Source organism: Nicotiana sylvestris, chromosome 9, assembly GCF_000393655.2.
Source record: "Nicotiana sylvestris chromosome 9, ASM39365v2, whole genome shotgun sequence".
NCBI classification, from domain to species: domain Eukaryota; kingdom Viridiplantae; phylum Streptophyta; class Magnoliopsida; order Solanales; family Solanaceae; genus Nicotiana; species Nicotiana sylvestris.
This window is the reverse complement of record NC_091065.1, coordinates 18,794,370-18,866,458: the sequence shown is the minus strand read 5'-3', so window position 1 is coordinate 18,866,458 and position 72,089 is coordinate 18,794,370. Positions and strand designations below refer to the sequence as shown.

General features: G+C 37.0%; 4 protein-coding genes across 4 annotated transcripts; 3 read left to right on the top strand and 1 right to left on the bottom strand.

The window, feature by feature from the left end:
- The first annotated feature begins 35,436 nt into the window (after positions 1 to 35,436).
- LOC138877298 (uncharacterized) lies at positions 35,437 to 37,242 on the top strand. The gene has a single exon (XM_070156896.1). The coding sequence runs from the start codon at positions 35,437 to 35,439 to the stop codon at positions 37,240 to 37,242; it is 1,806 nt and encodes a 601-aa protein (XP_070012997.1).
- A 2,619-nt stretch (positions 37,243 to 39,861) lies between these two features.
- LOC104249346 (uncharacterized) lies at positions 39,862 to 42,126 on the top strand. The gene is made up of 4 exons (XM_070156538.1): positions 39,862 to 39,949; positions 40,026 to 40,304; positions 41,299 to 41,418; positions 41,489 to 42,126. Exons 1-4 carry the CDS (start codon positions 39,932 to 39,934, stop codon positions 41,966 to 41,968), a joined length of 897 nt encoding a protein of 298 aa, XP_070012639.1. The 5' UTR covers positions 39,862 to 39,931; the 3' UTR covers positions 41,969 to 42,126.
- A 4,783-nt stretch (positions 42,127 to 46,909) lies between these two features.
- On the top strand, positions 46,910 to 51,414 carry LOC104232021 (protein trichome birefringence-like 4). The gene is made up of 5 exons (XM_009785115.2): positions 46,910 to 47,769; positions 48,786 to 48,978; positions 49,609 to 49,802; positions 49,936 to 50,094; positions 50,525 to 51,414. The coding sequence occupies exons 1-5, from the start codon at positions 46,994 to 46,996 to the stop codon at positions 50,895 to 50,897; spliced, it is 1,695 nt and encodes a 564-aa protein (XP_009783417.1). The 5' UTR covers positions 46,910 to 46,993; the 3' UTR covers positions 50,898 to 51,414.
- Positions 51,415 to 60,872: 9,458 nt separating this feature from the next.
- LOC138877297 (uncharacterized) lies at positions 60,873 to 62,006 on the bottom strand. Its single transcript, XM_070156895.1, has 2 exons — positions 61,871 to 62,006; positions 60,873 to 61,396 (listed from the first exon to the last, which is right to left on the bottom strand). The coding sequence occupies exons 1-2, from the start codon at positions 62,004 to 62,006 to the stop codon at positions 60,873 to 60,875; spliced, it is 660 nt and encodes a 219-aa protein (XP_070012996.1).
- Between the last annotated feature and the right edge of the window lie 10,083 nt (positions 62,007 to 72,089).

The window sequence follows — 72,089 nt, the reverse complement described above, 5'->3', positions numbered from 1 at the left end:
TAGCACAATCCTTCAAATTCTTTTGAAATATACTCACGCCCTCTATCGGTTCTTAAGGTCTTAATCCTTTTGTCTAATTGATTCTCAACTTCATTCACATATTTCTTTAAGCATTCAAGTGCTTCATATTTATGAGAGATCAGATAGACATAACCAAAGCGTATAAAATCATCAATGAACGTAATGAAATATAAAGCATCAGACCTAGCCTTCACATTCATTGGACCACAGATATTAGAATGAATTAATTGCAATGGAAAATGAGCTCTCTTAGCCTTTCCAAATGGTTTACATGTAATCTTTTCGGCAAGACAATTTTCACAAGTTGACATTTCAATTTTAGAGAAAGGACCTAGATGTCCTTCCTTAGCCAATCTATTCATTCGATCCGACCCTATGTGACTTAATCTTGCATGCCATGTAATAACTTTAACATCATTGTTACTAGAATCACATGCCATAACACAACGGTCAACATAATAGTTATACGTAGAAGGATTACAATCTAACACAATAAAACCATTATAACGATGTCCAAAACCATAAAAACATTGTCTTGAGTAATTCTAAGACCACTGCGACTAAAGTTCAAATTGAAATCTAAATCTAGAAGAACAGACACATATTCTAAGTCTCGTTGAATCTCTAGAACATATATGACGTCATGCAATATCAAAGATTGGCCACCACGCATGTCCATTCTGCAAGTGCATATCCCTTTGATTTCAAGCTTTGCATTGTTTTCCACATATACATGCTTTGATCCAGGTGGAACTCGACGAATCTCTATAAATGCTTCTCTATCGCGGCTCACATGGTTGGTGGCCCCTAAGTCTACAATCCACACAAGATAAGATTCGGTTAGTAAAACAGTGCTAGAAACATATATAGCACTAAGAGATGCGCTTTGAAATGCTACCTTTTTCGGCTTAGTGCACTCACGAGAAAAATGCCCTGGGACTTGGCAATTATAACACTTCATCTTGCTCTTGTCTTTCTTCTTGTAGAACCATTTTCCTTTCTTGGAATTTGGCTTGTTTCTTTTCGTGGAGGGTCCTTCTTCGGTCTCCTTACCCTTTCTGTCATTTTTCCAGTTTCTCTTGCGCTTGAAGCTTAATTTCTTTGTACCACTTGATTATGCCACAAAGGCATTAGATACAGCTTTAGCATCACCAAGACGCTCGTCTTCAAGCTCCACATGACGGGCAACTTCAACAAAAGTTTTGATGCTATCATTGTGGATCAAATTAACCTTCAAATGTTCCCAATTATTGGAAAGACCGAATCACTGCCTGAACCTGCTGCTCATCAGAGAAAACATGGCCAGCGCTTTTGAGTTGAGCAATCATATTTGACATCACCCTTAGATGTTGCTTAAAATCGTGATCATGACATTTTTTGTACGTGTCAAACTTGATTGTTAGTTGTCGAAGGCGAGTCACAGTCGTACCCCCATATGTCTCTCTTAAATGTGCCCACATGACTTGAGAAGTAGGATATTGCTCACATTCATGGATGAGATCATCAACAACTGAACGTACAATAATTCCACGTGCAGTGGAATCTTTTTTTCTTCTAAACATTGTAAGTTTCCAGATCCCTCCTATGTTGGGCAATGTTACCCTCCCCTGCGTGACTCATAACATGGTTAATACTTTCAAGAGCATCTTGCTCTTTGAGTACATACCACATCTTACGACTCCAAATATCGTAGTTTTCATCATTCAGTTTGTCACCTTTGTTCAAGTCGGCAATGATACTTTTTGATGTCATGTCTGTTATTAGAGATAATTTTACAAGTTTAACTCAACAATATATACTTCAGTTAATTTATGCATGTGATTACACACTCAAGAAAATTAATTATAATATTAATTCTACATTTAGTATAGAATCGAACGGTCACTACATTTCCATTCATCATCTATATCTAAATATTTTTAATTAATATTAAAATCAGTTCTTAGTGTGTACTTTATTTCAAGTCTCAATCCATTACAAAAAGATATAATAAACAATGTATGTAATTAGTGAGACAAATAACATAATATAAATTTCATTAAGATAAAATACATAATAACAATTTACATGTTTGCTAGGACATCCATATATACCAATCGAACACTAACTCTTGCTCATATATGCTAAAAGGTGCACTAGGCCAAACATCTTGATAAATCTCAGTTAAAATTTTACTCCAAGGCACTCGAAAAGAGTCCGCTAAAATAGCTAATGCTTCCCAATCAGTAATTTGTATATAATTAGCCAATTCAACTCTTTTTATCTTAATAAGGTGTACATGTTCAAGAATGGAAACATCAGGACTCATTTTAAATTCCTTAAACTCCTTAAATTTCTTTTCTCTTCCCCTTCGTTCAGCCCTTCGATCCCTTAACTCATTTTGTCTCGCCCTTGGGACATTCCTGATGACTTCAGGCTTCGAGTCTAAATCATTACAGAAGTAAGTGTCACACCTTCTTTTTACTACACCCTCCGGAAAGAGTGTATAAGGGAGTTTTTTCCAATTTAAGTGATAATCGAAACGGGGTTATTTTATTTAAAATTCAGAGTCGCCACTTGGGATAATTTTATGGTGTCCCAAGTCACCAGTTCGAATCCCGAATTGAGGAAAAGATTGACTCTGTATTATAGTCCGCAAACACAGAAATCCGGGTAAGGAATTCTGTTAACTCAGGAGAAAGTGTTAGGCATTCCCAGGTTCCGTGGTTCTAGCACGGTCGCTCAACTGTTATAATTGGCATATTATCTGATTTTAACACATGTTTTAACCCATGGTTCAATTTTAACTTTATAAACTCTTTTATTTAATTGTTTTTTTTTTAGGAAAGATTCAACGTCATCTAAAACGCATCTTGAACCACGTCACGTAAATGCACCCGCGGTCCACGATACATTTTATCTAACGTTGTTGAGATTTGGATTTGGGTCACATAAATGTGCACCCGAATTTGGATATTATTGTATCATGACTATGCCACGGGAACCGTACCCATAGCCACGATGATTTATTATTAAACGCGCCTAAAGCAGACTAGGATGTTCATAATTATTTATTTTCTAAGTTTGAGGATTGTCGAGAAGATCGCAAGTACTGGGAATCATTTGTGGATGAAGTGTACATTAACTATTGGAATTTTTGACAAATCACCTTCATTCATAATTTTAAAACTCAATTATGTCACCTAACAAATTGACAACAAACAAATTTTTGAATAAAACTAAGACAGTAGGAGCAACCACTACCTTTCAATAAATTCATTCTTAAATACTCAATGTCCCTTAAACTCTAAGATTAATAGAAATTAAATATGCGTCTAACAATTATATCTATTTGTAACTAGGATCAAAATCAAACCAACAAAAGATTAAAGCATCATAGGGCAAATGGAAAGAAAATCTTAACACTCAAATTATTAATAAATGGCCAAAATGTTTTAAACCTGAAGCGAAACTTTACAGCAAACTTAATCAAGAAATTATACCAACTCACCAAGTCAATAACACCCAAAACAAAGAAAAAGAAAGAAACAGAAAGAAAAGGATTAGCTTTAAATCAACCAAGAGAACTAACCAATTTCCCTCGCCCACTGCCGACACACTTTGCCTTCAAATTTAATTTCTCGAACATGATTCTCACTGGGTATAATTCTTATTGTAGAATGGGCTTTCCACACAGTGAATGAAAGGAAAGTGTCTACTCAAATTTGGCTAGGCATCGATTGCACAAGCCTCTAAAGTGTCAAAAAACATTCAGCTAGACCCTGCTCTTAGCTAATGACTGAATCAAGAAGTTGAAGCGGTCAAATAAAGACAAAGATGAAGGAGGGAGCTCGGCTAAACAATTCTTTATTGATTTTCCACTTAAGAAGTCTTATAGCAAAATTGCTTACAAGAAAATGGAATCGTCTAACAACAACATTAAAAACCGACGGCCCTCGACTGGAATTTCATGACTTCAGATGACATACTAGACTTCAACTTTAGTTGGGGAGTTATACGACATTGGTAACTAAAAATTGACCCCTCTTTGTTTTTCAAATTCAGACTTCCCCCTTCCTTTTTTTAAATTATTATCCTAGGAGAGAATTCGTCAGACTAGGTTTTCTATCTTAGGAGAAAGATTCATTAGACTAAGAAATTTATCCTAGGAGAAAATTCATCAGACTAGGTCTTTTTTTTTTTGCTTTTGGTATCTTAGGAGAAAGATTCATCTGTTTAAGACGTTTATCCTCGGAGAAAATTCATCAGACTAGGTTTTCTGTCTTAGGAGAAGATTCATCACACTAAGATATTTATCCTATGAGAAAATTCATCAGACTAAGTCTTTTTTTTTGGCTTTTGGTATCTTAGGAGAAAGATTCATCCGACTAAGATTTTAATCCTAGGAGAAAATTCATCAGACTAGGTCTTCTATCTTAGGAGAAAAATTCATCAGACTAAGATTGTGATCCTAGGAGAAAATTCATCAGACTAGGTCTATTTTTGTTATCTTAGGAGAAAGATTCATCAGACTAAGATTTCTATCATAGGCGAAAGTTCATAAGACTAGGTTTTCTATCTTAGGAGAAAAATTCATCAGACTAAGATTGTGATCCTAGGAGAAAATTCATCAGACTAAGTCTATTTTTGTTATCTTAGGAGAAAGATTCATCAGACTAAGATTGTGATCCTAGGAGAAAATTCATCAGACTAGGTCTATTTTTGTTATCTTAGGAGAAAGATTCATCAGACTAAGATTTCTATCCTAGGAGAAAATTCATCAGACTAGGTTTTCTATCTTAGGAGAAAGACTCATCAGACTAAGATTTATATTGGGAGGAAAATCCGTCAGACTAGGACTTTTATCCTAGGAGGAAAAATGTAAAGATCAATGGCAAGATTTTATGCACAATAGCAAGACAAATAGAGGCAAAGATTTGAGAAACTTCCCTTTGTCGGCTTTTCTCGTTTTTTCTTTTCTTTCTCTTTTTTTTTGTTTTCTTTTTCTTCTTCTTTTTTTGTTTTTCTTTTTCTTCCTTTTTTTGAAACACTTTCTTTGCACTGCTTTGTTCCTGTTTCACACAAAGAAAAATTGGTCAGTGTTGAAAATGGTGGTCGATTTGTGGCCTTGAGTCTTGAGCAGATTGGCTTTTGCTCGATCATCTTAAGTCGGTCTCAAGAATTTGTTCTGCGCCAACTCTGACTGTTTCACACCCGGTACCATTTGTATTTCTGACTCAATCAGCATTATCCCAACTGGAGATCTTTTCTTAGATGATATTTTTTGATATCTTGAATGACTTCTTGCTTTGAGCAATTTGTCTGTCAGAGAGAATCACAAGTTATCTTGTTTGCGCCAAGCAAGCTGACAAGAGTTTTTTGGAGGAGCCTTTGTATGAATCCTCAAGGCATGTTGACATTAACAACTGAGTTTGCTGGCCAAATTTACTTTGTGCAACTGAAAAGCTGGTAACAGATTTTGAAATCTTTTCTTGCTTGTTTTGACAAGGACTGACTCAGAGTGAAAGACACAAATGATGCAAAGAAATAATATTAACAAGAAATGTCCCTGTCGGAAGGATAGAAGGAAGAGTTCTTTTTTCTTTTTTCTTTTTCAATAACTAGCCTTAATGATCAGAACATGCATTTTGGACTTAACGGCCGATCTACCAAACTAATCCAATCTTCCCTTTTACCATTTTATGATCTTTGAAGTCGGCCTTGTTTATGCCAATTCTTCGCATCAGATTCACGACTCACTTTCGACAAGTAGTGCCCGAGGGGTTTTCACCAACAAGTCTCTCTCATTTATTCATCTCTGTTTACCGTCGCCTTACAGTGCCCGTGAGGGTTTTCACTAATAAGACTCTCTCATTTTCCTTTTTCTTTCCCTCTTTTTGTGAGCAACTCGACGATGTTCTACGTCGTGTGATAACTATTGCTCATTGCATGCGTCTCTTGGCATTCTTGAAGGCATATTGAGAGGTTTTTATTTGTAAGGTTTTTGGATAGGGTTGGAAAGAAAGGTTGGCATGAAGGCTCAAAATAAAATCAAAATGAGGGGTTGTAGACTTACAACTCTTGGAATCGACTCTTTCAATGAAATGTAATCTTTGCCCCGGTTTCAGATGCTGGGGATTTTTGGAGTTTTCTATTTTTTCTATTCTTTTTCTTTTTCTTCTAAACTCTTATTTGGTTGGACCGAACCGTGAGGCTGCCTATGTATCCTTATTTTTTAAGGAATCAGGTCGAACGTAGTTCAAACATGTGTCCTAAACTATTTTTCATCTTTCTTTCTGTTTCTCTTTTTTCTTTTTTCTTTTTTTTCTCTCTTTTTTTTTTCCTTTTTTCTTTTTTTTATTTGCCCCAGCTTCTATTTTTGAGGGCATGGACCTTCGACAATTCTTTTCCTTTTTTTTCACTTGAACTTTCAAAGAGCTGCCCCAGTTTGTACTCTTGGGGCATGGACTTTTCTTTTCTTTTTCATCATTTTTTTTACTCTCGACTCTAAACTTGATTCCAAAAGGGGGTGGTCAAAGAAAATAACACAGGCTCAAAAGGGATAATAAAGGGTATAAAGTGTTTGGGTAGTAGAAAAAGGGCCTCCCAACCTCGAGAATGTCAAACATGGTATCTTTTCGCGATCACAACACTGACAAACATGTCTGTCTTCTTGGTGTGTCGTGGTCACAAGACACTTTCCATCCCTTACTTTCCTACAAACTTCAATTGACTAAACATCCTCTAGCCCGACCTCCACAATGATTTTAAGGTGAATTCTACTCGATCTCAATTCCAAAGTATCTCAACTCTTTATTCATCCTCAAAAGTATCTTTTTTTTTTTCAATTATCCGATTCCATATTAAATCAGTTTCTAAGATATGGCCAAAATTTCTGCATGTATGTCATGTCATTACAACTAGCGAGAAAAGAACTAGAAACAAAATGACACAAAAGGACAAACTGTATCTGATTGAGTAAAGGATGAAAGGATTTGGCAACAAGACAAACAACCCAAGATCCAGGTTACAACCCTAAAATAACCCGAATAATGAAAATAGCAACAGGACAAACGGACAAGACTCACACAGACAGAATGGAGGGATAGAAGGGTTTGACTCAATAAAACAAATAAAATCTAGATCACAACCCTGACATAACCCAAATAATAGAAAAAACATCAAAACAAGCTACCAAGATTCCTTCCTAGTGAAGAGGGAATGACTTTTCAATTGCTAGGCTTGACATTTGGCCACAAATTTGCTCATCAGAATTAGCAGAGCCTTCTCCAGTTTCAACATCATTAACTTCAGTTAGAAAACTCCCGAGAGGATTCTCAAACTCCATGTCACCAGGCATCATCTCCACAAAGTGTGCATCATGATGTGCAGGTAAAGGATTCTGCGTGATATTCTGGGTGTCACTGTCTTGGATCACAATCAGATTTTCCTGGATCATCCTTTCTATTTCTCTTTTCAAATCCCGACAGCTTTCAACAATATTCCCCTGGGCATTGGAATGGTATTCACACCTTTTAGAAGGGTCAAAGCTTCTCGCACGTGGGTCCACATGATTTGGAGGAATAGGTGCAATCATGTCATAATGCTTTAACTTCTCAAATAAGCTTGCATAGGACTCTCCTATTGATGTAAAATTATCTTTCAACCTTTGTTCCCTTTTATACCTCTGGCTTGGATGTGGGTTATAGGGCACCTAAAAATTCTAAGGAGGCTGTTGGAGATTTCGTGATGCTCGTGCTCGCCTTCTGGGGTATTTTGGTGGCTGGACAACATACTGAGGTATAGCGACAGAGTATTGAGGGTTCTGAGGTGGATAATACTGCTCAGGGGAGTCATGGAAAACTTGAGGAAGCTGCTCATACCTTCGAGATGTTCTCCTAGGACCTCTTCTCAACCCTGATGTCATCATGATTTCTTCAACCTTCTCATTTGTGTCGCTAAAATTATCAGATTCAACCCGGACAGCCTGAGTTGTGGCTTTAAAAATAGCTTGACTTATAATTTTTCCTGTCTTAAGACCATTCCCAACCATTTCTCCCATTTTGATTGCTTCCGAGAAGGATTTGCCAACTGCGGACATCATGTTTTGAAAATAATCTGGCTCTTGAGCGTGAAGAAAGACAGTGATTAGCTCGTGGTCCTCCATGGGTGGATAACTCTAGCTGCTTGCTGATAATAGGCTATATAATTATTATTTACACCATAATTGCCCATGCTTTGTTGTTGTTTTATAATGTAAGTTGCCAATAAAAGGCTTTAATTGATGTTATTTGGTTTCGCAGGGAATATAAGATGTGAGGAAGCAACATGAAGTATTTAGAGGCAATAACATGAAGAAAACACCCACTCAAGAAGTACCCGAACACAAAAGAGCTAAAAGAGAAGGAACGTGGAGACAAAAGGCTCAGCAGTACTCACTGCGGTTGCCACCGCGGTCCGCGCCGTGGTTTGGGTCAGTGCTTCCCACGGTCAACACTGCGGTCGATGCCGCGGCTGCGGCGAGTTGTTCACAGTCCATAAATTCAAGGGGTCAAAGTGTCAATTCGGGGGAAACTATTTGTAAAACCCTTATAAGATATAGAAACTCGCCCAAGATGGGGGAGGTTGATTTTTGGAGATTACTTTTGCAAGAAGAACAAGTGTGAGAGATCACCCAAAACATCATAGTTCTTATTCTCTTCTATTTTTCTTGTAATTGTCTATTATGAATATTTTCGTAGTTTATTCTTACGTTGTCATGAGTAGCTAAATACTTTAATCTAAGGTTTTGGTGAAACCCGTTGGGGATGACTTGGTTGTAATAGTAATATAGTTTGAATTAGTTGTTAATCTCTATTTGTTCATCTACGTTTTGATTGTGGTTAGTTGAAAGGGCCCTCAATTATCCATTCCTATTGTATCTTCTTAAGAGAGAGTGTATATTTAGGTAGTTGTTTGAACAACATCACTCCCGGAGTATAGACGAGAGTTATAACCGAGGGTTTAGTGGTTGGATTAGAGATAACGATACCTTGGGTGCAATCTAAAAGAACAGTAATGTGAATCTAGCTAGCGTAGCTTGAGAGAGTGCGTCTAGTAAATTATCATAATTGCTTGAGAGAGATTTAGGATAGCTGGAGAGTTCTTGATTGATAGAGATAACTAAGGCATCTCTATAAGAAACATACAACCAAGGAAATCACCAACGGGGGAAACCATTACCTTAGGCCTTATTCCAACTATTTACATATCAAGCATAGTTAATTTTCAGCTGTTAATTATTTTCAGTTTTTAGTTGTTAGAAATATCATCAATTGTGAATTACAAAGTTTGGGGGAAATTGATTATGTGAATTTAGTAAATCCGACAAAAGTAATTGATAGGTTAATTCTCTGTGGTTCGACTCTGGGCAGAATTACTCAGATTATATTTACTACGTCCGTATGTGTCCTTGTATAAGGCATAGTTTGGTGTTATCAAATTTTGGCGTCGTCGTCGGGGACTTAATGGTGTTATCAATTACAATTGAGAGAAGTACAAAAATTCTAAGTGTAGTCAGTTTTCTCTATACCCAATCTTTTCATTGAAATTCTAACGTTTGAGCTCTTGTGGAAAGCAGGTGTATGCCTAGAAGTTCTTCGAGGACTGGAGAACTGCTAGAAGGACTCTCAGACCCCGAGAAAATATTCAGGGCATTGAACCGGGCCAACAGAAAACTTCAGCAATCTCAACAATCACACCAACTCGAATTTGACATGGGTGACGTAGATAACGTCAATGGTAACGTCAGGAATGAGCCAACTGACTTAAATGTCAGAGGGGTGGCACCTCTTGTGCCCGAAGCTGCACTTTATGACTAGGCACAGTCCACAGCTGATAATCTGGCCACTGCCATAGCTGTGCCCGCAATTCAAGCATAGACATTCCAGATCACCAACAACATGCTGCATCTGCTGCAGAATAAGGGACTGTTCTCCAGGTCACACATTAAAGACCCGCAACAACACTTGAAATTTTTTTTGTCAATTTGTATGACCCAAAGGCAGCCAAATACGACTCCGGAAGCTATCAAGTTGTTACTGTTTCCATTCTCGGTAGCCGGGGAAGCTCAGACTTGGCTAAATTCACTCCCGATCAACTCTATTACCACCTGGGAGGAATTAGTCAAGCAGTTCCTGAACAAGTTCTATCCGCCTAACAAGACTGCAGAACAGATTGATGCCATATTGCAGTATAGGCAGCAACCCACTGAGTCCTTGCAAGAAACTTGGGAAAGATTTAAAGGGATGTTAGTGAAGTGTCCTCACCATGGCATTCCAGACCAGATGCTCGGCCAGATATTCTACATGGGTCTAGCTGACAATTTGAAAGCAAATGTGGATGCTTCAGTTAGAGGTGCATTTTTAAGTAAAACATTCAATGAGTGCAAAATCCTTCTTGATAAGATGTCACAAAATTCAGGGTGGATGACTAGAGGTACAACACTGGCACCCATAGTGCATTCAGTTCCTCTTGACCCAAATAATTCGCATGCAGAGAATATGGCCACACTCATGACCGAGATGAGCATATTGACAAAGAAGATTGATGAGATGGGTACAAAACAGGTGCACATTGTTGATACAACAAATGGGGGACTGTGTACACCTTGTATTAATCAGTCTTATGTATGTTCATGGAGCGGACAAGGTGAAAATCAAGGGGCAAGGGAAGATATGAATTATGTCAACAACTATGGGGGTCAGAGGCAAGGAGCACAGTAGTGGAGACTGCAACAAAATCAGCAGTACAGGCCTAATATGCAGCAGCCTGGGGGTATGCACCCTCAAAACCAATTGGTGCCAATACCATATCAGAAACCACAGGGCTATCCACAGCAAAATTAGCAACAATTGACATACCAACCACCCCCTCAGCAGCAAGATAACAACATGGTAGAAATCAGGGGTATGCTTCAGCAACTCATTAGGACAAATAATAAAGTGCAGGAAAAATTGGCAGTGCATGATTCAACCATAAAGAATATTGAAACGCAGCTGGGTCAGCTGTCCATGGCTTTGAACAACTGTCCTCAAGGAACTTTGCCTGCAGACACAAACATAAACCCCAAGGACCAAAACCCGAATTAGCTGATGGTAGTAAGTCTCCAGAATGGGAGAGATTTAGACAGAGAGCAGGAAATTGCACAAGCTAGCAAAGATACTACACCAGCCACTCCAGTTCAATTAAAGGTAGAGGAACCAACAGAACTTACTGAAGTGGTGGTTGAGCAGAGTCAGGAGGAAAAAGGCAAAGAAAAGATGAATGAGCAAGTTGCAGAACAGGTGGCACCTCTTGTGCCAGAAAATTCTAACAGAGAGAAGCCAGCAAGCAATGCACAAAGGGTGATACCTGCACAATTCTCTCAGAGACTGGTCAAACAAAAGAAGGCAGACCAATACAAGAAGTTCATAGAAATGCTGCATCAAATTCAGTTGAATATTCCTTTGATGGATGCCTTGAGGGAGATTCCCAGTTATGCCAAGATGATGAAAGATCTAATGTCATGGAAGTTTTATTTTCAGGATCTATCCACTGTAACTCTGACACAGAACCTCCAACGCAGTGGTGGCAACACCAATGGCTCAAAAGATGTCGGACCCAGGTAGCTTCACTATTTCATGCACAATTGGAAGTTATGCCTTTGCAAAGGCGTTGTGTGATTTGGGAGCCAGTATAAATCTGATGCCGCTGGTTGTGTACACCAAACTGGGCATTGGCAGAGCTAGGCCAATTTCGATGTTGCTACAGCTGGCTGACCGCACAGTGAAGAGGCCCACTGGTATTCTTGATGATGTGTTGGTGCAAGTGGGGAAGATCGTGTTCTCTGCAAACTTTGTTATCCTGGATTGTCAGGTGGATGAGGAGATACCCCTTATTTTAGGGAGACCATTTTTAGCCACCGGGAGAGCACTGATCGACTGTGAGACTAGGGAATTAAAAATGAGATTGAACGATGAAGAAGTTATATTCAATGTTCAGCAATCTATGAGGAGACCCAGTGAATATGCTAATTGCTCTCTAGTGGAGGTCGTGGATGTAATCCTGCAAGAAGATGATATGACCCTAACTGTAAAAGATCCATTGGAGGCATGTCTGACGAATTTAGAAGAAATGGATGGTGAAGGGTTAGCTGAATGTGTCATGGCACTGGAAGGCCGAGGATTTTGGTCAAGGGAACCTCAGTTTGAGTCCCTTGAGTTAGAAAAAAGGGCCGCTCCTCCAGCAAAGCCATCAATAGAGGAACCACCCAAGTTGGAACTGAAGCCACTCCCAGATCACCTCAGGTATGTGTTCTTAGGCCCTGATTCGACCTTGCCTGTTATTATATCATCCGGTTTGCTAGATGTGCAGGTAGAACAGCTCTTACAGGTATTGCAAGAAAACAAGACTGCCATTGGCTGGACCATGGCAGACATAAAGGGTATCAGCCCAGCCTTCTGTATGCATAAGATTCTCCTAGAGGAGAGGAATAGACCTTCCAGGGAACACCAGCGAAGGCTGAACCAAAACATGAAAGAGGTTGTAAAGAAAGAAGTGATCAAATGGTTAGATACGGGAATCATCTTCCCCATTTCTGATAGTAATTGGGTCAACCCTGTCCAATGTGTGCCGAAAAAGAGGGGAATGACTGTTGTAAAAAATGAGAACAATGAGTTGATCTCAACTCGTACAGTCACAGGGTGGCGTATCTGCATGGATTACAGGAAATTGAACACAGCCACCTAGAAGGACCATTTCCCCTTACCCTTCATTGACCAAATGTTGGGCAGGTTGGCTGCGCGATCACACTTCTGTTTCTTGGATGGATATTCAGGGTACAATCAGATATCAATAGCCCCCGAAGATAGAGAGAAAACATCCTTCACCTGTCCGTATGGCATCTTTGCCTTTCGGAGAATGCCTTTTGGGCTTTGCAATGCACCCACGACTTTTCAACGGTGCATGTTAGCCATCTTCACAGACATGGTGGAGGATATTATGGAGGTCTTTATGGATGATTTCTCCGTGGTGGGAGATTCATTCGAAGACTATCTTCACAACTTAAGGAGAGTGCTTAAAAGATGTGTGGAGACAAACTTAGTGCTAAACTGGGAGAAGTGCCATTTTATGGTACAAGAAGGTATAGTCCTGGGGCATCGAGTGTCCAGTAAAGGAATTGAGGTCGACCATGCTAAGGTTGACGTGATTGAGAAGCTACTACCGCCCATTTCAGTCAAGGCGGTGAGAAGTTTTCTTGGATACGCTGGGTTCTACAAGCGTTTCATGAAAGAATTTTCCAAAATTGCTAACCCATTATGCAAACTCCTTGAAAAGGATCAGCCCTTTTGTGTTTGCTAATGATTGCAGGTTGGCATTTGAGGAACTGAAGAAGAGGTTGATAACTGCACCCATCATTGTTGCACCCAACTAGGAGTAACCGTTTGAGCTAATGTGTGATGCCAACGACTATGCTATAGGAGCAGTCTTGGGGCAGCGAAAAGATAAGCTGATGCACCCGATTTACTACGCAAGCAGAATGCTAAGCGGTGCACAGCTCAATTACACAGTGACGGAGAAGGAGATGTTGGCAGTGGTGTTTGCTTTTGACAAGTTCCGATCATATCTGATTGGTTCCAAGGTAATTGTATATGCTGACCACGCAGCTCTCAGGTACCTAATTAAGAAAAAGGAGTCTAAGCCGTGCCTGATTCGTTGGGTACTACTGTTTCAAGAATTTTTGACCTCGAAATTCATGACCGTAAGGGCACAGAAAATCAAGTCGTTGATCATCTATCGTGACTTGAAGGCGCTGAAAAATCAGTCGAGGTCGAAGAGATCCTGGAAACCTTTCCAGACGAGCAGCTGCTCGCAGCCAGTCTTGAGGATGCGCCATGGTATGTAGATTTTGCAAACTACCTGGCATGCGGTATTGTTCCCTATGACCTTTCATCTGTCCAAAACAAAACGTTTTATCATGATTACTGCATGTATTATTGGGACGAGCCTTATTTGTTTAGAATCTATGTTGATAATATGATCCAGAGGTGTGTCCCCGAGGTAGAACAATCTTCTGTTTTGAAGGCTTGTCACGCATCAGCATATGGAGGACATTTTGGAGGAGTCAGGATAGCTGCGAAAGTGCTAGAGGCCGGGTTCTTTTGGCCAACAGTGTTTAGAGATGCACACCTATGGGTGAAAGGCTACGATGAATGTCAGCGAACTGGGAACATTTCCCGTCGCCATGAGATGCCCATGAACCCGATTCAAGAGGTAGAGGTGTTTGATGTTTGGGGGATTGACTTCACTTCGTCAGCTCATTTGGCAATAAGTACATACTTGTTGCTGTGGATTACGTGTCTAAATGGGTGGAAGCTACAACGTTGCCCACTAATGATGTAAGAGTGGTGATAGGTTTTGTGAAAAAGAACATATTCACCCGATTTGGGATACCAAGAGCGATCATTAGTGATGGAGGCACTCACTTCTGTAATAGAGCCTTTGAGAAATTGCTTGCAAAGTATGATGTACGCCACAAGGTGGCCACCCCTTACCATCCGCAAACTAGTGGGCAGGTTGAAATGTCCAACAGGGAGATAAAAAGTGTACTAACCAAGACGGTGAATGCCACACGAACTGATTGGGCAAAGAAGCTTGATGACGCACTTTGGGCCTATAGAACTGCGTTCAAAACACCAATAGGTATGTCACCATACAAGCTGGTATTTGGGAAGGCCTGTCACCTGCCTGTCGAGCTAGAACATCAAGCTTGGTGGGCACTAAAACAATTGAACATGGATCCCGAAGCAGCTGGACAAAATCGGCTGACAGAGTTGCATGAGCTGGAAGAATTTAGATATCAAGCCTTTGAAAGCATGAGGCTCTACAAGAAAAGAATAAAGAAGATGCATGACAAGCACATTGTAGACAGAAATTTCAAACCCGGTGACAAGGTATTATTGTATAATTCAAGGTTGAGATTGTTTCCGGGTAAGTTAAAGTCTCGATGGTCAGGGCCATTTAGAGTGGTGCAAATGTTTGCAAGTGGAGCTGTTGAGATCGAGTCAGAAGATGGGACAAACAAGTTCTCAGTAAATAGGCAAAGGTTGAAACATTACCTTGGAATAGCTGAAGAAAAAAGGGATACAGTAGTGATCAATTTGAAAGAACCCCAGTACGCGAATGAGGAGTGATGGCTCAACTACTTGCGTCGTACCGCGATGTTAAATTAGGCGCTGCGTGGGAGGCAACCCACGAATGTGTTGTAAGTGTAGTATGTAACTTCGTGTTTAAAAAAAAAATTGCCAGCCGCGACCGCGACCAGGACCGCGGGAGACACTACCTGGTGACGTAAAGTCACCGCGACCGCAGCGCAGACCGCGGAAATCACTGAAGCATTGCAAATCCTTCGCGACCGCCGGAGATTCTGTCCCAAACTGCAGCGCGCACCGCGGTCAGGTACCAAGCGGTAATTGTTTTTAATAATTTTTTTTCTCATTTTCTTCAAAAAAAAATTTCTTCTTCTCTTCAAATTAAAAATAAAACACAACCCCCTTCCCCTAAATCAAACGTAACTCCCCCCCTAAAGTCCCCAAATCCCTCCCTTTCTCTCTCTAAACCCTAACCCTCCCCCCACACTCTCTTCTTCTTCTTCCTCTTTCACAATCACCCCCATCTTCTTCCCCATAAGGTATGATTCCAACCCTCTTCTCTTTTCTTTGCATTTGTTTTTGTTGTATTATGCTAGTTAATATTGTTCTAATGTAGTGTTAGTGATAGGATTTTGTTTTGTTTAGTTTTTTTTCTTCTTTTTAGTGTAATTTCATTTTTAGCATATATTTGGTGAAGGGGCTGTGTTTTGAATGTCTGGAATCGTGTTGTTGGTGGATAGTTGAATTGGGGAAGTTTTCTTGATTCCCTTGGGGCCATGAATATGAATAAAAATGCCTTGCCCACAATGTGTTTGAGAAATTGCCTCAATGGAGATATAAGGAGATGTTGTGACATGGTTGTGGTGAAGTCTGAGTAACCACCCATAGTCACACATTTTAGGCTCATTTTAATACGCGTTTCTCTATTTTGACAGGTCTTATGAGCTCAGCCCGTAAGAGACGAAACACCAGATCCTCTGCTAGTGACCCAGGAGGCTCCTCACGAGCTAGGGGCCAAACCAGTGCACCACGGTTTGATAGCACTCAGTTCATCTCTACAGAAGCAGAGGCAAGGTACAATCAGAAACTTGCCAAGAAGTTACTCCATGGGGTCCATATCGACAGGAAGGCATTGGTGAAGGAATGTACCAATATGTTTGATGAGCTACGGAGGTGTCAGCTGGACATCTTCGTTGAGGCTCCCGAGGAAGCCAATATCCAGCTAGTGTGGGAGTTCTATGCAAACCTGCCAGAACATGAGGACAAGGTTGTGACTATGCGCAATACCCCGGTTAATGCTTCTATAGAGGTCATCTGCAGAGTGTATCGCCTCCCCGCATTCACGGGTGATGATCATTACATCATGGCTAGTCGCCCGATGGTTGACTGGGATAGAATTTTGGAGGTCATCTGTATACCTGGCAGACAGCCCAAATGGGTAGCACAACCGACGACTCTGTACTCCAAGTCTCTTACTTGGGAGGCCAAATATTGGCTCGCTGTCATCACCACTCGGTTGCTACCATCAAGCAATACCACCGATGTAAATGGGCCACGGGCCGTTATGATCTACTGCTTCATGACTTACCAAGGGTTTGATGTCGCCCGAGTCTTCTCTGAAGAAATGTTCATCCGATCGTCCGAACTAAGCAAAGGACACTACTTCCCTTCGCTTGTCACCCATCTATGCTGCCTTGCTAATGTTCCTGAGAACTCTCGAGTTGATGGGAAATTACCTATAAAAACCCCTTTCCGGGCGAGAAAAATTGGGCAAGAGGGAAGAGAGCCGGTACAACACAATGACGACTCGTCTGATGAGTCTGAGTCTGAGGATGAGGCTGATGCTGTTGAAGCTACTGAAATCACAGCTCCTCCTAGAGGGGATGAGGCAGGATCATCATAGCCACGCCAGAGCACTCGCATGACTACTTTGGAGCAGGAAATGACTGGCCTGCGGACCTCCGTCGCTGACTTGGGTAACCGCATTGATGTTGTGGCTGACCGACAGGTGAAGTCAGAAAAGAAGTTCATGAGCTGGTTGAGAGCTCTGGATCACGTCTGCAACGTGAACCCAGACACAGTTTCGGATCAAGAGTGACCCTTCAGGAAAGTTTCTTTACCTCACTGCTCTTTATATTGTCAAGCCATAGGGACATGTCTTAATTTTAAGTGTGGGGTGCGGGAAACTTCGTTGTATGTTATACTTGTGAATATTATCTGTTTGTTTTTCTTGGTTTTGTTTTGTGTTAGTTGTTTTAGAAATAGAGTAACAGTTTTTTATTAGGAAGTTAAAATAGAAGCGACTTGTCCCGACGATGGATCTCTTTCGGCAGGGTTCTTGAGGGACTAAGTCGAGAAAAAAAAACCTTGGCATTCTTACACCTGAACACGAAAGACGCTAGAGTGTAGTGCTTAGCTTCAAGGGTTGAATCTTGTTTAAGTACCTTAAAAATTGTATGTTTGTACCTAACTTGAACACTCAAAAGAGAATGTATTGATAAACTAATCCGGAGTGAGTCATGTGCCATGTGGGTGTGAGTATTATTGTATTCCATGTTGTACATTTGATGCCTAGAACTTGCTCTGTGTGTTTGCAAAGCGAAATAGTAGCTTCATTCAGTTTTAGAAGTGATATAGGTATTTCTTTGTTGAGCCAGACATATAAAGTGAACCCTCCTGAATGCATTACATTGTAGTTAACCCCGTTGAGCCTATAAGCCTGTTTCTTTAGCAACCACAATGTGAATCTTACCCAATTGTTTGAATAGCATGCTGTTTGAACCAATTTTCCTCCCTCTCACTAAGCACTAGAATGGTATTGAGATTATGCAAAAACAAAAGTGTGGGGTGGTGGTTTGGTTTTTGAAGTGGAACCATGGAAATAGAGAAAAGGTGCAGAATGTGAAGCGTAAAAAGAGAAGCACCACGAAAAAAAATTCATATATTTTGTAGTGGTTAATAAGTGGTAGCTTGTACAAATTGCACTTAATGTATGGGGATGTTTACATAAATGTGGTGGAGTGTTGGCTTACAAAATTATGATTTTAAAGTTCAATGTAATGGTATTAAAAGTGCATAGGGAGGTTAGTCACTATATCCAAATGTATCCTACCCGTCCCTTAACCTACATTACAACCAAATAAAGTCCTATTGATCTTATACTAAGTGGGGCTCGATTAGTCGAGTACTACACTAGGGGCAAGCCGATGGTGCATCTTTGTGGCATGTGAATGTTCTTTTTGGAGAGTGAGCGAATTCTGTCTATTTGAGTTCCTAATTGTTATCACTATCATTATATAGATGGAACTACTCTCTTGTGTGATGTGAGGGCATGTGATTCACAAAGAAAAGGCATCTTGACTAGTGTGTAGAGTGGTTTGAGTAAGTGCAAATGTTACAGGGTACGAAAAACTTGATTCTTGAGGTAAAGGCTGCTCACTACTAGGTGTAACTCTTGTAAAATATTCATGGTGTGAGTCGTTGAGGGAAAAGCATAGGGAATGAATTTTTATGGAGTGTGGTGAATCACTCGAGGACTAGCAATAATTTAAGTGTGAGGTGTTGATAATAGGCTATATAGTTGTTATTTACACCATAATTGTCCATGCTTTGTTGTTGTTTTATAATGTAAGTTACCAATAAAATGCTTTAATTGATGTTATTTGGTTTCGCAAGGAATATAAGATGCGAGGAAGCAACATGAAGTGTTTAGAGGCAATAACGTGAAGAAAACACTCACTCAAGAAGTACCTAAACACAAAAGAGCTAAAAGAGAAGGAATGTGGAGACAAAAGGCTCAGCAGTACTCACTGCGGTTGCCACCGCGGTCCGTGCCGCGGTTTGGGTCAGTGCTTCCTGCGGTCAGCACCGCGGTCGATGCTGTGGCCGCGGCGAGTTGTTCACAGTCCATAAATTCAAGGGGTCAAAGTGTTAATTCGGGGGAAACTATTTGTAAAACCCTTATAAGATATAGAAACTCGCCCAAGACGGGGGGGAGGTTGATTTTTGGAGATTACTTTTGCAAGAAGAACAAGTGTGAGAGATCACCCAAAACATCATAGGTCTTATTCTCTTCTATTTTTCTTGTAATTGTCCATTATGAATATTTTCGTAGTTTATTCTTACGTTGTCATGAGTAGCTAAATACTTTAATCTAAGGTTTTGGTGAAACCCGTTGGGGATGACTTAGTTGTGATAGTAATATAGTTTGAATTGGTTGTTAATCTCTATTTGTTCATCTACGTTTTGATTGTGGTTAGTTGAAAGGGCCCTCAATTATCTGTTCCTATTTATTATGTATCTTCTTGAGAGAGAGTGTATATTTAGATAGTTGTTTGAACAACATCACTCCCGGAGTATAGACGAGAGTCATAACCGAGGGTTTAGTGGTTGGATTAGAGATAACGATACCTCGGGTGCAATCTAAAAGAACCGTAATGTGAATCTAGCTAGCGTAGCTTGAGAGAGTGCGTCTAGTAAATTATCATAATTGCTTGAGAGAGATTTAGGATAGCTGGAGAGTTCTTGATCGATAGAGATAACTAAGGCATCTCTATAAGAAACATACAACCAAGGAAATCACCAACGGGGGAAACCATTACCTTAGGCCTTATTCCAACTGTTTACACATCAAGCATAGTTAATTTTCAGCTGTTAATTATTTTCAGTTTTTAGTTGTTAGAAATATCATCAATTGTGAATTACAAAGTTTGGGGGAAATTGATTATGTGAATTTAGTAAATCCGACAAAAGTAATTGATAGGTTAATTCTCTGTGGTTCGACTCTGGGCAGAATTACTCATATTATATTTGCTACATCCGTATGTGTCCTTGTATAAGGCATAGTTTGGCGTTATCACTTGCTCTCTCCATTTAATATTCCCTGAAATTTTTAGTTGGTCTCTTCTTCAGGTTTGAAAGGGAAATATGGTCTAGGGCAATGTCGATGTTGTATTGGAACTGTTTGACAAAGGCATATGTCATGTCATCCCAGACATACCAGTGAGATGTGTCTTGATCCATAAACCATTCGGAGGCTACTCCCGTAAGGCGTTCCCCAAAATAAGCCATCAACAATGCTTCATTTCTTCCCACACCTCTTAGTTGATTGCAATACCTTTTCAGGTGGGCTATGGGATCTCCATGTCCATCATACTTTTCAAATTTGGGAGTCTTGAAACCAGGCGGCAAGTGGACATCGGGGAACATGCATAGATCTTTGAAGGCAACACTCTTTTGACCTGCCAACCCTTGCATGTTTTTCAACCGTTGTTCTAAGCTTTTCACTCTTTGGGTCATTTCTTCCTGTACCATCTTTCGGGCAGGCTTCTCAATGTTTGCAGGAAGATCAAACGAGTACGAGTGGTACTCAGGAGAATGGTACCGCTCTTGCTGTGTAGCAAATTGTGACTCATGACGAGGTTGTCCTTGACCACCCCATGCTTGACACATTTCGGTCATTTGCTGTTTTAGTATTCTATTTTTCTCAACCATAGCAGACTCTTGTTGAACCCTCTGACCCTGAGTCCCTTGAGCACTTGTAACAGCTTCGATGTCAATTATCATTTTTACTTGGATCTTGTGTTTCCAGCTTACCACAAATCGACCACTTCAACTTTCTTTGCAATTCAAAATAAAACATGTTAGAATGAACTCAGTCGATCCTTATTATTATCAATATTTTTTATTTTGTTTTTTCATTTTTCTTTTTTTTCATTTATTCTCATTTTTCTTTTCAATGGTTGATCGAACCTGATGTGGGTTGCCTACGTATCATGTGGGAACATGAATCAAATCTTGCGTAGCTCGGGAAGATCATGAATAAAGTAAATAAACTAACTTTTTTTTGAATTTTGAATTTTTTTTTCGAAAGAAAGACTTATAAAGAAGAAAGAGAATATTTTTGAATTTTGATTTTTCTTCAGCATTTTTTCAAAGAAAGTCTTCTAAAGAAGAAAGATTTTTTTGAATTTTTTTTCTGGATTTTCGAAAAAAAAACTTCTAAAGAAGAAAGAAAATATTTTTGGAATTTTATTTTGAATTTATGAAAGAAATGCTTCTAAAAAAAAAGAAAATAGTTTTTGAATTTTCTTTTCAATTTGAAAGAAGAATGATTTTTTTTTATTTTTGGAAGAAATTAAAAGAAAATATTTTGTATATATTTTTTTTAAAAAACAATTAGGGTCTAAAAGAAAGGTTTTCTAAAGAAGCAAGTAATGAAAAATATTTTTGGATTTTTTGGAAATTGGGGTCTAAAAAAAAGACTTTTCTAGAGAGGAAGTAAAGGAAAATATTTTTGATTTTTTTGAATATTTTGGGCCGGAACCGATGAGGTTTGCCTACGTATCTCACATCCGGTGAGAATCAGACCTGCGTAGTTCGCTAATTTTGATGGAACAGGAAAACATGACACTTGAAAATTTTGGCTCGTTTTGAAATGACTTTTTTTTTCAAAAGTTTTGCAGATTTTCAGAATTTTCTAAATATTTACCTCTCACTTTTGTTTCTTTTTCTTCTTTCTCCTCTTTTTGATTTTCTTTTTTACTTTTTTTTTTTCATTTTCCTTCCCTATTCTAGAAGACAGTCAACATGCAAGCCGAAACAGACAGATATACAAGTAGCACGTAAGATGCATCAAAATGGTCTTTTAATTTGGGTACACCTGTCCTAGACGGACTCAACCCCTGTGTTGAGTCCCCAAAGTCAAATGCACATGATGCAAACAAACGTTCCTGCTAGGGATCCGACATGAGGCTGAGTTATTCTAGGTTTAAAGCCTGGGTGTATTGTTCTAGACCTGGCTTACCCGAGCGGACAACTCGAGCCTAGGGGGGCTGCGTACCGGTAATCAAAAGTTCATCCGGCTTTGCAACTTTTCCGAACCTCGTTCTATTTGGGATATGACACTAACAGAAAGAAGTCATGACCAGCGTGCACTCCTCAGGAGAGAGAAGAGAGAGGTTTCGTACTTGTTTATATACAGTTCAAATAATATCAAAGCGGTAAAAAATAACATTTAGCATATTAGGCCCAAGCATGTAATAAAATTAGATAATAAATATAGTCAAATATAACAATTATTCTAAGCTCGAATTCTTGAACACTGAACCAGAGATTCTGGGTTCTGGTCCCCAGCAGAGTCGCCAGAGTTGTCACACCTCCTTTTTACTACACCTTCCGCAAAGGGTGTATAAGGGAGTTTTTTCCAATTTAAGTGACAATCGAAACATGATTATTTTATTTAAAATTCAGAGTTGCCACTTGGGATAATTTTATGGTGTCCCAAGTCACCAGTTCGAATCCCAAAATCGAGGAAAAGATTGACTCTGTATTACAGTCCGCGAACACAAAAATCCAGATAAGGAATTCTATTAATCCGGGAGAAGGTGTTAGGCATTCTAGGGTTCTGTGGTTCTAGCACGGTCATTCAACTATTATAATTGGCTTATTATCTGATTTTAACACATGTTTTAACCTATGGTTCAATTTTAACTTTATAACCGCTTTTATTTAATTATTGTTTTAGGAAAGATTTAACGTCATCTAAAACGCGTCTTGAACCACGTCACATAAATGCACCCGCGGTCCACGACACATTTTATCTAACATTGTTGAGATTTGGATTTGGGTCACATAAATGTCCAACCGAATTTGGATATTATTGTATCATGACTATGCCACGGGAACCGTACCCATAGCCACGATGATTTATTATTAAATGCGCCTAAAGCAAACTAGGATGTTCATAATTATTTATTTTCTAAGTTTGAGGATTGTCGAGAAGATCGCAAGTACTGGGAATCATTTGTGGATGAAGTGTACATTAACTATTGAAATTTTTGACAAATCACCTTCATTCATAATTTTAAAACTCAATTATGTCACCTAACAAATTGACAACAAACAAATTTTTGAATAAAACTAAGACAGTAGGAGCAACCACTACCTTTCAATAAATTCATTCTTAAATACTCAATGTCCCTTAAACTCTAAGATTAATAGAAATTAAATATGCGTCTAACAATTATATCTATTTGTAGCTAGGATCAAAATCAAACCAACAAAAGATTAAAGCATCATAGGGCAAATGGAAAGAAAATCTTAACACTCAAATTATTAATAAATGGCCAAAATGTTTTAAACCTAAAGCGAAACTTTACAGCAAACTTAATCAAGAAATTATACCAACTCACCAAGTCAATAACACCCAAAACAAAGAAAAAGAAAGAAACAGAAAGAAAAGGATTAGCTTTAAATCAACCAAGAGAACTAACCAATTTCCCTCGCCCACTGCCGACACACTTTGCCTTCAAATTTAATTTCTCGAACATGATTCTCACTGGGTATAATTCTTATGGTAGAATGGGCTTTCCACACAGTGAATGAAAGGAAAGTGTCTACTCAAATTTGGCTAGGCATCGATTGCACAAGCCTCTAAAGTGTCAAAAAACATTCAGCTAGACCCTGCTCTTAGCTAATGACTGAATCAAGAAGTTGAAGCGGTCAAATAAAGACAAAGATGAAGGAGGGAGCTCGGCTAAACAGTTCTTTATTGATTTTCCACTTAAGAAGTCTTACAGCAAAATTGCTTACAAGAAAATGGAATCGTCTAACAACAACATTAAAAACCGACGGCCCTCGACTGGAATTTCATGACTTCAGACGACATACTAGACTTCAACTTTAGTTGGGGAGTTATACGACATTGGGGTGGGATTTATGTGATTGAAGAATGGAATTGCATGCATGTTTTTGGAATTGGGGGGTCAATGGTCGTTTTTGTGCGATGTTTAATGAAAGATATTGAAGGATCAAACTTTTGTTTCTTTGACAAATGGAAGTTCCTCCCTAAAAGGCTGCCATTCTTTTTAGGGTGTAGGTCTTTTATATAGGGGTAGGGATTGGGTTAGGAGTATGGGCGTAGGAATTATGGGCTAGGGAATTTGGCCAAAGACTAGAAAAATAGAGTACAAGATTTATAAAGACGGGATAAACCAATCCTAAAACTAATTCATCCTTCTAAAATTATGTACAATTATAATATAAAAATTAAATTTAATTTTAATTAATTGAACTAAACTATAAAACATAAAATCATTTTTTGTGTTTTCAAGATTATATAAAAATAAAGATAAGGTACTATTTTTGTATATATTTTTTATTTAAATTTACGAAAAATACGTAAACTAAAATATTTTTTTGTAATTTTTATTTTTAGTGATAAAATAAAGCAAAAGAGTAAAAATGAGTTTAAATAGTTATATTAAGCCTAAATTAAATATTTACGTGCTAAAAAATAAAAAATATTTGGGAGGGTCAAAAATCACATGTCTACAGTAAGTCCTGCGACGACGTACCCTTCTACGTTGTCCCCTCCCTTGACTTCGAGAACTCCCACTTGAAGTAATTCGAACTTGTCCCTGTTCAGCCATATTTGAAATAGGACCAAGGAAACAATAAGAATGGCTACAACCATCCAATGTGACAGCATATATCACAATTACTTGTAGAAGTATATTAATCGAGGGATTAAGACTAAACTTATTTTTAATATTAAGAGACAAGCTTAGGGATTTAGACTAAATTTGTTAATAGAAACTAAATCTGATTCTATTCTTCAACTTTGCAGCCACAACCAATGGTATTAACAACACTTACTTGTCTACCAACAGCAAACCAACATTAGTTACATAGGACCATTGAAAATCTGTAACTTTAATGAGATCTTCTATTTCTATCTTTCTTACTGTTCTTAAAACAAATAGGTTGACATAGTAGCTGCAATGAATACTATTGTCTTTTCCTTTTTCTAGTTATTTTAGGGGCAATGATTCAGAAAGCCATATCATTGATTTATTCTGTTAACTATTAACTTGAACAATAAATGGCAAAGATCAGATCACAATTTCATATATTTTAAAGTTAAAGTCTCACTTACTTTAGCATCAAGTAAGTAGCAAGATTCTTTTTGTCCCAACACAAAATTAATATTAAAATAGACATGATGCAGATTTTTAGGAATTAATCATGACTTTAAAAGAAATCCATTAAAATAAACTATACTAATATGGAAGTCACTCCAATCACATCGATTGTGAAGCCTTACTTTAAAGTTTAGGAGACAGTAATTTATCAAAATACTGTTATCCTAATTTGGTATGAAACCAGTATAAACAAAAAAAAACTGCAAAGGGAATTACTTTGAAACAAGCAAAAACTTAAGCAGAAACTTTTTTTTTGACTTGGAAACTTTTAAAGGGAGAGGCTCATATGCGCTATTCTATTGTCTGATTGTCAGACTTGGTGAAGACCCAAATTCTAAGTGATTACGAGAAGTTTGGATCAAAATTGAAACTTGTCATTGGAAACAATTAGGAGGAAACAACGTAGGCTCTGATACCATTATTAGTTAAAATTGAGTAACAGGGACAAAGAATTTGTGTACCTGTTAACAACAGCGGAAGATTTTTGCAGAATCTATTTCAATCAATTGCCCGAATCTGATTTCGTCTCTCTTGAAAATAAAATTTTTGTTCACGAATTAAATACCTTTTTCTTTCTTTTACTGTGTTTCTATCTTTGTAGAGAGATTAACGCAATGTCTTTTTTTCTCTGAAGAAGGGAGCTTTGATTTATAGATAGGGAAAGTTGTCAGAGGAAATAAAAACTACCGTGAAACTAACCCACGTTCATCCCCACGCTCTCCTTTACTTCTCAACGTGCGGTAGTTTTATTTTAGGAGTTAAACCTTCCCTATAACTTCCCTCAATTATATCTCCTTTAAAAATAGGCCGGGTCAGTCCATATGGGCGATCCACGACCCAACTTTAATATCCAACACTTTGCACATGAGAGATTTATTTTACACGTAAGAGATCTATTTTTTACACATAAAAGATCTAAAAAGGTTATTTTTTTAAATTTAAATTTGTTAAGGGGCATGATATACAAAAAGCAGTGTGAGTTCATTATATTATTTCTGGAGTGTTACCTTAATTTTTCACGAATTCATAATATACATACAGTCAAATAAATGAAACAAATAACTTTGTATAATCCCTTTAAGGGGTCGTTTGGTAAGGTGTATAAGAATAATGCTGAATAAGGTGCATTAGTAATGCATGTGTTAGTAATGCAAGCATTATCTATGCATATGTTATTTCTTATGCGTTGTTTGGTGTGGTGTATTAAAAATTAAAACCCATGGCATAATTTTAAGAAAATTATTTGTTACAAAAATGCCCTCTATATTCTTTAGTTTTAAAAGATTTTAAGGATAATTTGGCCTTTAACCATGCTAATGCATGCATTAATAGCAGTGATATTGCTAATACGATGGTTTACTATGCATTAGCTATAGATACGATAGTACCAAATATAATGTATGAGTAATGCTTATATTAATTATACATAAATTAAAAATATTATTAATACATAAAGATAATACATGCATTATTAGCAATATACTGTCAATGCATATAACTTAAATGGAAAACAAAACAAAAATAGGAAAAGTTGAAACCGAGTACAAAGAATCCCGTCATGTCGACTGAGGCCGCCACCACCACCGTCTCCGCCGCCTCCAACCGCCGTTCATACCGGTGCTACAACTGCAACCACGCTTTCCACATCACCACCACCACCTCCGCCGCCAGATCCTCCTTCCGCTGCCCTCGCTGCTTCCATCGCCACCTCCTCCCTAATTACACCATTGCAACTTTTACTCCTCCTCCTCAACCTCCTAACTCCAATTCTACCCCCCCAACCGCCGTCGCTACCAATTCCATTACTACTTTTTACTCTTCCGATTCCGATTCAGATTGGACTGACAACAACTCCGATGATTTTTCCTTTGAGTTAACACAGTTCCGTTCACCGACTCTTAAATCGTTCCTCGGCTCGCTCCCCAGCGTCAAAATTAACGAATCGTTAAAAAGCTGCTGTTGTTCGATTTGTATGGAGGAATTCGAAGTTGATTCGGAAGCGAGTGAATTGCCTTGCAAGCACTTCTTTCATAATGACTGTATTGTTCCTTGGCTTAATCGGAGTAATACGTGTCCACTTTGCCGGCATAAGTTGCCGCGAGAAGATCAAGAAGAAATTGATAGAGAAATTGAGGAGAATCATGTTGTTCTACAATTTGTGCATTCCTTAGAATCGAGGGAAGTTGGTGATGATGATGATGATGATGAGTTTAGGGGATGGGATCTTGAGGAAATGCACGACGAAGATGGTGATACTTTGATGGTTGATGCATGATGATATCAAAGGAGGAACGTGTATACCTGTAAATATTCTCTTTTTTGGGTATGATTTTATCTATAATGGAATTATTATATCTTGAGAAATGAATGTGTTATGATTTTGCCAAAAAGGATTTAATTTTTAGTAGGAAATAAAGTTTATATGTAATTCAGTTGATCTCTCTTATATTGATGAAGTATCAAAGTTCAAACTGTGAATTAATTTAATGGATTTGAATTTTTGAATGTTGTGAAAGAAGTTATATAGAATAGGGATGACGCTGCCATGTTATCAGGAGGTCACGGGTTCGAGCCGTAGAAATAGGCTCTTGCAGAAATGCAGGGTGAGACTGCGTATAATAGACCCTTGTGGTCCGATTCTTCTCCGGATCCTGCGCATAGTGGGAGCTTAGTGCACCAGGTTGCCTTTTTAGAATAGGAACGACGTCAAACATTTTGAGTGTTCCAATAGAAATATTATCATATAATTGTGATGGAGGGAGTACATCCGTTTTGGTGTTTATCTAACAAAGCTAGAAGTATGACAGGGAAAGGAAGATCATGGCAAGCCCCCAGTGCTTGTTCAATGGTAAGGACACAACACGTGATGTGAGTTGGGTGCATGGCACGGGTTTGAACCTGGCCGCGGACAAGGCCTTGTGTTTAAGTTGGGGATGTTTCACAAGTTTTGAAATTGTGCATCTGACTTAACTTGTGCAAGAAGCGCATGGGATTTCTTCTGATACGAAAAAAGAAGGGGAAAAAAAAGATCTTGACAACAACAAATGTAAATAAAGTTATTGCATGTTGATAAAGGATGAAGTTACTCGTTTTTAAGTATTTTAATAGATTTGAGCCTAAATATGCTAACAATTATATCTGTGACGGATTAACTCCTGGATTCATGAACTGTTTTTCATTATGCACCATTGCACCTAGGATTTCAAATATTATTTTCTGCTTCTATAATTGCGCAAGGACAATGCTTTTTTATAGTTTTTCTCTTCCGGGACATTCTCAAGTACCGCTTCTACCTTCTTTTATTTGTAAGTTATATTAAACTTCTTATGGCTTGTATAATGTTGGGCTGGGATGATTTAAATGGAGAAATGCGGTAAGTGAACATTCATATTGCCGATCCAACTTGTTTGGAACTGAGGCATAGTTGTTGTATTAAACTTCTTCTAGCTTGTATTTGCTGATTCACTTGTTTCAGCTTTGTATATTGTATCTCTTTGACTGGTGGCAGGTTCAGGCAAGGAAAGTCATGTGTCAGGGTAGCCAGTGCCTTTTATTTGCTCACGTAAGCAGTGGGATCTTAGTCGGTCTTTTCACCATTTGCTCTCCAGCATTAACCGTACTCATCTTGCAGGTAAGTGTTTTTTCTCCAACACCAGGCTGGTCTCTTTTCCTCGTTTTCTCCATATATGTAAACATACACTCTCCCTGAAAACATGAAATTCTTCAGGCCAAAGGTTTAAGATGCAAGAATATGTTAACCTATGGAGCTATGCTCAGATTAGCTATACATGGAATCAATATCCTGGATTTACTTTTCTGCCTTGTGATCACTCTTTTGAGTTCTATCATGCTATGTTGCTTTTGATCATTAGGATTGCCCTTGTAGATCTGTTAGTTATTAGCTCAGGGCATATATTAGGGTCCTACTAGCTGTCACTCGAAGTTAAACCATCTTTTTGGAAGCAGTTAGGGTGAAAGGTCCATAGTCAGTTATATCTTATATTTTTAGTTTTCTTTATGAAGTGCGTGATGAAGTCATTTTTCGGGATTTTATTTATTTATTTATTTATTGCATAAGGAAGTCATTTTCATGTGTTTTATTACCCAAAGAAAACATCTTCCACCAAAAGCGGGGAACTGACTTCCCTCACTTATGTGTAGAAATCATTTTTCATTACAACAATTTTAACTCTAACTCCATATTACTAGCTCCGACTAAAAAAAAGGGCATCCCAGTGCATTAAGCTCCCGCTATGTGCGGGGTCCGGGGAGGGGCCGGACCTCAAGAGTCTATTGTACGCAGCCTTACCCTGCATTTCTGCAAGAGACTGTTTCTATGGCCTGAACCCGTTACCTCCGACTAACACTACATTATTATTAATTTTTAGTCCTCCAATCTCCAATTTGCTAATGTTATTATTAATTTGTAATATTGTTTGTTTTTGAAAATTATCTTCTGCTTGTCAACCAAGCAAAGTAATTTTCTAGGAAAACATTTTTTATGGAAAAAATTCTTTAGGAATACAGTTTCAATGGAGAATGACTTCCACCATTCCAAACACACTTGAAAAGTAGCTTTTTTGCACTGAAAGAAAACTGAGATTGTTGCTCCGGCATATTTGCTTAAGGGCCCAGTATGTTGTGTAGTGGTTGTAATGGCAAAGGGTTCTACTCTCTCAAGTCATACAGTCTTCCATAGGGTGATATCTCGGCATGTTGTAATGGCAAGAGTTCTACTTTTCCAAGTCATATAGTTCTGCCAGTGATAGATGATTCTAGCTCTGAAGTGCGACATAATCTTACCATTAGTTTTCAGGGGCTTGGGGGCAGGGGCAGGGGCAGGGGCAGGGGCAGGGGCAGATTCAGGATTTCAAGAAGATGGGCACATTATTACAGATAGGTGAATTGAGGATTTAAATTTGACGGGTTCAACCTTTAGGTTATTACCATTAAATCCGTTGTATTTAGAAATTATGGGTTTAAAAATTTAAAATCATAGTAATTTTTCACAGAGTCGAAAATATTGAATTCAATTGAATCTGTCTGTTGACTATATGCTGCATCCTCTACTATTACTAGTTTTAACATAAATATTTGGTTTAATTGATTATAAAATTTTACAGTGACAAAAGAAGAACTAGAATTTCAATGTTTAGGACTTGGGGATTTTGAAAAATTAAACCAGAGAAAAAAGAAAAGACAAGAGAAGGCGCCGACATGGGAATTGAACCTTTGAGCACATTATTATACTTGGTTTAATTAGGGAAGGGGGCATGGGTGCACGTGAATCCATACCCTCCACATGGATCTGCCCCTGCTTTGGGTGGTGGGGTGGGTGGTGGTGATTATGTTATTCAACCTATCATTCATTTCGGCTAGTTCCCAATACCGGGCAATTATGCAAGGGTTGCCTCTGATGTTATGCCTGTTGAGCTACTCGTCATTGTCACTCTTTGTTGATGACATCTAAACCATGGTTATATGGTAAATTGTCCACATTAATATGGGAGCTGCGAAGGAATAAGTTCAGTCTGGTTCTATAAATTTAATTTACAAGGGCTTAAAATTTGATCACCATGTAAAATTATAATCTTACTATCAATTTTACAGAGTCTTTTGATGCTTTCATTTGGTTGAAGTTAGAGAAAACTACTTCTTAATTTGTTGAGTGTTCAGAAAGAAAATTATGACTAGATTTGAGGAAGGTATGAGTAACCCTTGATTTGAATACGTCAAATCCTCCTTAAATGATAGAAGAATTAATCAAAGTAAGGAGGGGAGAAAATTCCTTTGTATGAGGGTTTATAAAGACGTACTGAAGAATACATTTGAAAATTTTATGTGGTAGATTTGAAGGAGATGTCATGTCAATTTGATAACGGCAATGAGCGTCTTATTCGGCACTATATCAGAATTCATTCATTCTCGAACAGTATTCTTCGTGAAAGGTGGCATGGGACATCTATCAGTGGCTGGAATCTTACATCCGAGCGAGTGTATTAGCAAGCATGCAGTATGTTGCATGACTCCTACTAGATATGATCCTGCAGAATTTGTCCCATCCACTTCATGCTAGTGATTTTTATAACAGCAACGACAACAAACCCAATGGACCCCACTAGTGGGGTCTGGGGAGGGTAGTTTGTACGCAGTCCTTACTCCTACCCTTGGAAGGTAGAGAGAGACGGTTTCCGATAGACCCTCGGCTCAGGATATATTATTGCTTTTTATGTGATGTCTATTCTAATGTGATCAGTCCAGACCCATATGCGAACAAATGGCTTAATGTAGATAACTGAACAATACATTCTCCTGAAGACATGCAGAAGAAGTGAGGCAAGAAACCGAAGGAAAGAAGAAGAGAATTGGATAAACAACTAAGAAGTACACTGCATTTGCAAAATTACATCAAAAGCAGAATAGCGCGTAGATCATGTGGAAAGAACAGAGTGGTAGATCTAACTTATAATTCATGATTGCAGGTCATTGCTTAGCCAGTTGGAGACCTGCAGCTTGATCCTATCTACAGGGAACAAAATTGAGTGACAGATGTATTGGCAAAGAATGGAACTATGATGCATACATAGTAATAGTAGTACTAGTATTATCAAAATTTTGGAAGTTCCTCCTTTGTATGTTTTGGTTATTTTGGAGGCAAACAAACGAGGAACTCTGTATATATGCTAGGAGACTACCATGGAACTGTAGTATAATGGGTGTGCTTCTACAAGCATAAGTTTTGTACCAAAACTTTTGTTATTGTTAATAATAATATTAATATCCTTTTAGCCAAAAAAAGAAAAATAGCTTATGGAAAGAAGACATCAAGGACATAATTTTAATTGGATATGGAGATTGAACACTTTGAACAAAATAAAATGCCTTTTTCTCTTTATTTTCTATGTACCTCTATGCAATATTAAATTCAGCACATCAAACAGTTGATTTGGAGATAGAGGTGACGGAGGAAGAGTATCGCGAGTGGTATATTTCCAGAGCCTTGAGATCTTTCTTTTGCTATTCTCCGGCCAGATCTAGGTGTGACCATTGATAGATCAGAGGGTCCCCCTTGAACAAATTGTTAAAGGTTAGGTTACGGAAGAGTTTTACTTTGTACCGCCCGGAAGTCATATAGATCGAAATCCGGAGCGATAAGAACGAAAGGGTTGGTGTGGCCACAACTACAACTGATGATGGAGATGGAGTACTTGAGACCCTCTTTCGTTCGAGCAAAGGGTGCTTAACCTGAAAGAGGAAATAGGGGTTTTGCGTATCCACCGTACAAGCAAGAGCACGAGGCAGTGGGAAAGGAGAATCAAACACTGTCCCAACTAACAAGAGTAGGAAGCTAGCGTTTGGCCATAGATTCCCAAATTTATTTTGAAAAATCTGATTTGGGTGAAGTTTGGTTTGAAGATGAAATGTGTTTGGACATAAGTTTTCAAACCATATTTTACTTTTTTGTTGAAAAAAATATGAAACATGACTTATACCGACAAGTTCTAAAAACTATCACAAATACCCAACAATACCTTTATCAATAACATTTATTATATTATCACAAATCATAGTCCTGAACATAAATAAATTTGGCACAAAATTATCATTTTTATAATGAACTATATAATACACTATCAGATAACCGAGAAGTCGAAGCAACATTGTTATAAAATAATAAAAAATATAAAAGTTTGAGACAATTTTTAAAAAATGTAATAGTGATATTTTGGGCAAAACCAACTCTTTAGCTAGTTTTGGAATTTGAATTTTGGGTTTTGGGAATTTGTACAGATAAAATTTATGGCCAAACATGCACTACTAGAAATCAGGTGATTTCCGTCCAAGAATTTCCGACCGAAATCGGTTGGAATTAAGAGTATTTGGTCGCAAAACACAACAAAAGTGACTGACAGCAAAAAAAAAAAAAAATTAACTTTCCGACCGATTTCGGTCGGAAAATTTGTCAAATATTTGGTCAAACTTGTATATAATGTAAAAAATAATTATTTATTAAAATATTTCCAAATTTCCGACCGAACTCGGTCGGGAACTGATCAAATATTTGGTCAACCTTGTATATAATGTAAAAAATAATTATTTATTAAAAAAATTCCAAATTGCTTTTTGAATTTTTTGTTTCCCGCGCAAGACAAAAAATCGAAATAATTTTAACTCAATATTTCCGACCGAATTCGGTCGGAAAGTGGTCAAATATTTGGTCAACATTGTACATAAATAATTATTTATTAAAATACTTCCAAGTTTCCGACCGAATTCGATCGGAAACTTTGAATTTTTTATATATACTTAATTAACCAACCGAAAAAATTATAATTGAATATTTCCAACCAAATTCGGTCGGAACAATATTTAATCTTTAAGTAATGTTAGGTTTGATTCGACCGTAAAAACAGTTGTTTACCGACGCAGCAGTATCGACAGACTTTTTTCTGTCGCTTATAGTAATTAGTAAGTGTATTAGTTGTAATTAGCTTATAGATTGACGTTACACTAAGTATAAGTCCTTTAGTAGTATCCTTAAGTAATGTTAGGTTTGATTCGACCGTAAATTAATAATTTTATTACGTAGAAGTGTATTAGTGACAATTAGCTTATATAAATTGATAATTACAATAAGCATAAGTGGATTTGCCGATGATTTATTCTAAATTCGTAATCACACTATCTAAATGTATAGTGTATATATATATATACATATATATATATATATATATATATATATATATATATATATCTATATATATATATATATGTATATATGTATATATACATACACACACACACATCTTAATATAACTAATGTTATATCGAATATCGCTTATATACTATACAATTAGTGTATATATATATATATATATATATATATATCTTAAATTGATAATTAGTGTAAGAACTGCATTAATGGTATCCTTAAGTAACGTTAACAATTAATGAACTAGTGGTATCTTTATATAAGTAACGTTAGTGATTGATTAGCCGATACATTGATAATTATACACTAAATGGAAGTGTATTAATGATATTTGTGAGAAATGTTTGTGATTGTTTATCTTTAGCTTGATAATTAAAGTAAGTGAAAGTTTATTAGTGGTATCGTTAAGTAATATAAGTGTTATTCTGAAGTAACGCTAGTGATTCATTAGCCTATACATTGATAATTATATGCTATATTCGATATACTCTTTCTCTCTCTCTCTCTCTCTCTCTCTATATATATATATATATATATATATATATATATATATATATATATATATATACTATACACTTTACTAAAAAATAGTTGTTTACCGATGCAGCAGTACCGACGGACTTTTTTTCTGTCGCTTATATTATAGTAAGTGTATTAGTTGTAATTAGCTTATAGATTGACATTACACTAAGTATAAGTCCTTTAGTAGTATCTTTAAGTAATGTTAGGTTTGATTCGACCGTAAATTGATAATTTTATTACGTAGAATTGTATTAGTGACAACTAGCTTATATAAATTGATAATTACAATAAACATAAGTGGATTCGCCGATGATTTATTCTAAATTCGTAATTACACTACCTATATGTATAGTATGGGTAATTGGCTAATTGCAATAAAGTCTTGATTCTTGAACGTATGACTTAATATTGACTTGAGTAGAGAAAGAATAATCATTTGAGAGAAGGAAGAACTGTAATTTGAAATAAAATTTTGATCCATTGTTTATGTATGTTCCGTCTCACTGTTTCCCACATAGGAAATATGCTTAAGAACTTGCACAAGAGTATTAGCTAACTGATTTACCCAACTTGGAAAATATGCTTGACCACTTACAGTTGAGTGTTATGATGAGGACTATAAGGTCTTAATTGATTGATAGAATTAGAGCATTGCAAACAAATACGCTGTTTTTTAGCAACGATTGTGTTTCTTTTGATGGTTATTTAGTTATGCTGGGGGTTAATTACTTAGGTTCTTTTTTTAAATATTAATTGGTTGTAGATTGATGTACATGTTTGTGCTTTTACTCCTCTTTAAACTGTAGGAGTTTTGCTGAAAATTATTTTCTTTTTTCAAGTAATAAAATAAGGTCTGTTAGTGTAATTTGGATAGAATTTTCATTGAATGGATATGTAGTTTAGTAGTACTGTATTCTGTCAAATAAACAAATTCATATCTTACTACCCTTGTGTTAATAACAAATTCATATTTACTTTTTTCTTTCTCTGTTCTGCTTGTATTTGCTTAATTGTGTCGTTCACATACAAGTTGTGTTTCTTTATGTAGATGGATTATCGTACTTGGATGTATAATAGGAATTATCCTAATCGTCGGTTTTTGAGGGAGAAATTTATAGAAGGGGTTGAGGAATTTATTACGCATGCAATGTCACTTGAACCGTTTCTGATTGGAGGGTTGATTAGGTGTCCTTGTGTGAAGTGCAAGTGTTTGCATTATTTTGGACCAGAGGATGTTAAGACTCATCTTTATCAAAAAGGGTTTAAGGATAATTATTTTGTGTGGACTAGTCATGGAGAGATTGATGGTATCGATGGTGTATTCCATAATGTAGTTGGTCAAAATAGTAGGTTGGTGGGGAATAATGTTCAACATCCTAGATACCATGAAATGGTTGCGGATGCTCTAGGCATGCACTTCGATTTTGAAACCAACAAAAGTGTTGAACAACCTCCTAATGAAGAAGCAAAATATTTTTATGAACAGTTAAAGGTTGCTAGTCGTCCACTAAAACAAGGGAGTATGCACTCTCAGTTGTCTGTTGCGGTTAGATTATTAAGTATCAAATCAGATACCAATATTTCTCAAGCAGGAATGGATTCTTTCATTGGCCTTATGAGTGAACTAGTTGACCCAGATTTCAACATACCTGAAGATTTCTATAAGGCTAAAAGATTGGTTTCTAAGTTAGGACTCTCGTCTATGAGAATTGATTGTTGTGAAGATGGTTGCATGTTGTATTATAAGGGTGATGCAGATTTAGAAAGTTGTAAATTTTGTGAAAAACCTCGTTTTAAGCGGCTTTCCAGCGGGAAGAATGCTGCTGTGAAGTCGATGCATTACTTACCTCTTATTCCTAGATTAAAGAGGTTGTACGCATCGATGAGTTCCGCTCCTCATATGAGATGGCATTATGAAAATAGAAGGCCGCCCGGTGTTATGTGTCATCCTTCAGATGGGGAAGCTTGGAAGCATTTTGATAGGACGTACCCAGATTATGCTAGTGAACCGAGGAATGTTCGATTGGGTTTGTGTGTTGATGGTTTCACGCCATTTTCTGTTTCTGCAACACCATATTCATGCTGGCCAGTCTTTATTACTCCGTATAATCTTCCGCCTGAAATGTGTATGACTAGTCCATATATATTTCTAAATTGTGTTATTCCCGGTCCCCGCAATCCAAAGGGTTTGATTGATGTATATTTGCAACCTTTGATTGATGAGCTTAAACAGTTGTGGTATGATGGAGTTGAGACATATGATATATCAACTAAGCAAAATTTCAACTTGCGTGCTAACTTAATGTGGACCATTAATGATTTTCCTGCGTATGGAATGTTGTCTGGGTGGATGACTGCCGGAAAGTTAGCATGTCCTTACTGCATGGAAAATAGTAAAGCGTTCACTTTAAAACACGGCCGAAAGCAGTCATGGTTTGATTGTCATCGTCAGTTCTTGCCGGTTGATCATGAGTTCAGAAGGATGAAGAATGCATTCAAAAAGAATACAATTGAACATGATTTACCACCTCCAATTTATTCCGGTGAGGAAATTTGGGAGAGGGTTCAGAACTTCACTAAAGTTACCGAGGCCCCACCTTCTAGATTTCTTGGATATGGTGTTACTCATAACTGGACAAAAAAGAGCATATTTTGGGAGTTGCCATATTGGAAGGATAATATTCTCCGACATAATCTTGATGTCATGCATATTGAGAAGAACTATTTTGACAATTTGTTCAACACAGTGATGGATGATAAGAATAAGACAAAAGATAACCCGAAGACTAGACTGGACTTACAAGAATATTGCAGGCGACCTGAGTTACATTTGCAGTATGAGAACAATGGTTAGGTGTTCAAGCCCAAGGCCAGCTACACATTCACTTTGGAACAAAGACGACAGATTTGTGAGTGGGTTACAAACCTAAAAATGCCCGAGGCCTATGCATCGAACATGGGAAAACGTGCCAATATGGTTGATGGAAAGCTGACTCATATGAAAAGTCATGACTGTCATATATTCATGGAAACCTTAATCCCTATTGCATTTTGTGGATTGCCTGAAAATATATGGAAACCCATCACAGAGATAAGTTTGTTCTTCAAAGACTTATGTTCTACCATATTAAGGGAAGAAAACCTATTTCAAATGAATCAGAACATTCCTATTATCAGTAATAAGCTGGAGAGGATTTTTCCATGTGGTTTCTTCGATGTGATGGAACACCTGCCAATTCACCTTGTACACAAGGCGTGACTTGGAGGCCCGGTTCAATGCAGGTGGATGTATCCATTCGAGAGGTAATGATCAAACCTTTATTTATTCTTGTAATTTTCTTTAACGTTATCGTCTAATATGACAATGTACAGGACTATTGGCAAGTGTAAACGATTTGTTAAACAGAGGAATAGGATTGGAGGATCCATATGCGAAGCCTATCTTGCAAAGGAAACTGCCCATTTTTATTCTTACTACTTTGACAGTCATGTGCCATGTGCTAGAAATAGGCCCAATCGATACAATGTGGTAATTGAGATTGATCCATTATATCCACCAATGTCCATATTCAATCAACCAGGCCGAGGTTCTAAAGATCGAGCACAAAGGGGCCTAACTAGTATAGAGTACAAATCAACTTCAAATCATGTGTTACTAAATTGTCCAGAAGTTCAACCCTTTCTTAAGTAAGTGTTGACATAAGATTAGTTTACACGGACTACTATTTAATTTGGTTGATGCAACTAACAAATAATTTTCAACGTGTCACTCAGTGACTTCGTGAGTCAATTTGTCATGGTGTTGTATATTCTACATTTGAGGCATGGTTTAAAGAGTGTGTAAGTGCATCTTACATACTTTCTCACATGTTATTATACATACTTGTGAATATACTTGCTCACTTGTGATTTATTTAACGCTACATGTAGGTCAATAATCCAAACAACGGTGTTAATAAATTTTTGCAAGATATATCTTGGGGACCTGCACCTACGGTTACGACTATGTCTAAGTATTGTGTGAATGGTTACAAATTTCACACCGAGAAATGCTCCAAGTATAAAAAAAGCAATAACAGTGGGGTATGTGTCAAAGGTGGTGAAGACAACCAGGATGGGGAAAATGATTATTATGGTGTGATCAAAGAGATTCTAGAATTGTCATATTCAGGTTGGCCATATAAGAAGATCATACTTTTCCGATACAAGTGGTTTGACCCAACACCTAGAAGAGGTACAAATGTACACTCGCAGTACAACATAATTGAGGTTAATAAAAAGAAGGAGTATGATCGTTATGATCCTTTTATAATTGCAGAAAGAGTTAGGCAAGTGTACTATGCTCCATATCCATTGCGGAGGGATAAGGCTGATTGGTTGGTTGTAATAAAAACAAAGCCTATTGGTAGGGTGGAAGTTGAGAATGTACTAGATGTTGCTTACCAAAACGATACCTTAAGTGTTAACCAAATGGTAGATGATCAGTTAGAAAATTACTTGGAGTATCCTCAACACATATTAGAAGAAGTCGATATGGAGGAAATAACAATCATAGAAAATGAGGATGAAGAATCACCTAATGAAAATGAAATACGTGAAGAGGAAGGATTTTCAGACGAGGAAGGATACGTCGACGAAGACGACTAGCATGTCAGTTTTTTCAAGCGTTCTTAACTTATATAGATTTATATTCTCAATTCTAACATTTTCTTTAATTTATGCAGATGGTCGGTAGGGGTCGAGGTAGGTTTAGGAAGGATAAAAGGCCTACTGATTATGATAATGGTGCTACACCCTCGCTTCCTTCCACTCCACACTTTCATCCCTCTGCTGCCGATGGTCCGCATCAATCTTCTAGGCACAAATCTATTCCACCACATCCATCTACTCATTATACTACCCACCATTCGCCCGTCCAGCAATATTATCACAATTCTCCGCCACAGGGATATACCCCGCTTCCTCCTAATGATCCTACCAATAGTTACATAGGTGCATCGAGTCACCAGTCACAGGGCCATGTGATACGCCCGTCATCTACTCCATTTGATTCATCTCCAGCCGGATCGCATCCATCTAGATTTCAGACGGCCGGATCGCAGCAGTGGTCTGGATCGGAGCAGGGGTCTAGATCTGTGCAGGGATGTGGATCGGGGACGTCTTCAGGGACCCCATCTCCCTCTCCATAGGGTTCGTCTCCTAGCATTTCTAGACTCTGTCTTCGAGATAGTAGCACTGAGCCAGATGCACCCTCTTCTGTACATGCTTCAGATTCATCGGAGGATGATGATTCGGATGATGTGCGTTATGATCATTACCATAGGATAATCATCAGGCCTGAAGGCAACGGGTAAGATTTATTTATTACTTCTTTTTTTTTTTGCTGAATTATAATAGCTACTCTTATTTATTTAATGTAATTGCAATGTTGCAGGTTTATTCCTAATAATCATGTTACAAAGATAATCACTGATATACTTGTCTCGTTGTATTTAACACCCTATCCGACTTGGAGTGACTTTCCAGATAGTCTCGTGCAACAGATGTTCAACCAATTTAAGGTTTTAATACAATTCTTATCTATTTAAGTGTTATATTAACAATATTTTCATCTAACGTTACTTACTTTATTTGCAGACTAAGTGTTCCTGGGAGGACCAGTATAACCGTGAAATTTGTAAAAATTGGGAGTACAAATGCCGTAAGAGACTCTCTGATTCCTTCAGCACCGCTCGAAGGGTTAAAAAGAGGCCTTCATGGGTTCTACCGCATATATGGGTGGATTTGGAGAAGTATTGGACCACCGACAAATTCAAGAAGCAGAGTGAACAGGGAAAGAAGGCCCGAGCATCTGAAAAGGGTGGCTCCTTGCACTGTCTGGGTTCAAGGAGCATGGGGGATACGAGGAGACATCTGGTAATTTCTTAAAATATTTCAGTCTATTTTTATGGAACTATATTTATATATCTCCCAAAACTTTGGAATATCACGGCAAGTTGGCATTTCAAAAATACACACATAACATACAATACTTATACTAAATGGGGTTGTTTTTATTAACTACATAATTATATATTAACTGTAGAATTATGTGACTACCATATTTATATTAAATGAGGTTGTTTTTGTTCTGCTTCCTTGCTTAGAGAAATATATATATTGCCAAACAAATACAATACAATAACATATAAGTTTTATCTTCTACCAACAAAGAAACTTAGGTTATAATAATATTTGTTGTTTGGGCTGGCACTATATAACACACTCCTCATTTGAATTGTTGCTTAACACAAATTGGTAAGTGTTGGTTTCTTGACAGTACACTAAAAAGCATGAAATTTGTTTTAATTAGGTTTAAGATGTTGCTTTATCTATTATTAGATTTCTATTTAATGTATTTTTCATGTTTATAAGCGCTGATGTTCATGAAAAATCTCTCTTTCAATTTGAGAAGCCCTGGTTCCAAATTTGTTGAAGAATCATATTTTAATATGTTGTTTATTTTAAATGAGCAAATTCATGTTGATAGGAATTTGTATTCAACAGCACAAAAATCTAAAATCTTGAAGAAAATTATGAAGACCACAATTTTAGAAGGGGAAAGAACATAGTACTGGTTAACATACAACACAAACTAATTAGAGAATATTGGAACTAGAACACAACCTTGGAGTTGTATGGTCAAACATTATATAGACTAACCAGCTCTAGGCTATCAAAAACCAAAGTTTTTTTCAGTGAAGCTCAAGTGGACTCCATATAATCCCAGCTTCATGTTGTATTTTTTATTCTATGTTTCTCTCAAGAATCTAGTTACTTAAAAATTCCCATCTCTTAAATTGCACTCTGCTTTTACAACAAAATACGTGTATTGCTATAGTTTTCGTTAACATGTTTATTATATTTGTAGGGAAAAAAATTGGGGAGGAAGATGAGTCATGATGAGTTCTTCATGGAGACTCACATCCGGAAGAAGAAGGCACCGACAGATCCAACTAGATGGGTCGAGGACCGGGCAGAGACTACACATGTAAGTTTCATAACTACTATAAATGTTTCTAATATTATATAGTTAGTAATTTTCTATCTTCTAAATAAAGGGTCGCTACAAGATCAATTTGGAGGAGTACACTCAGAGCTTGCCACTAAATGAGCAAGGCGAGCGACCACCCATTTCAGACGAAGAAGAGAAGAGGATATGTTTGAGTACTGTCGGTGGTCCTAAAAAGGGGATAGCATACGACCTTTCAGATAAATCGTTTCGGCGCTACATGGATGGATTGCAAGGTATAGGGACTTCCGCCCAAGACGAGGCGATTGATAGTTCGGCTATATCGTCCATGGAAGAGAAGATTGCAAAGCTGACAGCAGAGCTTGAAGAGACCAAGGCTAGAGAAAAGAAGAATTTTGATACCCTTCAAGGTCAGCTAGAAAGGAGGGACAAACAATTTGATCTCCTTCAAGGTCAGCTGGCCAATCTTCTTGCTTGTGGTGCTTTCCCCATTCCCCGGTCTCCTCCTCCTTCCCCACCTGCCGGCGATGAAGGTCCTAAGACATTACATGAAGATGGTGCTACATAAAAAATTCATTGAATGTTGTGCATTGTTAAACAAAGTTGTGAACTTGTCAATATTTTGTTGTTGGTTATTTGAATGATGATTATATTGTTATTGAACACTTTAGTAGTTGTTGTTGTGGTTATTAGTTGTTGTGGTTGTGGTTATTAGTTGTTGGTTAATTGTTGTTGTTGGTGGCTATTAGTTATTTTATTGAGTTTTCATGGTTGAATGGCAGCAATGTAAGCTGGCATTATAGGATGTATGTTGGTTTAAATTGGCAAGGAGTGTAGCTTAAAAAGAGCCTTTTTCTGCCCAGTTTTTACCCAGAGTTCGGTCGGAAATTATTTTTTTTGCCCAGAAATTCGTAATTTCCGACCGAATTCGGTCGGAAATTATAAATTTATATTTATTTTTTAAATAAATTAACAATTTACAAATAATTATTTAATGAAATAATATTATTATTTTTTAAAAATTTCGACCGAATTCGGTCGGAAAACTAAAATTAAAAATAACTAAATAATAATATTTTCTAACTGATTTCGGTCGGAAAATAGAGTTTGACTGCCAGTCAGCGCATTGGATTTTATCGACCGATTTTGGTCGGAAATTTTCGACCAATATTTTCCGACCGATTTCGATCGGAAATTTGCGACCAATTGCGGTCGGTCTGCATTTGCGACCATTGTTTTTCCGTCCAATTAAAAACGGTCGAAATTTGGTCGGAAATATAATTTCCGACCGATTTCGGTCGGAAATTTCGGTCGGAAATCACCTGATTTTTGATAGTGATGTATTTTTCAAAAAAAATCCCAAATATATCTTGAAAAAATCTATGGCCAAACGGTCAGATTCCAAATTTCTTTTGGATGGCCTCTCATACTAGTATACCAACAGCTCAATATCTTTTTGATATAGGAATTACCAATAGCCCAACCTGTCAAGTATTTGGCTTGGAACCTTGAAAACATCAAACACCTTATGCTGAAATGTAAGGTGGCTATAGATTTCTGGAATAAAATGCATTATACTCCAAAAAACCTTGAGAACCAGTATCACCATATGGCTTGCTTCATGTGGGTGAAAGACAAGAGCAGCTCTAATCATAGTAAAGAGTGATCTCAGTTGGCAGGATGTTTTTCCATTTGGAGTATGGTACCTATGGTTAAATAGGAATAACAAAAACTTCAAGAATAATGATATTTCTTATTTGTGATACTTACTGAAAAGGGATAGAATATAAACATTCCCTTATAGTTATGACAGTTAGCCGTCAAAGTAGTAGATTATGTTAAATGAAAAGATCGGATAAGAGTACCTGAACTCTAAGGGAATTAGTATTTAAGTCTTGATGGATAGAATTATTCAATATCTGTATTGATGGGAGATAACAAATGCTTTGTGATAGGTGTACGCAAGTTGACACAAACAACACAATTTAACAAAAAGTAACCTAGGTGCTAGCAACCTCACTTACAACTTACAAGCCATAAAATTTGTTATTCATGACACGAGACATATTTCACTAGAGATAAGACTGAATTTTGCTAGCCTATGACTACAAGTATTATTCTTCCTATCAATAACTATAACGAAAAATCAGACTGCTTTAGGTGATTTATTTTCATATGTTCAAACTTTGATAGACATAGTTATCCGATGCCTTACTGGTAGAAAATAGTATGTGCCCCGTAAAATTAGAGTCAGTTAGAAATTTTTACATACCTATACACTATTGGAAACTTTATTACCCTCCCTACTCAAATTTTATTTTAATTACATCCTATATACAAATTTACCAATTATACACATTAGGAATTAAATGAGTATCCCTTTATATTAGGAATCAATTATTTCACATCCTTATTCTCTCTCTCTCTCTCTCTCTCTCTATATATATATATATATATATATATATAATATCTCCGTCTTTCTCTATCTCTCAATCCCTAATCCCAGTAATGTAGAGCAAAGGAAAAGAGAACAGCAATTCCACCATTGACAGTCATTAAAAAGTTTTGAAGCTTTAAATTCGAATTTGGGTTTTCAAAAAATATTATTTGTTTGAATTGGGTGTTGTTGCAAATAATTGGAAAATTCTCTCTACGTCTCTCTCTATCTCTCAATCCCTAATTCCACTAATATAAAGCAAAGGAAAAGAGAGCAGCAATTCCACCGTTGACAGCCATTAAAAAGCTTTGAAGCTTTGAATTCCAATTTGGGTTTTTAAAAAATCATTATTTGTTTGAATTGGGTATTGTTGTAAACAATTGGGAATATAGTTTGGAGTTTATATCTCAATTTTGAGGGTGTTTTGGTGAAGATTAGACTTGATTTTGGCTGAGTTTCAGATTGAAACTTGAAGAAGAAGACATGACATACATTATACTTACGAAATTGTAGTAAAATTATAAAAGAATTTATTCTGTTGTTTATATATATATATATATATATATATATATATATTATTTAACTATTGTATGAAAGTTGAACAATATTGTATAAAAATTGTATGATATTGTAGTTGTATATAATTGAGTATAAATAATGTATGAAAATTGTTGATAAGTTGTATAATATATAATTTGTTATATGAAATTTGTTTTTACTATGTATAAATCAGATACAAAATATACAAAAGATGTATTGTATAAAATTTGTATAAAAATTGTATTTACGTGATATGATATTATAGTTGTATATAGATGAATAAAAATAATATATGAAAATTATAGATAAGTTGTATAGTATATGCTCCAAGTGAAGTGGATAGAGGAAGTACGTTAGAATTTAGAGGGATTAAAAAAAAATGGTGTAACAAGTAACACGGCATAACATTAAATTCATTCTAGCAAACACGTGTACTAGGATAGAAACTACGCTTTATTTTTATTAATAAATTAATAGAAAAAGACAATCCTTTTGGACAGTCGTAACTGCTCTTTATAGATTCATTGTAACCTATAAACTAGCAGTTCGTTTTCTCTTCATTAGATATTTGGGAAGATATAGTTTGTGATATTTACGACAAAGTGCACACAGAGCGTGAGAGCAGTAATTTGGATTTTGCGGCCTATAATTTATTGGCGTCGATGGTGAAAGCAATGTGTAATAGTTGAGCCTCTACACTTCAAAGAGAAAGAGGATTTAACACTAATCATGGCTTAAAATAGGTAATATACAACTAGAAGGAGTCTTATTGAAAAAGGAGTGGAGAGAAAATAGGAAAAAGATGTAATTAAATCCCCTAATTTAAGACACTAATAATGGATTGCATATAATTTGTAAGTAATCTTTATTTATGGGGGTAATATACAAATTATAATAATTTTGGTAAATAAGTTTTAACTATTGTATAGGAATGAAAAAATCGGGAGAAATTCAAAAATAGCCAGATTTACAACTGATCGTTCAAAAATAGTCCAGTTTCAAAAGTAATCGAAATTTAGCCACTTTTCATGTAAAGATAAATCTGAGCGAAAACACTGTTCAAAACCCGGAAAATACGCCAGTATAATATACTGGAGTTTGGAGCACCGGTGCTCCAGTCTCCAGTATATTATACTGGAGTCAGCAAGTATACCGGTCCAACATAATTTGCTGGAGTTCATATACATGTGCACCGAACTCCAGTATATTATGCTAGACCGGTTTCTGTTGCGGCAAAATAGTGGCTATTTTTCATTAACTTCGTAAACGCTGGCTATTTTTGAATGATCAATCCGAAAACTGGTTATACCGTGCTATTTTTACGAAAAAATCCCAATACGTGCAATTGGGCTAGCAGCCTCACTTACAAGTTATATTTAAATTTGTTTAAGCTTCAGTTTTTTAAACTGTCAATATACAAAACTTAAATCCTGTACTGAAAATCAACACATTCTATTTATAACCACAGAATGGGTAAAAGCTCCAAATATAGTAAAAAGAAGTTTCGAGGTTATGTAAGAATGCGAACCAGTGGAGAGAATTCATAGGCATTATTCACCTGATATAATAATGCCTTTCAATGAATGTTTGACCAAATTTGGACCTACCAAATGCTTCTATTTTAAATAATTCTTTTAATTATTACATGCTTTGAACTCTATGTGTATAGTACCATTAATATACCAATGCTCTTTGGACGTACACAATTTCAACTTAACATAAGCTCGGTTGCAACTTTTACATTTTAAATTGTTGCTTATAATAGTTTAGCTCTTACTGATATGGTTAAAAAGTCAAAATAATATGTTTAAAAGGAACATGTGCTCAAAAATGGTTGGAAATCTTAAGTGATTATAAATTAAATGTTTTAAAATCAATTCAGACGTTTTACACTCATCAAGTGTAATATATGTTCTGATAAACATGAAAAAGCAACCAATATAATATATACTATTAGTTAATTTTTCATAAGCGAAAGGCTCATTTTGGTAGCTTGGTGTCGGTGCCTTTCTACGGAATTTTAAATTAATTTCGTCTAGATAAACTTTTTTATATATATATATATTGTCGGTCTCAAGCCCGAATAAAGAAAGATTGTAATATGTAGATAGCTAGTGTAGAACTTAACTTTCCGTGATGAATCCTTACAATATGACAATTTTCAATTAATTGAAAATATTGGTTCAGAGTTGCCACCCCCAACATCGTTGCCACCACTTCGAGCCTTAGATCTCGACCTACCATTCCTCCCACCTTGTCCATCTCGTCTCATACAGTGTTTGTCTAAATTATATATTTTTAAAAAATATTTTCTGCTATCTAACCAAACACAAAAAATAAGTAAGAAAACTACTTATTTTGAAGGAAAACATATTTATTCCTACCAAACACACCCTTTAAATTTGACATTTTGACTCCAAAACGTAAAAGGCGGAGCACAATTTTGACAAATCAGCCCATTAAGTTTACCTATATATAGCTCATACCCCACCCCTTAAATCTCAAAACATTCTATTTTGAGAGAAACAAATACAGAATTTGCATGCATATATTTCTTCTTTCTATCTTTAGATCTTATAAACTTTCTATATTAATCTCTTATTATTGTCAATTAAAATGGCAGATTCACCACCATCATTACCGACAACAAGAAAAATTCCATTTCCACCACCAACATTGAAGATAAGGGTAAATAGCCCTTCAATGTCAGAGTTAAAGAAAAGTCTTTTTTCACCTAATTCATTGAGGTCTCCAACAATTAGGACACCAACATTCAAGACTCAAAAATCCATGTTGTTGGCTTATGCTTTCACTTTCTTATTTGTTACATGTGCTATCTTTTTTGTCTTTAATAATCCTTCTATCAATCATTCTTTCAAGAAAGTTCTCAATAAGAGATCGCAGTTCTCCACATTTTTCTCACACTATTTTTCCTCAAATAATTACACCTCTAATCAAAACTCAACTGTTTACTCTCTCCCATTTAACAGAAAAACAAATGGGGTTTTTGGCAAACTGAATGATTCTAATTCTGTTTCTCATCAAAATGGATTTTCAATATCTCCTAGCCAAATGAATGACTCTGAAAATGGTGAAAAGGGTTTACAGAATTCAATGAAAAATGAAGAGGAAGAGAAAAAAAGGGTGAATTTGTCACCATATTCTGTGAGAAATGACACATCAACTGAAAATCAAAAGAATGAGCCTTGGTGGGAAGTATTGAGTCATTGTGATGTTTTTGATGGGAAATGGGTGAAAGATGATGCTAACCCTTTGTATGAACCTGGTTCTTGTCCTTTTATAGATGAGCCATTTGATTGTTATAGAAATGGAAGGCCGGATAATGGGTATGAGAAATTTAGATGGCAGCCTAAGCACTGCAACATTCCAAGGTAATAAGCTACTTTTAATGATGTTGGTCTTTTTATAGCATATATATGCATTACTAGGCTTGAAGGAGAGGCACAACGGTAAAAGTTGTAGCCATATGGTCTGTAGGTCATAGGTTTAAGTCGCGGAAACAGAATGCAAGGTAAGACTGCGTAAAATAGACCAAATGTGGTCCGACCCTTCTGGACCCACGCATAGTGGAAGCTTAATACACTGGGTTGCCCTTGGTTTATGCATCTATGGGCTCGAAGCAGAGCCTTGGCTTAAAGGTTCTGCCTTGGTTTAAGTCTGCATTGATTTAAGCTGTGGAAATAGTCTCTAGTAGAAATGCAAGATAAAACTGCGTACGATAAACCTAATGTCGTTCGACCCTTTTCGGACCCTGCTCATAGAAAGAGATTAGTCATTCGGTTGCCCCTATTTTTTTATAATGTAAAGCTTGAAGGGGAGACTTGGTGCAAGGTAAAAGTTGCGGCCATGCGACTAGGAGGTCACATGTTTAAAGAGTGAAAACCTATTATGGTCTGGACCTTTTCAGACCCAGTATATAGTTGGAGCTAAATGCTTCAGCCTATCTGGACCCACATATACTGGAAGCTTAGTACATTGCGCTACCCTTAGTTTATGCATTTATGGGCTAGAAGCGGAGCCTTGGCTTAAAGGTTCTACCTTGGTTTAAGCCGAGGAAACAGTTTCTAGCATAAATCAAGATAAGACTTTGATCTAATGTTGTTCGACCCTTTTTGGACCTTGCTCGTAGGAAAAGCTTAGTTCATTGGGCCGCCCCTATTTTTTGATGCATTGTTAAGCTTGAAGGAGAGACTTGGTGCAAGGTAAATGTTACGACCACGTGATTAGGAGGTGACAGGTTTAAGAAGTGGAAACCTAATGTGCTTTGGCCCTTTTCAGACTCGGCGTATTATAGGAGCTTAATGCACCGACCTTCCTTTTTATGCAATTGCTTGGCTTAATTCTGAGAATGTTCATTTTGTGAAATAGTATTACTTTACTTTTTCAGGTTGAATGCCAAAGAAATGTTGGAACTTTTGAGAGGAAAGCGATTAGTCTATGTTGGTGACTCTCTGAACAGGAATATGTGGGAATCGATGGTTTGTCTACTAAGAAATTCTGTTGAAGACAAGAGCAGAGTTTTTGAGGTATCTGGAAGAGAAGATTTCAAGAAAGAGGGTGCTTATTCTTTTATATTCGCGGTATGTATCTTCGTTTCACTTGTCTTTTTCATCTACATTAATGTCAGATTATTCAACAAAATGTTGTTGCATCTTAGTAAAAGGAGGTGAAAGGACTGGAGGAGGAGAGTATAGGAGGTTAAGGAGTTATCTGTTCTAGTTGGTGCATCTGCATTGCTGTGAAGCAAAAAGTTTTGGATATTAACAGTCCAAGCAGAACTTTTAAGATGAAGATAATGTGGTGCAGCTAAATTGCTGGATTGAGAAAGTAAAAGGGCAGCCGGGTTTACGAAGCATCCCGCATTTGATCAGGGAAGGGCCGCACCCCAAGAGGGTGTGATGTAGGCAACCTAACTACCCTGCTGCAAGATCAGTGGCTGATTCAACAGTTCGAACCCGTGACCTATAGGTCGCACGGAGACAACTTTACCGTTGCTCCAAACCTCCCCTTCCAAATGGTGCAATGATATGTACAAAATATGAAATGCTCTTGCATTATATGTCCAAAGTTTTCCCTGGTCTTTGTTGTTTCACTATAAAGTTGACAAGGGTTTTGAAAAAGGAAAATGAAATGCTACATAGTTAGTAACCAATTTAGTTTCATTAATTCCTTGAAACAATCTGCTGATCCATTGTTGAATGTTTGTGCAGGACTATAATTTTTCAGTGGAGTTTGTACGTTCGACGTTTCTGGTTCAAGAATGGGAAATGCCAGATGGAAATGGATCAACTAAAGAAACACTCAGATTAGATCTGGTAGAAAGGTCATGTGACAAATACAAAGGAGCTGATATCCTTGTCTTTAACACAGGGCACTGGTGGACTCATGAGAAAACATCTGAAGGGTATATATCTCCGTCCGTTTCTACATTCGATCATGTTTTTCTGCATCTTTTTTGGCAGAATGAAATAGATCAGGATGCTTATTTGGATTTTCATTCTTGAAAGCTAATTTACTATGTCTGGACAAACTTTTAGGAAGGGTTACTATCAAGAAGGTAGTCACGTTTATGGTGAATTAAACGTTGTTGAGGCGTTTCGCAAGGCAATGACAACATGGGCAAGATGGATTGAGACCAATGTAGATCCTCTGAAGACCGACGTTTTCTTTAGAGGCTATTCAGTCTCTCATTTCAGGTAACTCAAATATGTCACTATTTTACATTCTATTACTCTTAATAACAACAACAAACCCAGTGGATTCCCATAAGTTGGGTATGAGGAGGGTAGGATGTACGCATATGTTACCCCTACCCTGGGAGGGCAGGGAGGTTGTTTCCATTAGACTCTCAGCCTTCTAGTACTCTTAATAACGTTCAAGAAAAGCCCCCAAGGTGTTGGTTCACTAGTAATGGTGCAACGGGTGATGTGTGGATTAGACACACGTCACGAGTTGGCACAAACGAACCAAAAGCCTAATATTTAGAAAATAATAGAGGGACAGACTTTTATCCACCAAATCGTGCACCAACTGACCCTCGCAGATTTCTCAGGTATCAAAACATTCAAGGAAAAATATTACAAAAGTGATTAAGTTTTCTTTTGCTGTTTGTATTTTTTTTGGCAGTGGAGGTGAGTGGTATGCTGGTGGAAAATGTGATAGTGATACGGAGCCACTTCAGGATGAGAAAGATTTGTCACCTTCTCTGTATCCTTCAATAATGGGAATGTTAGAGGATGTGCTAAGGTGGATGAAGACACCAGTATACTATTTGAATGTTACCATAATGTCAGATTTCCGCAAGGATGGACATCCATCGATATACAGGAAGCCAAATATGACTGACGAGGAGAGGAGGACGACGATAAGGTACCAAGATTGCAGCCATTGGTGCCTTCCTGGTGTACCGGACACTTGGAATGAGTTACTATATGCTCAACTATTGATGAAACATTATCAGAAACAACACAAACAACAACAGCAGCAGATTGGTTCTTAGGCAAATATAGCTTATAGTATTGTATAGATATGATATTGTGGGACGAAATATGTCTCGGTTAGTTGTAGTTCTTCCCTGATTGGAAATCAGGGGCTGCAACGTGACATCGATTGGCACAACACGTCTCTGTTAGTTGTAGCTTTTCCTTATGAGAAGCTAGAGACGATTGCCATTAGCTACAGATAGTTCAATATAGAACTACTTGTACAACAATGTAGTTGCAAGTTGCTATTACTTAAAAAGCAGTCTGGTGCATAAAGCATCCCTCGTTCATGCAGGGCAAGTTGCTATTACTTTACTGTGCTATAATATGAGGTAAAAGTAAATACACATCCTTTTGACGATTGTCCTATTGATCGAACAAATACTTCGAATGTGCATCTTCATCTGAACTAAATTGAGGCTCTATCTTTTCAACATTCAATCATAGTTTCATACCAATTTTGTTTCCTTGAACAAGCGAGTTCCTTTTGGTACTACTTGTAGGGATGAATGTTATCGAAATCTACATAATTCGTCCAGCTTCTGTAATATTCTTCTATTTCAGATATCAGTTTTCAAATTTTATGTTCTTGATCCATCTTGGCTTTGTATGTCTAATCTCCTATTGTAGTGTTGAAATAATTGTATAATACTCCTATGTAGCTTCTGTTACTTTTCACTTGGTGATTCAACATTTTAGGTAGCTAATTAATGACAGATAAGTGAAAAAGAGAATGCTATGAAATAATATTTATTTATTTTGACTATCCACTAAGTAGAATCCAATTAAGTAATCCATCTAAGGCTTTCAGAACCAGTTCTGATTCATGAACGTGCATGCATGCAAGAGCTTGCATATTCAATATGATCTGATTAATTAAGTGATTAATCACCATTGCCTTAATCATGTAATATAACTAAAACTAGGGGTGTACATAAGTGGGTTGGTTCGGATTTTGCAATTACCAAACCAAACCAATTGTGTCGGGTTATTAAATCTAGAGACCAAACCAAACCAATAAAACTCGGGTTTTTCAATCTCGGTTTTTCTCGGGTTTTCAGATTATTCGGTTTTTTCAGGTTTTTTTTCCGGGTAAAATCTTCGTAGCACAAAGCATATAACTTGTGCTCAAAATATTTCTTTAATCCTAGTAAGATACAACTATATAAGGTATTTTCCAAAAGAATAATACAAAATATGAGATATGTCATGGCATTATCCTAAAATATTCAACAATAAAGACAATAAAATATGTAATATAAATATTGTATACGGTCAAATCAAGGAGCCCAATTTCGAAGTCTTAAATTGGGCTATGAGTCCGAGTCCGGGCGACTCGAAGTGGGGGTCGGGCCCGGCTGAAAACACACACCTCGAGGGAGCAAATCGAAGGCCTGACACGACCTACATCGAGGGAGTTCCATTTCGATGACATTCAAGAAAGAGCGGGAATTTCTTAAAGGCATAAATATCTAAGGATAAGATTTGTACGAGTTGGTACAGGTCCGTACTAGGTTGTTATATAGCTGTACCAATAATTATTTTTACCATAATTAGGAATGTACTATATTGGGATTTTCTCCTCCTATATAAAGGAGACCACAATCATTTGCAAAGATCATCTCATTCACTGCAATGGAACATTCTACTCTGCTTTTCTCGTGCTCCACATTTGTTCTTCAACTTTATTGTTCATACTTTATTTGCTCTTAACTCACCTCGAGGTCCCCGTTGCTCTTACAACACTAGTTTGGTTCATCAATTCTTCTTACTTAAACCTAATATTACTTGTATATTCACCAGTATTAGAATAAATCACATATCTTTAAAACCACAAATCATCTTTTTCACATTTTTCGAGGTAAACAAATATTGCTAATTAAAAAGCCATAATAAACATAATCTAAAAGTACTAAGTCATGCTAAAATAAGTAGACTAATAAGGGAGTACGAATTACATGACTAAACGCTAAAAAAAATAAAAATAGATTATGCATTTTTATCTAAATTATTGCAAAACAAAAAATAAATATTCAATACATTACCGTTTGTAGTATTGAATTGAATATCTTTTATTAGCATTAGTATTGGTTTGATTTTGGTTTGGTCTTTTGTTAGCATTATTTAAGTTACTAATATTAATGGCTATAAAACTAATTGGAACAATCAAAAGTTCTAAGCCCAACCTTGAAATAATACCTTAAAAGATAAAATTATGAAAAAGCTTAAGAAATATTTATAAATTACACCACAATAAGTATATTTATATATTAAATATATCTAAAAAATTTATATATGATGTCGGATTGATTTGGTTTCGGTTTGACTTTCTTTAGTTAAAACCAAACCAAACCAATTATGGTCGGATTTTTTTCACCTACACCAAACCATAGTCGGACTTTTTTTCTCGGTTTAACTCGGATTATCGAGTTGGTGCGGTTTGTCGGTTTCCTTTGTACACCCCTAACTAAAACCTTCACTTGCTCACTTTCCACATTGATAACCATTATGCATTCTCTCCCAGAGTTTATTAAAAATCCTAAAATGGAGCCACCATACATCACAGCACTTATCTCTTACATGGATTATATATTGTTTAATTACTATGCCCTTAGTCACAGTCATAGATGGGTTTGTAGCATATATATACACCTACAAAATAATAATTTTTTTGCACTAGTATCAGATTAAAAAAGGCAGTTACAAACAACTACCTATAATAAGTAAAAACTTCACTTGGAAAAAGAGAAGTATCATCCTATAATATGTTAAATGAACTCGTAGCGTAAATCTTCACTCTATTGTTTGTGTATTAAACTTAAATCCATTATAAACTAGGGTTCAGGTAGAGCAACATGCACATGTCCACTTAATCATAGTAAGAATCACCAAAGAAGATTGTGGTAGTGTGATACACACTCCTTAACTAAATATTTCGGGTTCGACTCTTGCTAAGTATGGGGCTACCATTGTTAGCGAGTGTTTTACCCCAATGTAGAACTTCCCGGCATAAATCCTAATTTAATGGAGCCCCACTATGAATGCGGTGCGACCAAAATAAAATAAAATAGCAAGAATCTAAAATGGAGCCGCCATAAATCACTGCACTTAACTCATACTTAGATACAATACTAGTTACAATTAGCTCGGGCAGTGCCCAGGCCCAACAACCATAGTCAAGTGTAATTTTTTTTTTCCCTCTATGTATATATGAATTATACATATTATATATTTATTCACTAAATATATAGTTGGGTGGGTGGCTATATAATTAATTCTTTTTAATAATTAATTCTTTTTAATGGCTTAAATGCTCATTACATTCAAGCAAAGTTTAAAAGAATTTGCTTCTTTCTTTTTTGGACAAAAGCTAAACTTTCTTAAAACTTTAATTGACTCAAACTTCAAATAATAATTATTCGTATTCTCAAATGTTCCCTATATAAAATTCCTATTAATTGATCATTCTCTATACACAACATTAGAATGAAAGCTCACAATAATATAATCAAACATTATCATAAACTCATAAGTGTTGCTAATATTTAGTTTTCTTTTTTTCTTTTCTTATTCAAATATTTTGTCTTGCTATTTGACTTAAATATAGATTATAGAGTAAAATAATTTTGGCTTAATATATACTTTGCCCCTTCAACTTGTATGCAAATTCCTTTGAGACATCATAGTCTTGCGTGCAATATTCTTACCAAACGCTTTTGAGTATGTTTTTCCTTCAATTTATCGTGGCTATTGGCTTTAATAGCTTCTACCAACTTTTTGATTTTGGAAGCAACGACTGTTGCAATTTTGTTAGTATTAATTATTATTTTTTCACTTGATTGATTATTTATTATTATCCATGAATAATAAATTCACGAGATCCCATTTTTATATCCGTCAATAACAAATTCAAGAGACCACAATAATCCGACTATATTAAAACACAATAGCATTGTCTTCTTCTAAACAATTCTCATCTAATACATGAACTGATATTGGCTTCGTATTTAGCCAACTTAAAACAAAAGATGTACTCCCTTCGTTCCAGTTTATGTGAACATATTTCCTTTTTGGTCTGTTTCAAAAAGGATAACCCCTTTCTAACTTTGAAAATAATTTAGCTTAAACTTACATTTCTACCTATAATGAGAAGCTTTTATAACCACACAAATACTCTGGACCCCTTTTTGACTTGTTTAGGACCACAAATTCCAAAAGTCTTCATTTTTTTCTTAAATGATCTTAGTTACAATTGTGAAAGATAAGCTGCTTTAATTGTATTTCGAAGTTTTTTTATAAAACAAAAACTACTCTTTTTTGAATTGCAGTGAAACTACCTCACCAATTAAATTAATTTGAATTTGAAAAATGACTTTGAGCTAATAAATTTTAAGCATATAACTTAAGATTGAATAGTGATTTTTTAATGAAACATTGTATAGCTTATATAAGCAGCAATAACAATAAAAAACTCATTATAATTTCATAAGTAGCGTCTTGGGAGAGATAGCTTATATAAGCCTTGAGTAAAAAAACCTTTGACGGTCTAATTTGATTCCTACATGCCAAAAATGATTAAAAAAAAAATAATATAGATCCTAACACCTATTAAATATTAATTGATCTTCAAGAAAGTCAAGCTCTACGACTAAGTTATAAAATTTCATGTATCAACTCTTTGAGTTAATCGAATGTAACTCTTTTGTCGAGTAAGCTTTTAACTTTTTATTCTTGTGTTTGTTCCTGTTTGACTGTAGATTTTGACTTTATTTTTTCGAAAAAAAATTGAAAATACTGTTTGTTTATGAAACATGATTATGTTTTGAAAAACAAAATTCAAAAATTTCAAGTTCCCAAAAACTGGTTTAGAGTAATTTTTGGGTGAATTTTTTTTTTTCCACTCATAAAACTTCAACTTTTCTTAAAATAAAATGCATGTCCAAACACAAATTCAACTTTTAAAAATTATTTTTCAACACAATTTTAAAAATTCTTTTTTCGAATTTCAATCAAATCTATGTCGGAATGCTAGCTTTATCCCATTAGATATCCTTACAGTGCCTTTTGGTAAATATAGCCAAAGTTGAGGGCTTGTAGATACCCGAAAAACGTGATGATGTCATGTATTACCCAGAGCCTACATCACCACAAATTAGACTCCTTTTGAGAAATTATTATTCTTTACAGGACTACGTATTAATTGAACATGTGTACGCTAAGGGACCCACCATAATTGCAATTTAGCAAGAACGGGCGGCGATCTTTGCAACTATTGATAATGTCCAAGTAATAAAGTAGCATGTACAATACTTTCAAGTAGCCTAACATCAAAATTGTATGACGACAGAGGCAGGTCACTGTGGCTTCTTATATAATGGATACTATATATTCCTTAAATGGCCCTTAAACACTATTATAAAATAGGATTGGTAGTAGTTTAGTAAACTTTTCTTGCTAATAATTAGAATCGTTTTTACTTATGAAACATGAAGAAGCCATGCAGTGTTACTTTGTATTATTCTTTCTTTCTGACTTTCATGATTCTATTGCTAGGGTCAGGGGCGTACGCAGGAATTTTTGTAAGTGGTATCGAAATTTATAGAAGAACAAAAATAATAACTTTAATTATTATATTTTTAGACAAGAAATAGTCTTAGTTTATTGGTTTTGTTGAGTTTGAAGTAGAAATGGTCGTGACTTCAATTCTACTTCATCACAATTTTAACGCAAAAGCTCTCTTAAATAATTGAAAAAAAAAGTGATAGTTGAGGTTTGAACCTTTGATCTTTTGGAGCAAAATTAAGCACAAAATTAATAAACCAAGAGATAATTTATGTCAAGTGATGTCATTTTTTATACTTATCCCTTTCCTTACAGTATTAATACATGTATTTAGTATAAAATTTTAATGAAGCCGCTTCGATAAGCGTGCATCTACCCCTGTTTAGGGTTTTGCTATGAATTTTTAATCTACTAAGATTGTCTTTCCTGAAACAAGGAAAAATGATTTCTAAAAGGAATAAATCTCCTTCATAGGGGTTGGTGTTCGGTACTCCGGTTCGGTAATTCGGTATTCATTTTATCAATTGTGTGTACCAAATACCGTACCAAAGTAGTTCGGTACGGTTCAGTATTTCTTATTTGGGTTCGGTACGATTTCGATTTGATATATTAACGGAACCATGTCTTTTTAAAGGAATATCAATTATCATAATGTACACATTGACGATTAATACACGTTCAGGCTCGACCAAAAAAATATTGAAGAACGAGCATCAACACTTACCCATTGCAGCATCAACTAAGGAGTAGCAATCATTCTCATTTCTAACTTGACAATTGGAGCAGCAACCAGCAGCAGGAGCAACTAACGAGTTACCTGCTCCAGCTCACAATATCCAGTTACATATCTAATTGGAGCCTCAAAGTCATTCTAAGCAGCAACTAATTAATGTTTAAAATCTAATCAAACATTCTATAGTAGCAGCAGTCATTCTATACTGACCTATGGAAGTATATAATGAGTAAAGAAGTTCGGTATTTCGGTTTACCCGAAATATCGAAACTTTAAAATCGAGAACCGTAGCGTATACCGAACTTGTAGAAAAATTAATACCGAATCAATACCGAAAATACTGAAAAACTGAAACCGAAGTACCGAATTAATTCGATTAGGTCCGCTTTTTCGATTTTTCGGATTTTACGCTCACCCTTACTCCTTCATATGCCTTATACTTTTCTTGGAGGAAAAGTTTTACACTTCTATGAATTGAAGATCCATCCTCACAACAATTGTTAGACATCCGCCACAAGGCACAATGTAATCATTAAAAGAGTTTTCTTTAGGGGAGATTATTCTCTCAATAATTTTTTGATATTAATTTTATCACATGTAGGTCAATTGACCAAATCACTTTAAATGATAACCTCTTTTAATATATTTCTTTTATGCCTGATTTATTAGCATCAAAGTTCTATATTAGCTTCCGCACGGACCATTTTATTTTGATCCCCATCAAGTGGTATCAGACAAATGGCTCGAAGCGAGAACGAAGACTATAATGAAACCCGCAAACAATTTGATGATAATGAAGATTTATCCAAAAAGTTTGAAGGTAATGCTACATGTGGAGATAAACTACAATCATAAATATTCAAAACTCATGTTGCTGCATCTTTATAGAAATAAAAACTCATTTTAACCTATGTTTGAGCCACTTTTAACCAATTTCACACTACTAGAAATCCGGAATTTAGCGACCAAACTTGGTCTGTCCAGATTAGCGACCAAAGTTGGTCGGTAAAGGGGAGAAAAATATTTTATATTTATTTTATATAAATTACCAAGCAAAGTTGATCGGCAAAGTGGTCAACAGGTTGACCCAGATGGTCAGCATTGTGTAGTCAAAGAAAATTTCACATTACCGACCAACTTTGGTCGGTAATGTGGGACCGAGTTAAAATTTTTTAACAATTATATTATTATTTAAAATATCTTATAAAATATAAAGAAATCTTATTTAAAATTACCGACCAAAGTTGGTCGGTTAACACATGGGAAGCCTTTAGCGACAACCTTTGGTTGCTTTTTTTTAATATCTGGAAAGTAACCGACCAACTTTGGTCGGTTATATGGTCAACATTGGTTAAAATTTAAATCATTTTTGTATTTACTATCTAAATAATATAAAAATAATCTGTTAACACTTTTGTAATACAAGGGATGGATACATTAACATGTACTATAACATGCTATATATGTAGTTAAAGTAGTACAACGAAGCGTGTTATATATATATATATATATATATATATATGTGTGTGTGTGTGTGTGTGTGTGTGTGTGTGTGTGTGTGTATAGGTGAGACGTTTTCTTTTTAATATTCAACGATGCATCTAAGTAAGTTATAAGTTGATGAATCAATTTACAAACAAATATATTTGATGATAAATTATATGTACTAATTAGGATTTTCACAAGTCTATCAATCCCTAAAAGAATCCGACCTTTATCTATATAGATATAGATATAGGTGAGACGTTTTGTTTTTAATATTTAACGATGCATCTGAGTAAGTTATAAGTCGATGAATCAATTTACAAACAATTATATTTGGTGATAAATTATATATACTAATTAGGATCTTCCCAAGTCTATCAATCCCTAAAAGAACCCGACCTTTATCTATATAGATATAGATATAGGTGAGACGTTTTATTTTTAATATTCAACGATGCATCTGAGTAAGTTATAAGTCGATGAATCAATTTACAAACAGATATATTTGATGATAAATTATATATACTGATTAGGATCTTCACAAGTCTATCAATCCCTAAAAGAACCTGAAGTCGGGTTCTTTTAGGGATTGATATACTTGTCAACAACAACAACAACAACAACCCAGTGAAATCCCATTAGTGGAGTCTGGGGAGGGTAGTGTGTATGCAGACCTTACCCCTACCCCGAAGGTGTTGATAGACTGTTTCCGAAAGACCCTCGACTCAAGAGAACAAAATGACAAAAGCAGAAAATATTAGTATCACCACAGAAATCATAAGAAAATAAAAATAAAAATAGGAACATGAAATCCAGAAGAAAGATGCAAAGCAAAACCGATATCTAGTAAATACATCATGCACTGAAATAGTAAGACACAACAATGCCACTAGCTATCTCAGGCAAAAACCCTACCAGACTAGTCTCACAAAGGTATTAGTAAGGCAAGACTCAACTACCTCCTAACCTACAACCTTAATACTCGATCTCCACAACTTCCTATCAAGTGCCATATCCTCGAAAATCTAAAGCCTCGCCATATCATGTCTGATCACCTCTCCCCTATACTTATTAGACCGCCCTCTACCTATTCTCGTTCCCTCCACAACTAGACGCTCACACCTCCTTACCAGAGCATCTGGACTTCTCCTCTGCACATGCCCGAACCATCTGAGCCTCGCTTCCCGCATCTTGTCATCAATGGGAGCCACTTGCACCTTCTTCCGAATATCATCATTCCTAATCTTATCCATTCTAGTGTGCCCGCACATCCACCTCAGCATCTCATTTCTGCTACTTTCATCTTCTGGGTATGTGAGTTCTTAACAGGCCAACACTCAGCCCCATACAATATTGCCGGTCTATCCACCGCTTTATAGAACTTACCTTTGAGAATCGATGGCACTCTCTTGTCACATAAGACTCCAGATGCTAACCTCCACTTCATCAATCCTACCCCAATACGATATGTGACATCCTCGTCGATCTCCCCTCTCCCCTAGATAATCGACCCAAGGTACTTGAAGCTTCCTCTACTTGGGATGACCTATGATTCAAGCCTCATATCCACGCCCACTTCCCCCGGCTCAGCGCTGAACTTACACTACTCTAGGTATTCCATCTTCGTCCTGCTCTGCTTGAAACCCTTTGACTCAAGAGCCTATCTCCAAACCTCCAGCCTCTCGTTAAGACCAACTCACGACTCATCAATCAGAACTATGTCATCGGTGAATAGCATGCACCATGACACCTCCCCTTGAATATGGTGCGTTAACGTGTCCGTCACCTAGGCTAATAAGAATGGATTGAGTGCAGAACCTTGGTGTAACCCCATTACAACCGGAAAATTTTCAGAGTCTCCTCCTACTATCCTAACCCGAGTCTTAGCCCCATCATACATGTCCTTGATCACCATAATGTACGGGATCGACACACCTTTTGCCTCCAAGCATCTCCAGAAAACTTCTCTAGGAACCTTGTCATATGCTTTCTCCAAGTCAATAAACACCATGTGCAGATCCTTCTTCCTTTCTCTATACACTTCCACCAACCTCCGAACAAGATGTATAGCTTCTGTAGTAGAACGACCCAGCAGGAATCCGAACTGGTTGTCAGATATAGACACTACCTTCCTCACCCTTGCTTCAACCACCCTCTCCCACACTTTCATGGTATGACTCAGTAATTTGATACCCCTATAGTTGTTACAACTCTATATATCACATTTGTTCTTATACAATGGAACTACCGTACTCCACCTCCACTCCTCTAGCATCCTCTTCGCCTTAAAAATAATATTTAACAACCCAGTCAACCACTCCAAACCTGCTCTCCATACGCACTTCCAAAATTCCACCGGAATCTCATTTGGACTGGTCGCTTTGCCCCCAATCATATTACGCATAGCTCCCACGACCTCCTCAACCTTGATACACCCGCAGTATCCAAAGTCACGGCGACTCTCGAAACGTTCCAATTCGTCTAGCACAATATCCCGATCCTCTTCTTCATTCAGAAGTTTATGAAAATAAGTCTGCCATCTTCTCTTAATCTGCGCATTCTCTATCAATACTCTATCATCTTCATCCTTGATACATCTCACTTGGTCCAAATCTCGAGCCTTCCTCTCTCTCAGCTTGGCCAGCCGGAATAACTTCTTCTCCTCGCCTTTTTTCCCTAGTTCCTCATACATACGACCATTGTGAGCACATGATTTTTGGCCTGTGTGAAATACTCCTACAAATTAAAGAAATAAAATTTTCCCAATTATTTGCAATTTTATAGGATTTTGTAGGAATTTATGTTAATTGTTTACATTTATTAAAATCATGAAAAATTACAAAAAAAACCATGCATTGCATTAAGATTTCGTTTCCATGTTTTTAGGATTAAATTAGTTAATCAATTATTTTACTATAATGAGAATTAAAAAAAGTGGCTCATTTTACATTTATTGTTTTAATTCTTAAATTAGTGGTTTTTCTTTTTTAATTTAGGATCAAGTAATTATTTAAAATTTAAATTGGATAATTAGCCTAATTTATAATTTAGATAATTTAGGAATTTAATTTAGAATTTTATTAATTAAAGAAAAACAAAAGAAAAAAAGATGAAAAAAGAAAAAGAGAAGAGGGCTGGATTTTTAAAAGCCAATTGGGCCAATTTTACAACCCAAAACCACCCCAAGTCCAAGACCAAATATTGAATTACCCGGTCCAGTCTCCCCCATCATCAAACGACATCGTTTTTCGCCCTTGTCATCATAGCCGTTGATCTTGTGTGATCCAACGGCTGTGAACTGGGCGTTGTTTTTATATAAAGTTGTCCGAAACCTGGTCCACCCCATTCGAACCCCCCAATTCACCATCACCCTGTCTCTAAACCAAACCCTAGCCGCCTTAAATCCCTTCTCCGGCTCCGCCTTGTTTCGCCGCCGGAAATCGCCCTACGGCGGCGGTGACAATCCAAACACCCCCAAATTAACACCCCATAACCCCAATCCCTTCCTCTTTCCAAATCTTCTAACCATTTTCCCCAAATCCTTATCAAACCCTTCGAATCTTAGATCTAAGATCGGAATCCTAAAATCCTAAATCACCCAAACGGCCCCAAAATCATACCCCATAGTCCTCATACCCCCTGAAACCTAAACTACAATCAATTTGCCGAAAGCCCCAACCAATTTCTTCCAATTTCGAATCTGGAATCCATTGAACCCTAATCTTGCACCCTTTTGGTCTTCTAGTCAGAACCTGATCATATGAACCCTAAACTTTCATTAGCCGACTGTTCTTGTTGAGAACAATCAGTTAATGATATTTTCAAGTTCATTTTATCCTTTCCAAGCTTGGTCAAGATTCGTCTAGATTGGTCCTGTTTGGTAACTTCTTTCACCTTTTCTTTATTTTCCCTTCTTTTTGGTTGATTCCATTTCATGTTAATTGTCCCTAACTTAGCCATTTGGTTTAGGTTTTATCTTCTTTTCTTCGACTGTTAATTTTATTAATTGCATGTTTAAGATTTTATTATTAGGAATTTAATTTTTGTCTAGATTCAAATTTAATTAGTTTTAGCATTTTGGTTCTGATGATCTGCTTGCTTTGTTTTTCCTTTTATATTTGTTTTTCTTGCGAGTTTGTTTCGGTGTCAGTTAAGGTGATTAGGATAGTGTTAAAGGTTAAATCAATTGCCTATTTAGCTGATAACTGATTGTTTGAGCTTTTGCTTGATTCAATTTTTCTTAGTAGAAATAAGCCAGCTTTGATTTCTATGCTTCTATGCATCTAGCATTCTGGATTTTTTGTTAGCTGTTTAGGATTAGCTGGCTAAAATTTTAATTAGGTTTTAACCCCTGAATTGAAACCTAAACCTTAGTTTAATTTCAGAAAAATAAAATCCAATACCTTAGGTTTGCAAATTAAGGCAACTAGATCACTTAGTTGTTTCTAGAAGGCCTTAATATTGTTGGAGTGGAATTGAAATCAGGATGTAGGTCAGAATTGCAATAGTCAGTAGTTGAAGGGTTAATTTAGGAATAGGAAATCAAATTTGAGAAGGAAAACTTCTAGAATCTGGGGCAGCTGGCCAATTTTGACCAGCACAAATGCTGGAGCGAATCAAAGGCTGCCAGTTGTCCCAATTCTGTTAGGAAAGATGCCTTGTGAGGGAATAATTCATGTTCCATTTTCAGCAGCACATGAGACCCCTAAAAGGCTATATCTTCTTTCACTCGAAAAATCAGACATTGACACTATGAAAAATACCCTAAACATTCTCGGCATTCCTTTCATTAGTCTGCCTCGAATTGCTTCCCGATTTTTATTTTGGAGCACTTAAAAGGTTTTTCATGGAATTTTTGGTTTTCTGGGTCTAAAGAGGGTTAAGAAAAAGCTGAATTCTGCTATGATTTGTTGCTTGGCTCCTGTTTTCTTGCTATTGCTGAAATCCTCACTCTCTTTTGCTTTATTTTGACATACAAGTATTTCGTGGACTTTGAATGATACGTGAAGTGCAAGTTTGAAACATGTAGTCAAAATATGGTGATTTAAGGATAAATGTTGTTTTGCTGAATGTTATTTACATGTTCATTCAAGTTCATTTAGTCTCTGTAGTAATTTAGCCTTCTTTTTATGTGTTTTTTTTTGCTCATTCATGCTACTGATTTTGTATTTCATTTTCAAGTTTGGATTACTATCTTAGTTTATTATGTTGGTTTGTGATTTGGCTAAAAATCCTTTTGTTGAGTATATAGAATGCTTAAACTTTCTGCAGTATGGGTCTAAGTCAAATGATGAGCATCTTCTATTTGTTTTTGTTTAAATTTGTTTAGGTCAGTGTTGATTTTCAGTTCAGGGTGGGTTCATATCATAATTTCGATGGTTTATTTATTTTAGAGTCTGGTTTTGAGCATCTGGGTTCTTTTAAGAGCTATAATTTGAGCAAGAAGTTGTCAGTTCGACAATTACTATTGTATATTTCCAATTTAAACTGTTTAGAGTTTCAGTACTGTTAGGATAATTGTATATGCGAATTCAGCATAACTAGTGAGTAGTTTTAAATCTCAGATGAATATGGCTAACATTAATAGTAAAATAATTTTGTTAAAATGTGTATAACATGGTTATTTGGGTATTGTGATTTTTGGGGCTGGCATATCATTTTATTGTATGTTGATGGGCTTTATTAAAACCTTGGCATGTGAATTATCGTGGCCTAGTATTTAAAGTGTGGATCTGACCCAACTATTTCCATTCTTATACTTGGGCTCGATTTCAAGCCCAAACTTCCTCAGCTCTTATCCCTCCCCCCCCCAAAAAAAAACACAGCATGTCTTGAGTAATGAATTGGGCCTGGATCTGTGGCCCACTTGGAAATGAGCAAACGTCTGCCTGGCTGCATTTCTGGGCTCGTTTTTTTAGCCCAATTTTCCTTTTAAATAATCTCTTTGGGTTTAAGCTCAAACCAGAGTTGACTTTAAATAATTAAGGACCCAACATGTAATCCCAAACTTTCTTACAATTAATAGCTATATATCTTAACTTCAACCATTTGCAAATAAGAGCATCCTTAGGCCTAATTAATTATGATTCTTAAAAATAGATTGAGGTGTGCTATCTTAATAAAATCGCCTATGACCCTCTTATTAAGTATTGTAACTTATATGTTAAAATTGAATATTCGTAGTTTGCTTTAGGCACGTCTAATATATCGTCGTGATTGTGGACACGTTCGTGTGACATAATTACGATTCTAAAAACAAAGTCAGAGTATGCGTTCGCGCAACTTCGATCAAACTTTCTTAATAATAATAAAGCGTTACTAATTATGGACACATTCGAGTGACATAATTTTTGACGCGCCACAAATGGGTACACGTGCGCGTGACCTTTTTCAAGATAATTTTTAATTAAAAAAAGGCAAATGCACATAGGTTCTAAAATAAGTAATTAGACAATTTTGATTAAGCCAAGTATGATCAAAGCAACCATGCTAAAACTACAGAACCTGAAAATGCCTAACACCTTCTCCCGGGTTAACAGAATTTCTTACCCGGATTTCTGTGTTCGGAGACCGTAATTAGTGTCAAACTTCCTCGATTCGGGATTTTAACCGATGACTTGGGACACCATAAATTATCCCAAGTGGCGACTCTGATTTTTATAAATACTCCCGTTTCGCTTGTCACTTAAATTGAAAAAAACTCCCTTAATACCCCTTCTAGGGTAGTAAAAAGGAGGTGTGACAAGCATAAGCCGCAATTTTAAGGGATTGATAGACTTGTGAAGATCCTAATTAGTATATATAATTTATCATCAAATATATCTGTTTGTAAATTGATTCATCGACTTATAACTTACTCAGATGCATTGTTGAATATTAAAAATAAAACGTCTTACCTATATCTATATATATATGGATAAGGGTTGGGTTATTTTAGGGATTGATAGACTTGTGAAGATCCTAGTTAGTATATATAATTTATCATCAAATATATCTGTTTGTAAATTGATTCATTGACTTATGACTTACTTAGATGCATCGTTGAATATTAAATACAAAATGTCTCACACACACACACACACACACACACACACATATATATATATATATATATATATATATATATATATATATATATATATATATATATATATATATATAATTAATTATTCGTACGTACGTAGTAATGTATAAGATTGATCATCAATTACAATATACTTTATGCATGTATGAGAAATTACTCATATACTTAAATATAACTTAAAAATTTACTTACATAGATGTTATTATAATCTATTAAAAGTAATTATCTAGTTAATATAATTTTTTGTAAAGATTATGCTTATAGTATATAATTATTTATAATAATTGTAGTTAAATAAAATAAATATTTATAGTTATTAATAATTTTTTATAGCTTATAATATGTTAAAAAATAAAAACAAAAATAAAAAATTTAGGTTTTTTTAAGAAAACCGACCAAAGTTGGTCGGTATTTGGTCAAACGGTCAAGACTTAATGTACCGACCAACTTTGGTCGGTAATTCTGAAAATAAAAAATAAAAAACGGGTTTTCCCCCATTTCTCTTATTTTATTCACCATATTTTTCTAACTCCTCCCTATTCCCCTTCTCTATTTCCCCTCCACAAATCCCATTCCCTACCCCGTGTAGCCACCGCCCAACGCCGTCCCCGTCGCCGGAGCTGCCGCTGCTACTTGTGACGACCCGGCTGGTCGTCTTAAGAATTTATGCCCCGATCCCTTATTAACTGCTTTTCCCATATTTATTTTTGTTGTTTAATTTGCCGGGATGTTTGGTTTTGAGTTTCGGAGAGTTTTGGGACACTTAGTCCCTAAATGAGAGCTTAAGTGTTGGAAAATTAACTGTAGTTGGAACAGTGTGAAGACGACCTTGGAATGGAATTTCGATGGTTCCATTATCTCCGTTGGGTGATTTCGGGTTTATGAGAATGCTTGTATTGTGTTTTGGAGGTCCGTAGCTAATTTAGGCTTGAAATGCCGAAAGTTGAATTTTTGAAGTTTCCGTTTTGATAGTGAGATTTTGATCCGAGGGTCGGAATGAAATTCCGGAAGTTGGAGTAGCTCCGTAGTGATGAATGTGATGTGTGTGCAAAATTTTAGGTCATTTGGACGAGGTTTGATAGACCTTTTGATCAAAAGCGTATTTTTAGAGTTTTGGAGTTCTTAGGCTTGAATCCGTGGTTGATTTGTCGTTTTGATGCTGTTTTAGGTGTTTTAAGGATTGGTATAAGTTTGGAAAGTGGTATTAGACTTGTTTGTGCTTTTGGTTGAGGTCCCGGGGGTCTCGGGATGGTTTCAGAAGGTTGTCGTAAGAATTTGGAATTTGTTTGAGCAGCTTCAGCTGCTGGTTTTCTATCATAACCGCACCTGTGGTTGGGTCCCGCAGGTGCATAGCCATAGAAGCGGCATCGCCATTGCAGAAGTGGAAAAGGGAGAAGCCAGCAGGGATCGCAGAAGCGGGAGCTTCACTGCAGAAGCGGCCCCGCATCTGTGTAAGGTTAACCGCAGGTGCAGAAGCTGCGCTTTAAGTGAAATGTCGCAGATGCGACCATGTCCTCGCAGATGCGGTGCCAGGGCTGCAAAAGCGAATTAACTGTGTAGAAATATATAAATACTCGCCTTTGCGAATTTGAGCTATTTTCACCTCTTTTTAAACGGGAAGAAGGCTTGGGGAGCATTTTCAAGAGAGATTTTCAGAGGAGTTCATTAGGGTAAGGTCTTTGGTCCCTAAACTCGTTATTGGAGTGATTTTTATCATTATATGCATGAAAAATTAAGGAAAATCAGTGGTAATTTGAGGGTTAGGGCTTGACTAATTAAAGACCTTTGAGTGGTGATTTGAGGGACCATTTGAGGTTTGATTTTGGTACTCTTGGTATGACTGAACTCATGAGAGTGAGGATTCTGGAAATATAAATTTTACTTGATTCCGAGAAGTGGGCCCAAGGGGAATTTTGGTTATTTTACCTAATTTCACGTATTAGCTTAGAATTTCTTTGTAGAATCAGTTACTTGAAGTGTTATTTATATTATGAAATTGAATTGAACAGATTTGGACCAATTTGAGTCGAGTACTCGTGGCAATAGCGTGGGTTTCAGATTGATTTGAGCTGGTTCAAGGTAAGTGGCTTACCTAACCTTGTGTAGGGGACCTTCCCTTTAGAATTTGGTATTATTGATAATTGAAATGCCTAGTACATGAGGTGACGAGTGCGTACTTGTGCTAATTGTTGGAAATTCGGTTTTCATTAAGTAATTACTAGTATTTTTCTTTTCATGTTTTATTACTTGCACTATTAAGCCTATTGTTAGCTTAGGAAAGTATGTCTAAGTAATTTAATTGCTTTATTTGCTCAAACTGCTTTACTTGAATTCTGTGCAGCATGCTAGGCTAGAATTACTTATTTGCCTTAATAGGAAATTTAACCTTTCTGAATATTGTCCTGTTCCTACTATGTATTAACATTGGGACTATGGATGTGAGATTTTGGTAGCTCCCCCTTGTCTGTTTACATTTGGGACTATGGATGTGGGATTCTGGTAGATCCCCCTGCATAGTTATATGGAAATACGGGACTGCACCCGATAGATTCCCCAAGTACTGGGTATTTACTTTTGGGACTACGGAACGGGATTCTGGTAGATCCCCACGCACTATGAGTTGGACTACGGGATGGTATCCCGCGAGATCTATTGGATATGTATATTTGGGGCTACAGGACGGTATCCTGAAAGATCCCCAATTGTTGTGATTTGGTGCTGAGCCGTATTTCTTTCTGTGTTTGCTTTGCCTCTGTAATAGTTGTTGCTGTCCTTTATATCCTGTGTTACTTTTACTGCTGCACTAATTTATACTGTTCTATTCTACACTGTCAAACTTTATATTTTATTTAACCTCAGTAGGGCCCTAACCTTCCTCGTCACTACCCGACTGAGGTTAGGCTTGGCACTTACTGAGTACCGCTGTGGTGTACTCATGCCCTTTCTGCGCATGTTTTTCATATGAAGATCTAGGTACTTCGATTCAGACTTACCATCCTTGAGGCGAGGCGACCCTTCGGAGACTTCGAGGTATATCTGCCGCATCCGTAGACCGATGAGTCTCTCTCCACTCTCTCTTGTAGTAACAACGCTTCTGTATTTACTTTGTTTTGGACATCTAGACTTAGAGCACTATGTAGTATCCTTAGCTTGTGATTTCATGAGATTTCGGGTTTTGGAAAAAGTATTAGTTTGAGAGTTGATATTGTTTATGCTGAGCGGCACTATTAATACTGTTTATTTCACTATTTTAGGTTTTATTTGTTTTCTTCAGCAAATTGGTTTATTTTCCGCATTATTAGGCTTACCTAGTCGTAGGGACTAGGTGCCGTCATGATGGTTCACGGAGGGCGAACTGGGGTCGTGACAAGTTGGTATCAGAGCTCTAGGTTCATATGAGTCATGAATCACAAGCCGATTTATTAGATTCTCACTGATTGGTACGAAGACGTCTGTACTTATCTACGAGAGGCTATGTAACTGTTAGGAAAATTCCACTTCATTTGATTTCCTTGTCGTGTGAGATTTTGATGTTACAATTTTGAACTTCTGTCTTTTATCTATCACAGATGGTGAGGACACGCGCTACCCCAGATGATCAAGCACCCGCGCCCCTTACTGCAACTGTCAGAGGCCGGGGCCAGGGCCAGGGTAAAAGCCGAGGGCGTGCACGTAGTGCAGCCAGAGCACCCGCGCGAGCTACCGCCGAGGTACCAGCAGAAGTTCTAGCAGGAGTCCAGGCACCTAATACGCCTACTGCTACTACTCCTCCAGCTCTCCATGAGACTCTTGTGCAGTTCTGAGCATGTACACCACTTTGGCTCAGGTAGGGTTGCTTCCCCTTGCTGCAGCCACATCTCAGGCCGGGGGAGGAGCATAGACTCCCACCGCCCGCACTCCTGAGCAGCAAGTGCATGTTGATAAGGTCCCAGAGATTATTCCTATACCGCCTGCAGTGCCAGTTCAGCCCGAGGACAGGGCAGCAACTTTAGAGGATGAGTATCGGAGACTTGAGAGGTTCAAGAAGTATGATCCTCCGGTGTTCAGTGGGCTATCATCAGACGATGCCTTGGGATTTTTGGAGGAATGTCTCTGTATCCTCCAAACTATGGGTATATCAGGATCGAGTGGTGTTTCTTTCACTGCCTTCTAGCTTCGAGGAGCCGCCTATAAATGGTGGCGTACCTATGAGTTAGACAGTCCGGACGAGGTTGCTTCACTGACTTGGACCTAGTTTTCAGATATGTTCCTGAGAGAGTTTGTTCCTCAAAGCCTCAGGGATGCATGGCGCGAAGAGTTTGAGTATTTGCGCCAGGGTGCTGTGACTGTCTCGGAGTATGCTGTCCGCTACACTCGCTTGGCTAGACATGCCCCGGCCTTGGTTTCTACTGTTTGCGAGAGGGTTCGCCGGTTTATTGAGGGGCTTATTCCCAGCATCAGGTCTAGCATGGCTCTTGAGTTGGAGATGGATATTTCTTATTAGCAGGTGGTGAGCATTGCTAGGAGGATTGAGGGTATGCATGATAGGGAGAGAGAGAGGAGAGGGAGGCCAAGAGGTCTCGAGAGTCGGGCCATTACTCTAGTGCCCGTTCCCCAGCTGCAGGTCATCATGGTAGGGGTCATATAAGTCGCACTATTCATTCAGCTCTTCTAGCAGCCAGTGGTATTCCAGCTCCTACTAGTCCTCAGGAGCCTTATTATGCACCTCCGATTTCTAGTACGCCTCCTGCGCGGGGTGCTTTCAGAGGTCAGTCCGGCAGACCTGGCTCGAGCCAGTCACAGCCACCACGTCCTCCCAGACCTTGTTTTGAGTGTGGTGACACACGCCATATGGTGAGGGATTGCCCCAAACTTGGGAAGGGTGCACCTCCACAGACTTCTCAGCCACAACGTGCCACGCAGAGTTCTCAGGCTATGGTTATAGATCTAGATGCTACCCCACCTACTCAGCCAACTAGAGGTGGAGGTTGCCCTAAAGGGGGAGGCCAGGCCAGATACTATGCCCTTCCTTCCCGTACTAAGGTTGTTGCCTCCGATTCTGTCATCACAGGTATTATACTAGTTTGTCACAAAGATGCGTTGGTTCTATTCGATCTAGGCTCCACTTACTCTTACGTGTCTTCTTATTTTGCTCCGCATTTGGGTGTACCTCGGGATTCTTTGATTTCCCCTGTTTATGTTTCTACTCCTGTGGGAGATTCCTTTGTTGTGGACCGCATTTATCGGTCGTGTTTGGTTTCTCTTAGTGGTTTTGAGACCAGAGCTGATTTATTATTGCTCAGAATGGTAGATTTTGATATTATCTTGGGCATGGACTGGTTGTCGCCCCATTATGCTATTCTTAATTGTCACGCCAAAACCGTGACGCTAGCTATGCTAGGTGTACCGCGTGTTGAGTGGAGGGGTATTTTAGATCACACTCCCAGTAGAGTTATTTCCTTCCTTAAGGCTCAACGTATGGTTGAGAAGGGGTGTGACGCATATTTAGCTTATGTAAGAGATGTCAGTATTGATACCCCTTCAGTTGATTCAGTTCCAGTAGTACGGGATTTTCCTGATGTGTTCCCAGCTGATCTTCCGGGCATGCCGCCTAATAGAGATATTGATTTTGGCATTGATCTATTGCCGGCACTCAGCCCATTTCTATTCCTCCGTATCGTATGACTCCTCCTGAGTTGAAGGAATTGAAGGATCAGTTACAGGAATTGCTTGATAAAGGTTTCATTCAGCCCAATGTATCACCTTGGGGTGCTCCTATCTTGTTTGTGAAGAAGAAGGATGGTTCTATGCGTATGTGTATTGATTATCTCCAGTTGAACAAAGTTACAGTGAAAAACCGTTATCCTTTACCTCGGATTGATGATCTGTTTAACCAGCTTCAGGGCACATGAGTGTTTTCTAAGATTGACTTGCGCTCAGGTTACCATCAGTTGAAGATTCGGGAGCCAGATATCCCGAAGACTGCTATTAGGACTTGGTATGGTCATTATGAGTTCCTTGTTATGTCATTTGGGCTGACCAATGCCCCAACATCCTTTATGCATTTGATGCACAGTGTGTTCCGGCCGTATCTTGACTCGTTCGTCATTGTCTTTATTGATGATATTTTAGTGTATTCTCGGAGTCGGGAAGATCATGAGCAGCACTTAAGGACTGTGCTTCAAACTCTGAGAGAGAAGAAGTGATATGCTAAATTCTCGAAATATGAGTTTTGGTTGGATTCCGTGGCATTCTTAGGCCACGTGGTATCGAGTGAGGGTATTCAGGTAGATCCGAAGAAAGTAAAGGCCGTGTAGAGTTGGCCCAAACCATCCTCAGCTACTGAGATCCGCAATTTCCTTGGCT

Bases quoted from the DNA above. Each gene is read 5' to 3' on its own strand.
- LOC138877298 (XM_070156896.1), top strand. From the start codon at position 35,437: ATGGATTATCGTACTTGGATGTATAATAGGAATTATCCTAATCGTCGG.
- LOC104249346 (XM_070156538.1), top strand. The intron at 40,305-41,298 runs GTAATTTCTTAA...TTATATTTGTAG, and splicing joins GGGATACGAGGAGACATCTG to GGAAAAAAATTGGGGAGGAA. The intron at 41,419-41,488 runs GTAAGTTTCATA...TTCTAAATAAAG, and splicing joins ACCGGGCAGAGACTACACAT to GGTCGCTACAAGATCAATTT.
- LOC104232021 (XM_009785115.2), top strand. From the start codon at position 46,994: ATGGCAGATTCACCACCATCATTACCGACAACAAGAAAAATTCCATTT. The intron at 47,770-48,785 runs GTAATAAGCTAC...TTACTTTTTCAG, and splicing joins AAGCACTGCAACATTCCAAG to GTTGAATGCCAAAGAAATGT. The intron at 49,803-49,935 runs GTATATATCTCC...ACAAACTTTTAG, and splicing joins CATGAGAAAACATCTGAAGG to GAAGGGTTACTATCAAGAAG.
- LOC138877297 (XM_070156895.1), bottom strand. From the start codon at position 62,006: ATGGGGTGGACCAGGTTTCGGACAACTTTATATAAAAACAACGCCCAG. The intron at 61,397-61,870 runs GTAATTCAATAT...TTTAATTTGTAG, and splicing joins GATGGGGGAGACTGGACCGG to GAGTATTTCACACAGGCCAA.